The following is a 72,089-nucleotide window of genomic DNA, read 5'->3' as shown; positions in this document are numbered from 1 at the left end:
GCGTGACTGTCCATCGAGAGGTGATAGAAGTATGGTTCAACCCACAAGGTCCGGAGTTAGCTCTTCATCATCCGTACTCCTTCTGAGGCAGAGTTCACAGACACCGGCAAGCCGTGGTAGAGGTAGAGGGGGAACATCTAGTTCGACCGGTCATCAGAACCGTATGTATGCACTACCTGGGCACCAGGATCTCGAGTATTAACCTGATGTTGTTACAGGTATATTATCAGTATCTTCTCATGATGTATATGCATTGATTGATCCAGCCTCTACATTGTCATATGTTACTCCTTATATTGCCGGTCAGTTTAGGGTGAAACCTGAGTCAATTAAACCTTTTAAGGTATCTAGACCTGTTGGTAACCCAGTGGTAGCTAGACCGGTGTATAGAAATTGTGTGGTTGCAGTCTGTGACCATCATACTATGGCTGATTTTATTGAGCAAAATATGTTAGATTTTGATGTTATTATGGTTATGGATTGGTTGGATTCTTGTTATGCCAATGTTGATTGTAGGACAAAAATGGTTTGCTTTCAGTTTCCAGGAGAACCAGTTCTAGAGTGGAAGGGTAATACAGCGTCTCCGAGAGGTAGGTTTATTTTCCATCTCAAGGCAAGGAAGATGATTGCTAAAGGTTGTATTTATCATTTAGTCCGGGTTCAAGATACAGAAGTAAAGTCATCGACTCTTCAGTCTGTCCAGTAGTTAATGAATTTTCGGATGTGTTCCCAGACAAGCTTCTAGGCCTTCCACAAGAACGGGAGATTGATTTTACCATTGATGTGCTACCGGATACTAAGCCTATATCCATCCCTCCTTATAGAATGGCTCTTGCAAAATTAAAGAAGTTAAAGGAGCAGTTGAGGGATTTTCTTAAGAAAGGCTTTATTAGGCCTAGTTCGTCACCGTGGGGAGCACCTGTGTTATTTGTAAGAAAAAAGATGGCTCCTTACAAATGTGTATCGATTATAGACAGCTAAATAAGGTGACGATAAAGAACAAATATCCACTTTTAAGGATTAATGATTTATTTGATCAGTTGCAAGGTGCTCAATGGTTCTCCAAGATAGACCTAAGATCGGGATACCATCAGGTGAGAATTAGAGAGAAGGACATTCCGAAGACGGCCTTCAGGACTAGATATGGTCATTTTGAGTTTCGGGTAATGTCATTCGGGTTGACTAATGCACCGGCGGTATTCATAGATTTGATGAGTAGTGTATTCAGGCCTTTCTTAGATTCTTTCGTGATCGTGTTTATCGATGATATCCTGGTATATTCTCGATCCAAGGCAGAGCATGCAGATCATTTATGTGTTATCCTTAGAATTCTTCAGACCCGGAAGTTATATGTGAAGTTCTCTAAATGTGAGTTTTGGTTGAATGCAGTAACTTTTTATGGCACATTATTTCAACTGATGGTATTCGGGTGGATACTCAGAAGATTGAAGCTGTGAAGACTTGGCCGAGACTTACTACACCTACTGAAGTCCGTAGTTTTCTAGGTTTGGCAGGTTATTACAAAAGATTTGTAGAAAGTTTTTCATCTATTTCTGCACCACTGAAGAAGCTGACTCAAAAATCAGCTAAATTTCAATGGACAGATGCTTGTGAGCACAGTTTCCAGGAGTTGAACGACAGATTGACTTCGGCCCCGGTTCTGAAACTTCCAGAAGGATCAAAAGGCTATGTTATTTATTGTGATGCTTCAGGTATTGGGATAGGCTATGTATTAATGCAGTATGGTATGGTTATTGCCTATACTTCAAGGCAGTTGCGGAAGCATGAGCAGAACTATCCATCCCATGATCTAGAGTTTGCTACGGTAATTCATGCATTGAAGATGTGGAGGCACTATTTGTATGTCGTTCATGTTGATATCTATACATAGCATAAAAGCCTCTAGTATATTTTCAAGCAAAAGGAGTTGAATTTGCGGCAAAGGCAATGGTTGAAACTATTGAAAGATTATGGTGTTAGCATCTTGTATCATCCGGGGAAAGCAAATGTTGTAGCTGATGCTCTTAGCCATAGATCCATGGGTAGCTTATGTGATGTGCAACCAGAAAAGAGGGAGTTAGCTCATGAGCTTCAACAACTAGATAATCTAAGAGTTTGATTAATGGACTCGGGTAATACGGGAGTTAGTATTCAGAATTCAGTTGTTTCATCTTTAGCAGTTGAGGTGAAAGAGCGCAGTATGAAGATCCCATGTTAGTTCATTATAGAGATACATTCCCTTAGAAGAAGAAGTCAGCATTTGAGATTTCTGCAAATGGAGTTCTCAGGTATCGAGGGAGATTATGTGTTCCCAAAGTTGCAGAATTGCGCCGCCAGATTTTAGGGGAAGCCCATTGTTCCCGTTATTTTATTCATCCGAGAGCAACAAAGATGTATCACCGATGAAACGCGTTATGAGATTTGGCAAAAAGGGTAAGCTTAGTCCCCGGTACATTGGGCCATATAAGATTGTACGTAAAGTAGGCCTGGTAGCCTATGAGTTTGATCTACCTTCAGACTTGGAGTCTGTTCACCCAGTTTTTCATGTGTTAATGCTTCATAAGTGCATTAGAGATCCTTCCAGAGTTGTACCTATATCTGATGTGCAGATCACCGAACAATTATCCTACGAAGAATTTCCCATTGCTATTCTAGTTAGACAAGTTCGGAGATTAAGAACTAAAGATGTAGCTTCAGTTAAAGTTCTATGGAGAAACAATAATAGGGAAGAAATGACTTGAGAAGCTGAGGAAGATATAAAGTCCAGGTATGCACATTTGTTTCCACTCCCAGAGAAGGTTTAGACAGAGACACCATTGTCTTCAGGTGCGTAATGCTTTCATTTTATGATTCCTTGGTCGTGTGGGGCCATTACTATTGTTGTTGTTGTAGACATGTGAGACATTATATATTTTGGATTGTTGTGAAGGATGGTAGTGGTATAGTTACGAGGGAAACTCTGGCGAATTTGTTTCCACTTCCCACACTTATTTCCCCACATTATAAGAGAGTTATTTAAGGTTCTAATATATTCCAAAACCTTTTACACCATTAAAAGCGAAGATCAAACATCAAATCCTCAAGATAATCCATGGAAGATGATTGTTCTTGCTTCTCTTCAATGTCGTGATGAACTTGATTTTGGGAGAAGTTGAGTGAGGTAAAGTTCTTCTATTATAAGGAATGTTCTCTGTCTTATTTATATGATTGGGTTGGTTTAAAGGTTTAGTAACTCTTGGAAAGGAAAAGAATTAAAGTGTAAAAGTCACAAAGTGTTAAATTGAAGAAGATGACTGTGAAATGAATTTGATACAAAATTTTGGATTAATTTGAGATTAAATTGAATATAATTCTTTGATTATGGTATTGTGGATGTTATTATTGTTGATTGGAAGCTATTTTGGAAATTGGTGGAAGTAGCCAAAATAGGGGAAATGCTGCTCAAATTCCGCTAGCTCGTTAATTACACTAGTTTGAACTTAAGAATGTTTTCAAGACTTAACCTTAGTATGAATTCTCTTGAATGTAAATTTGCGGGCTTAGGAAGAGAACGTTAAGTAGTTAAGGAGACGTAAAGGTATGTTAAGGCTAACCCTTTCTTTCTTAAGGCATGAATTCTTTGTTGTGAACCTACATATGACACCCATAATATCCCTATTCGTAGAAATGCTAGAAGCTCATAATTCTCCAAGCTCTTATGATATTGTTGATACATGTTCTCCATGATGATGATGATAATAATGGTGATGATGATGATTTCATTTCTAGAGGTACCAACGCTTATAGTTCTTAATGTCCTCATGATATCATTGAGCTTGTTCCAAGATTATTGATTTTATTCATTGTTGTTAATCTCATCTTATGGTAGTTGTTCTTTCAAGGTGGGATATAGCGATGATGATGATTCCACAATAGAAATCAGAGGTTCACCGACCTTACGTCACTCCAATAGAGTTATAACATTTTATTTGGGCGCTCATGTATGCTTTATAATATATGTATGTATTTTCTCACACTGCTCCGCGCTATAGTCGGCCGGGCAGGCATGTAGATGTGCATACCACTGCAGTGGGCAGGTTTTGATGATACCCCGAATGCGGGATGCCCCAGACGCGGGATGATGTGATATATGGATTGGTTTGCACGTTCCGCAGCACTAAGACTTATATTATATATGTGTATGAAAATAATGTTTTTAAAAGTTAAGCATGCATGATATCTGCCTTAAGAGGCATTCAGATGTATAAGTTATCTCTCATATCTCATGTTTTTTCCATATTTTCATATGTTGTTATTCATGCCTTACATACTCAGTACATTACTCGTACTGACGTCCTTTTGTTATGGACGCTGCGTTCATGCCCGCAGGTAGACAGGGAGACGGACCGGACCATTAGGCTTCTTCATCAGCTACTATACAGGATAGCTCTATTTGTTCTGGAGCTACAGTTCAGCTGGTACTATTCTTTTGTGCATATATATATATATATATATATATATATATGGGTATGGTGGGGTCCTGTCCCATCCTTATGATGTTTTGTACTTCATGTAGAGGCTCGTAGACAGATGTACACGATTAGATGTTCTGTAACTTCATCGGCTCATATTTTTTGTATATCATTCTTGGTAGCCTTGTCGGCTCGTGCATATGGACATAGTTGTTGATGATTATATAGATGTGTTTTTATCTGTTAGACTCATGCCCTTACAGTTTGTGAAATTTACGAGTCATCTTTTGTGGTCCACCTAGATATGATTATGGTAAGTACGTTAAGAGGTACTCGGTAGGTCAGCTCCGGGTGCCCGTCATGGCCCTCCAGTTGGGTCGTGACAGTAAGTAATATTAGTAGTGTTACCCGTAGGACGAATTCGTCGGGAAACAATGTTCAACCACGTCCTTCCATCAGCGGTAAAATGAGTTCTCCTAATTCTGATCCGACTGTTGACCCAATCAATTTTCCCATATTTTCCTCCCGCACCAACATGGACACCAGCCAAGCACCGTTGCCTTTATAATACTTCGCGGCCATTTCATCATCCTGGGTATTATCCAACCTAAAAATGTCATTAATCACCTCGGCCCCTATCTTCACCATAACACCCCCGAATCTAGATTTCCGGGTCCGGCGAAGACCAATCCGCGATGTTAAGCATGGTATAAAAGAGGAACCTCAAGGGAGGAACAGGTCCGCTATAGCGAAATCCAGTCGACAGCAGCAAATCACTATAGTGAGTTGACCATCGCGCCTGCGAGACTTCCCATTTTCCCCATTCCCACACCAGTGCCTGCTTGAGCACTATGGTGGATTCACGCTAGCGGAAGAATTTTGCGGCAGCGAACCTGTCATCCCCAACGAAAACCCTATTATTTTGAAAATTTTCCTCAAATTTTAGTTTGACTTCGACGATTTTTGTAAGGGATCGAGTAGTATGTTAGCATTCATGGCTTCCCCCCCCCCCCCCCTTGGGAACATCATTTCAACAACAAATAAACTACTAAATTCAAGCCATATTCAAACCCTTCTCCCAAGGGCAATCCACCACCTCAACAAGGTTCTACCCTCAAATCCAAGCTAATCTTAGGCAGTGAGCAATACTAAGACTTTGTGAACGTTAAATAACTTGCAACATTTTGGATTCTCCCTCCCCCAAATGAGCCGAAACCCTTATTTTGAAAGCTCAATTTTTTTTTTTTATTTTTTTTTTTGCAATTTTCAACAATTAGACATGGAAATTTTTAAATAAAAGCTTCTAGTAACCTTCTAGAGTTGTAGAGTGTGATGCATACCTTGATGTAGCCAAAGATTGGTGAAGATTGCCCCAAAATTTGACTCTTGCTATGTCCCTAAAAGTTTACCCTTTCTCTTTTGTGTTTTAAGTGTGGGTGGTGAATGCCTTGAGTGGGGGTTTAAATTGGTGAAATGGGGGGATGTTTGAGGACAAAAATAAAAGTAGGGGAGTGAATCGTGGGAAGTGGGGAGCTCTTCGTCCGTTAAGGGATAGGAATGGAAGCGGCAAGGTGAAATATCACCCTCCCCATTTAAATCTATCCGAGTGAGTTCCGCTGCAGCGGGATCCCTATCGCCACAGCGGTATCGCTATAGCTGAAAACCCATCTGCTGCAGTGGCTCGTGAAATCATTTAGTCTTTGCGCCGCGGTCTTGAATCGCGGTAGCGGCTCGTGGTCTCGCTTCTCAGTCATATTGCTTTCACCCGTGGTACGTGCTTTAAGTCCCTTTTCCAGATCGAGTGTGAGGATGTAAAGGGCTTAGTGGGGTATTGAGAGTTCGGTACCTCGTCACTCATCTTATTCGGGTAGACTATTAGAGGTTCCCCTAAGTAGTACGAAATAACTTGATTTCCCATAAGCGGTTGGTCCCATTTCTAACGCAAAACAAGTTAGGGCCACTGTACGAAGACCTCGATCGAACATCCTTGGGTATTGCGACTTTAGTGTGGACTATAAATAGTTATTAGCATGTTTGGTGATGACTCCATTTCTTTCCGTATCACCCTAAGCCGTTTGGGGACGAACAGTTGTTTAATTGGTATCTGATGTAACGACCTATTTGGCTGTTACTAGACTTTCCGCAGCAAGTGCCTAGAGACCGAGTTGATTAGTGGTATGATTAGTCCATGGGGAAATTTTACGCTTAATTTTAATTATAGTCAAGTTGGTAAGAGCAAAAATAGTGTGGGGCCACGGTACAGTATCATAGCTACAATGGTTGGAAGACCGCCACAGATTGTCCGCCCCGGCGGACATCCCCTCCGCTATAGCAAGAGGCAATAGTCACCAAGGACCAATATCACGGTACGTCTATCACCACAGTCGTAGCGCTACCGCGGACCAGTAAACCGCTGCAGTGATCAACGCTGACCAGACCCAGTATTAAAACCTTATTTCGGGATTTGACCTCACTTTTCCACCAAACCTTCTTCTAGGCCATCACTTGGGAGGATTTCTGGTCATAACACTTAGAGGCTTAGGAAAGGTAAACCTTCAAACCTCATTTGTGCCCTCTTCCTTAAAGTTAATTCTTCCTTTACTAGGCCTTATCTCTTTGGGTTAATAAAAATGGAGTATTTATCACTGTTTCCACCATAGGAAAGTGAAATGTGTAATCTTGACTAGAAATCTTACATATTCAAAACTCCATATAATCTTACTCTAGGATGATAAACTAAACCCGCATAATGACTTTTCGATATTTAGAGAATGGGTTAAGACTTCACTTCTCGAATTGGGCACTTAAGGGAGGGGTTATTGTCACGACCCGACTAGGGGCTATGACGAGTACCCGGGGCTAACCACCGAGCACCACTCATTCTATTACTCATCATACTCATCCTGCGTTTATTCATTATTCTCATACTCCTAATCATAGGGAAAACCATTTTTCACTTTGAAACATATTTACCGTTATATATATACATAAGCCCTTCAGCTATCAAAATAATACATATATACCAATGGGGAAACCGTGAGACCATATTACCCACACATACGTATCTACGAGGCTTTACTAAAGTACTAGACATATGGACGGAATAGGACCCCGTCGTGCCCAAAACATTTATGTACACAAAATAGTAAATCAATGGAACCTCCAGAATAATGGAGTGCTCTCAAAAGTCTGCTAATCGGCTCCTATGAATCTGGGTCGCCTCCCTGTCTACCTGTGGGCATGAATACAACGTCCAAAGAAAAGGACGTCAGTACTAGCATTGTACTGAGTATGTAAGGCGTGAATAAAATGAACATAATAGAGAAATCATAAGACATGAGATGAGGATATAACCTGCTTAACTTTTAAGAGTAAGTGCATTTTCATCATATCACATATACCATGAAATCACATATCTCATTATATCACGTTTATCATGTCACATATGTCCTCATCGTTAACCCGCATCCAGGTAACCATCATATGCCACCCACTAGTGGTGGTCATGTCCGGCCCTCTAGGCATGGTGTACTCATACGCAGCCCACTAGTGGTGGTCATGTCCGGCCATTCAGGCACGGTGGAACCATAAGCAGCCTGCCCTAGCGGTGACATGTCTGGCCATCTAGGCGCGGTGGAATCATATCATCACATATATCTCATAACTTATCATGAACTTTTCATAGAGCATACATTATAATTTAAAGACAATCTAAGAAAATCATATCATATTCGTAGCATGAACTTCATAAAAAAAATCGTATGATAGGCTTATAATCTCTAAACTTAGGCTTATCATTACCATTATCGTATTTATGGCATATCTCTTACCTTTATCTCATATGAAATCCTCTATGAACATAGACTCGTAATTCTTTCGGAACATTTGTCATAGGGCATGCATTAGAGCTTATAGACAATCTATGACAATATCGGGGTGACATAAGGTCGAGAACCCCCGATTACATTATGGAGTGATCATATTCATTATATCTCACCTTGAAGGAACTAACATTTTAAGGTGAGTGTAACACAACGAGCAACCTCAAGGGATCGTAAATAGGGTCATTAGATTGTAGAAACATCATATCGTATTCATAGCAATAACTTTATCGAATTATCATATCATGAACTTTAGAACTTTTAGGCTCAACTCATAGTCATCATCATCTTACTCACATTGTATCTCTTTTCTTTATCTTATGAAAAGATCTTTATAACCAAAGACTCATAATTTCCGATGTGTAGGAAAGTCATGGAAATATAGGAGAATTCATGCCATGGAGCCTTAGAAAGAAAGGACTAGCCTTACATACCTTTTCGTTTAGCTATTCTATCGCTTTCTTGTTCTCCTTCAACGCTCACGTTGTTAACTTCAAGAGAGTTTGCATTAACATTAGCTAATCGATTACATGAACATGCTCAACTAAAGCTAGAGAAAATTGGGCAGCATGTCCTTTGTTTATACAACTTTCCCCACATTGTATATCAACTCCCAAACATCTATAATGACATTCACAATATTATAACCAATAATCTTCATTCACTCTACCTTATCCACATTTCACAATTTCACTCCAATCCCTCCATAGTTATGGTCATAGTTCACTATTATATTTTGTTATATCCCGCATTTTTGTACAATCGGATAATTCAAGGTGATTGCGGGGAGATGACAAGTAAGGACTTACTTTTATTTTGTTAAGCATATGAGTCGCTTATGAAGAATTTCGAAGTGGAAATATTAAGAAAGGCTAGGGGCGAGAAGGGAAATGCGCAATAGGACCCGTGGAATTATGGAGGAAGACGAAGGGTAAAATGGTAATTTCACAAGTGTTCAAGAAGAATTCTTGGAAAAATTCCAATATGGCCGTGTGGCATGGGTGGCATATGCCCACATTTTTATTAATTAGTGGGGGCTAATTACACACTATAAGGAAATGTGGACTAAATCTTACAAAGGAAGACATTTAGTCTTCTTTATTTATTTTAAGAAAATCCAAGAAAATGGAAGGATCTTCTAGAAAAGGACAGAGAGGGATCATGTGACCATATTTTTATTTTGGGGGACCTATTTATAAATAATGAAAATTGGTGAAAGACTTGTGGATATATATGTAGGAAGTCATCTTAATTCATCAAATTTTCTAGAGAATTCAAGAAAACAAGAACAAGAGAGAGAGGAGAAAAACCTAAGGGCCATTTCGGCCAAGAGCAAAAACCAACAAGAAAATTTACAAAAATTCCTTCAAAAATCTTTTCCTACCAAGTAGAGGGTCCTTAACAAAGTGGAGTTGTTGTTGGAACAAGAAAAACACGAATTCACAAGTTGGAGATTCAAACAAGTTGGAGGATCAAAGAAGAAGGTGAGAATTCATTTTCTTTGTATGTTATGGATGTTATGCATGTTGTAGTATGCAAAAGTGAATGAAATTCATGAAACCTTGCATGTTGGTGTTGAGCCATGTGAGGGTGTTGTTGGCCGTGCATTTATGCCTATGTATGTGTAGGAATCATGTTGTAATTATTTCATTTAGTGCTTGGTTGTTGCAATGAATGTTATGTGATAATGGAAGTTCAATGAATTTTGGAGAAGTTGTAGTTGTGCATGCATAATGTTTGAAGCCGTGTGTGAATAGTGTGTGTGTGGCCGTGCATATATGTTGAATTGTGAATGAATAATGAGCAAGTTTTATTTAGCATTTTAGTTGTTGTGTTGTGGATTTTATATTACAAATAAAGATTTGATGAGCTTGGTGAAGTGTTAGTAGTTGGAAGTTGTGTAAATTGAAAATAATGTTCTTGTATGGATGGTATGTAATGATATTGGTATGATGTTGTTGGAATATATATTATAGGATTGTTGTTGTTTTATTGGAATTGGAATGTCTTTAAGGAAGTAGAATGCTACTTGAAGTGTTGGAATGTACCTTGAGTTGAATATGGAAATTGCTAGTGTGGTTGTTGAGTTATGTTGATAGTTTGGCCGGGTTTGAATTCCCGGATTGTGATTGATTAAAATTTGACTAAGTTGAATGTTGAGGATGGTATATTTACAGAGGAAATGCTGCCGAAATTTCGGTAGCCAAGTACTATCTTAAGATTCCCAATGTTAAAAGTTCTAATAGAAGTTTGGTAAATTTGACCAATTTGTAGATTTTGGCGGATTTGCGACTCGAATTTGGAATAACAAAAAGGGCAGAAAGAGGTATGTAAGGCTTCACCCTTCTTTCAATGGCATGTCTTAGACGTAATAAGTCGGGTACGAGCCTCGGGGACAACCCTATTCCCCGGAATCCGCACTTAAAGTTTTCCCTTTTTCCGTCAGTAGAATTGAACTAGAAATTGTGCAAAATGTTGAAAAACCTTCTTGAACCTCTAGAACTTGCATAAAGATGACCCGATTACCTTAAAACCCTCACAAGTAACGCCATGACACGTAACATATGTAAATTTAGTACGCCGCCTCATTTGACCCGAGGTGGGCCCATTGTTCCCGGATTCTTCCTTAATGTTCAGTTATTACCCGATAAGTGTTACAATTATTCTAAAGAGAGTATTCTATGATGAAAATGATAGCGGTGATGTTAAGAAAGGAATATGTCTATGATGAGTATGACAAGAGTGATTCCACGACTAAGAGCCTTAAGTTAAAGAATCAAAATAAGTATGAAGGTGTCAAGCTAGTTATTGATCTTTAATGCTGCTCCTTGGTTATGACTCTAATTTCTAAAGACTTCAAGTAAGTGACTTATGATGATGATGACCTTGTCCTATGTTTTCCCTTAACGCTATTCTTCGTTGATAGTCTCGCCTTATATTACTAGTCCCTTCAAGGCGAGGCAAAGTCATGATGATTATTCCATAATGCAATCGGAGGCTTCCGACCTTATGTCACTCCGATAGGGTTGTAGCTTTCACTTGGGCTCTCATGCATGCTTTATACTTATGTATTATTTATTTTATGACACCGTGCCGTCCCACGGACGGCCGGACAGATATACACACCACTATAGTGGGCAGCTTATACCCCGGACGCGGGCTCACACACCGTTCCTATATGGACGGGCAGTCTATACACCGTTCCTATTGGGACGGGCAGCATTACACCGCACCAATATGGTCGGATAGTTTACTTACCGATTTTTACATATTATTTTAGAGATAGCATGCATGGCATTCGCCCTAAGGGGCATTCAGATGAACAGCTTATTCCTTTACCCCATGGTATGCTCAGATAAAGTTACACCGTACCTCTATGGTCGGGCAGCACTACGCCGCACCTATGGGGTCGGGCAGTATTACACCGTACCTACGCGGTCGGGCAGTGTACTTGAGATGACTATATGTTATTTCTAGAGGTAAAGTTAAATTGCATAAGTATCTGCCTTAAGAGGCAAACAGAGGTACAAATTATATCCATCCTTCTCTATGCTATGTTTTATGCTTTCAAGTATGATCTTATTTTACTATTCATGCCTTACATACTCGGTACACTATTCGTACTGACGTCCCTTCCTGCGGACGCTGCCTTTCATGCCGCGCAGGTAAGCAGGTTGGCGGACTTGATCCTTAGGAGCTCCACCAGCGGTATATTGAGAGTGCTCCAGTTCTTTCGGGGCTTCAGCTATTCGGTACTACTTTTGTGTACATGTCCGGACTCGGCAGTATCCGGTCCTTTTCGAGATGCTATGTATTATACTTAGAGGCTCGTAGACAGATATGTACAGTCAGGTGTTTTGTGCTTTTGTGGTTCTCATCACTGTAGAAGGTGCTAGTAAAGTTTAATGGCCTGTATTTATAATTATGCTGCTAATGCTAATGTTAAGTAACAAAAAAAAATATATATGGTATAGTTCATATGGCCACCTAGTAATAAGAATATGACACGAGATAAGGGGTGGTCGGTACAAGTATCGGGTACTCGTCACGGCCCCTAGTCGGGTCGTGACAGAAGTGGTATCAGAGCAGTTCGTCCTAGGGGTTTGTCTACGAGCCGTGTCCAGTAGAGTCTTGTTTATGGGTGTGTAGCGCGCCACACTTATAAACAGGAGGTTGCAGGGCATTTAGGAAACATGACCTTCTTTGTACTCTAGATCGTGCGATAGAGTTATGCTACCAGGCTTCTATGTTATTTTCCTAATCCTATGTTATGGTTTCAGTAATGCCGATGAAGAAGAAGGATCCGGCGGCCTAGAAGGGCAAAAGGGTGGCCGGAAACAGAGTTGAACGGGAGCTAGAAGGAGACGAGTCTTATAATGAAGCTCCCCCTCGGACTTCTCCTACTTCCCCGGTATCAGCAGAGCAGGAAGGAGTTCCAGCTCCAGCCTCAGCACCTCCAGTACCACCGCCAGCAGCCCCGAGCCATCAGATGGCAGAGGCCATCCAGTTATTAACCCAGTTAGTTGCCGCACAGGCTCAGCGGCAAGATGTAGACCTGGGGGACAGGGCGGTGAGTGCAAGGGCTCGCGACTTCATCACCCTGAAACCTCCGGAGTTCTATGGCTCGAAACCAGAGGAAGACCCGCAGAATTTCATAGATGAGATGTTAAGGACACTGAGAATAATACATGCTTCAGATACAGAGTCAGTGGAATTGGCATCGTACAGGTTGCGGGATGTAGCAGTATTGTGGTATAACAGCTGGATATCCTCTAGGGGAGCAAATGCCCCTCCCCCAGTCTGGCAGGAGTTTACGGAGGCATTTCTACGACATTTCTTACCGCTGGAGGTTCGACGGGCTCGAGCTGATATGTTTTTGAATCTTAAACAGGGAAATATGAGTGTCCGAGAATATAGCCTTCACTTTAACTCATTGGCCAGGTACGCCCCAGCCATGATAGCTGATATAGGGGATCACGTACACCGGTTTGTGAGTGGATTGGGGCCACACTTAATTAAGGAATGTTTGACAGCTTCACTCCAGGATGGGATGTCCATTGCTCGTATTCAGGCCCACGCCCAGAACCTGGAGGAACAACATCCGTTGCAGAAGAGCGAGCGTCATGTGGATAGGAGCTCCAGAAAAAGGGCCAGATCTTTTGGAGCCAGCAGTGAGTATAGAAGGGGTCAGACACAGGAGCAGTCCAGGATTTCGAGCCCCCAGTACGGCAGTGGATCTGGTCAGACGAGGCCGCCCCCACCACAGTGTAACCGGTGTGGTAGGATGCATTCGGGACAGTGCCGTCTGGGTTCGAATGCTTGTTATTCTTGCGGGCAGATGGGGCATATGATGCGTGACTGCCCCTCGATGCGAGGTAGAGGTGCGAGTCAGCCCATGGGATCGGTAGCCGGTTCATCATCGTCCGTGCGCCCTCCTGGACAATGTTCCCAGGCCCCAGAAGGCCGTGACCGAGGTAGAGGGGAGACACCCAGTTCGGCCGGTCCCCCGCACCGTATATATGCATTGACAGGACGGCAGGATCCTGAACCTTCCCCAGACGCGGCTAAAGGTACACTATTGATATTTTTCTATTATACGCGTGTGTAAATTGATCTAGACTCTACCTTATCATGTACCGCTCTTATATTAAGGAACTTATGGGAAATTGGGAATTCGGAACGAAGAGTGGCTGTATACGTAGGAAAAAGGTGAGTAATAGTGACTACAGAGGCTAAAATAGTAATTGAAAAAGGAAAATACGTTACGAGGGCGTCTCGGAAGTTGTCAAAACCCCAAACCGCCCCTAGTGATGTGATAAAGATAGTCAGAGAGAATTGGGGTAAAATACTAATACTAAGACACAAAAATGCGTTAAAGTTTCGAGGTTAAGCGTGCTCAGGTGGGAGCAATTCCATGATGGGTGACCCCCTGGGAAATGTGCTGAAATTTTCATAAATATGGGAACAAGAGACGAATGTGAAATTAGGTAGCCCAATGTAAATTAGAGTGTGTGGAGTGGTTAGGAACCCTACAGAAGTCCTGCAGGCAGAGGCGGACTAGACTAGCAGAAGGGGAGAAAGCATGACAGGAAGGGTATCCAAGATCAGGGAAAGTTTGATTAGCTTTTGGGAATGGCTATAAGTAAATTAGTGGCGGAAATGTATATATATATACGTGACATCTTATCGGTGGCTGAAGAACCCTAACAAGCAGTGTCGCGATACATAGCATGCGCAAGCTGGATGAAATTCAAAAGACATGATGAAGGATATAAGTACAAATGTCACAGGGTAAGACCGATGCCGAACCCACACTAGTTAAGGCTAGAAAGCTCTAATACGGTGATATACGGAAACATGTCTAGTGAAGGGATAGACGCGACAGACTCCACGAAGAAGGAATTACAATTGTACAAGATCGTAGAAGGCAGCGATTATTTAAAGGGGCATAGGCGTATGTAGACCCCCTTAATAAAGGGGGGGAGAACATGTTAGACTAAAAAGGGGACTTATTAACGCAGGGCCAACGTTCGGGGCTAGCTCAGTTGACTTACGACATAAAGGCAACCTAAACTCCTAAAACGGATACGTTAAGTGATATGTGAAACATCTACAAAGGAGACCTCCCCGAAGTATTATAATACACTATGAGGCCAGTTTAACATTCGAGGACGAATGTTCTAAAAGGGGGGGAGGATGTTATATCCCGCATTTTTGTACAATCGGATAATTCAAGGTGATTGCGGGGAGATGACAAGTAAGGACTTACTTTTATTTTGTTAAGCATATGAGTCGCTTATGAAGAATTTCGAAGTGGAAATATTAAGAAAGGCTAGGGGCGAGAAGGGAAATGCGCAATAGGACCCGTGGAATTATGGAGGAAGACGAAGGGTAAAATGGTAATTTCACAAGTGTTCAAGAAGAATTCTTGGAAAAATTCCAATATGGCCGTGTGGCATGGGTGGCATATGCCCACATTTTTATTAATTAGTGGGGGCTAATTACACACTATAAGGAAATGTGGACTAAATCTTACAAAGGAAGACATTTAGTCTTCTTTATTTATTTTAAGAAAATCCAAGAAAATGGAAGGATCTTCTAGAAAAGGAGAGAGGGATCATGTGACCATATTTTTATTTTGGGGAGCCTATTTATAAATAATGAAAATTGGTGAAAGACTTGTGGATATATATGTAGGAAGTCGTCTTAATTCATCAAATTTTCTAGAGAATTCAAGAAAACAAGAACAAGAGAGAGAGGAGAAAAAACTAAGGGACATTTCGGCCAAGAGCAAAAACCAACAAAAAAATTTACAAAAATTCCTTCAAAAATCATTTCCTACCAAGTAGAGGGTCCTTAACAAAGTGGAGTTGTTGTTGGAACAAGAAAAACACGAATTCACAAGTTGGAGATTCAAACAAGTTGGAGGATCAAAGAAGAAGGTGAGAATTCATTTTCTTTGTATGTTATGGATGTTATGCATGTTGTAGTATGCAAAAGTGAATGAAATTCATGAAACCTTGCATGTTGGTGTTGAGGATGGTATATTTACAGAGGAAATGCTGCCGAAATTTCGGTAGCCAAGTACTATCTTAAGATTCCCAATGTTAAAAGTTCTAATAGAAGTTTGGTAAATTTGACCAATTTGTAGATTTTGGCGGATTTGCGACTCGAATTTGGAATAACAAAAAGGGCGGAAAGAGGTATGTAAGGCTTCACCCTTCTTTCTATGGCATGTCTTAGACGTAATAAGTCGGGTACGAGCCTCGGGGACAACCCTATTCCCCGAAATCCGCACTTAAAGTTTTCCCTTTTTCCGTCAGTAGAATTGAACTAGAAATTGTGCAAAATGTTGAAAAACCTTCTTGAACCTCTAGAACTTGCATAAAGAGGACCCGATTACCTTAAAACCCTCACAAGTAACGCCATGACACGTAACATATGTAAATTTAGTACGCCGCCTCATATGACCCGAGGTGGGCCCATTGTTCCCGGATTCTTCCTTAATGTTCAGTTATTACCCGATAAGTGTTACAATTATTCTAAAGAGAGTATTCTATGATGAAAATGATAGCGGTGATGTTAAGAAAGGAATATGTCTATGATTAGTATGACAAGAGTGATTCCACGACTAAGAGCCTTAAGTTAAAGACTCAAAATAAGTATGAAGGTGTCAAGCTAGTTATTGATCTTTACTGCTACTCCTTGGTTATGACTCTAATTTCTAAAGACTTCAAGTAAGTGACTTATGATGATGATGACCTTGTCCCATGGTTTCCCTTAACGCTATTCTTCGTTGATAGTCTCGCCTTATATTACTAGTCCCTTCAAGGCGAGGCAAAGTCATGATGATTATTCCATAATGCAATCGGAGGCTTCCGACCTTATGTCACTCCGATAGGGTTGTAGCTATCACTTGGGCTCTCATGCATGCTTTATACTTATGTATTATTTATTTTATGACACCGTGCCGTCCCACGGGCGGCCGGACAGATATACACACCACTATAGTGGGCAGCTTATACCCCGGACACGGGAGGCCTGGACGCGGCTCACACACCGTTCCTATATGGACGGGCAGTCTGTACACCGTTCCTATTGGGACGGGCAACATTACACCGCACCTATATGGTCGGATAGTTTACTTACAGATTTTTACATATTATTTTAAAGATAGCATGCATGGCATTCGCCCTAAGGGGCATTCAGATGAAAAACTTATTCCTTTACCCCATGGTATGCTTAGATAAAGTTACACCGTACCTCTATGGTCGGGCAGCACTACGCCGTACCTATGGGGTCGGGCAGTATTACACCGTACCTACGCGGTCGGGCAGTGTACTTGAGATGACTATATGTTATTTCTAGAGGTAAAGTTAAATTGCATAAGTATCTGCCTTAAGAGGCAAACAGAGGTACAAATTATATCCCTCCTTCTCTATGCTATGTTTTATGCTTTCTAGTATGATCTTATTTTACTATTCATGCCTTACATACTCGGTACACTATTCGTACTGACGTCCCTTCCTGCGAACGCTGCGTTTCATGCCGCGCAGGTAAGCAGTTTGGCGGACTTGATCCTTAGGAGCTCCACCAGCGGTATATTGAGAGTGCTCCAGTTCTTTCGGGGCTTCAGCTATTCGGTACTACTTTTGTGTACATGTCCGGACTCGGCAGTATCCGGTCCTTTTCGAGATGCTATGTATTATACTTAGAGGCTCGTAGACAGATATGTACAGTCAGGTGTTTTGTGCTTTTGTGGTTCTCATCACTGTAGAAGGTGATAGTAAAGTTTAATGGCCTGTATTTATAATTATGCTGCTAATGCTAATGTTAAGTAACAAAAAAAAAATATATGGTATAGTTCATATGGCCACCTAGTAATAAGAATATGACACGAGATAAGGGGTGGTCGGTACAAGTATCGGGTACTCGTCACGGCCCCTAGTCGGGACGTGACACATTTACTCACATATAATGCTTATCCCATGTCCTTAATATTATTTATGACATAATTATAATCACAACTTATCAAGAATCGTGACTCATCCTAAGCTACTACTAGAAATCTCATTATTCTCATCTTTGTGACCCATTTCCTATTTCCTTTCACAATCTAAGTGTTTCAACCTCTCAATATCGCAAACAACATGGAATAATCATAAAACTTACCTTAGATAGTGTGGGAATGAGCCTTGAGTGGAAATACTTCACTTGAGCCAAAACTGTAGTTCACTTCCAATGGAATTTCTTGCCTTTGATGAACTCCAATGAGTTTCTTACACTTGATTTCCTTGGTTTGATGAGGTTGATCATGAATCTTTCTTGAGTTCTTGTGGAAGAAGTGTGGAGAGTTTTCTAGAGGGTTCTTGAGGTGTGGAGTGAGAAAATGAAATGAAATAATGAACTTGGGTCCTCCTTATATCAACTTAAAATCTGTCCCAACATGAACATACGGACCAATATACGGTTCGTATCTTTTATACTGACCGTATGTTTGGTCAAGTGAATGTCCCATTCTGGGCAGAACATACGGCCTAACATACAACCAGTATGTTTTATACAGCCAGTATGTTGGACCGTATGTTGCCCCAAGTTCCCGAAATTTGTTCTCGTCGACTCGTTTGATCTCGAATCCTTATGGAACCTTCTTAAACTTGTTTAACACCTCATTAACAATATAAGGGACACTATAACTCTTCTCCAAGACATCATTAATTCATCATTAACTTATTACTCGTAAATCTTTCTCGATACATAATGTATACCTTGCCTTTCTTGGCAAACTTTCTTCTCTTACTTCGAATGTCTTTGAAATCTCAATTAGGATCATCAAATGTTATTTCATACTTATTGAAACATCACATACTTGGTGCCCTTCGTTAGTCTATTCACTGTGCATCAACGAAAATTTTTCCGAGGTGTAATAGTTATTTTATATGACTTGTAAGGATTAGTTAGTTATGGAGTCTAGACTACTACGTATGCACTAATTTAACTCTCATTCTCGGATTCGTAATATTCCTAGACTTCGCTATCATGGTTTTCGGTTTGGAAGTGGAAAGGTAAAGATTTCCTGGACGTTCGTAACACCTGCTCGGCCTCGAGGTAGTTTATGGTTTACTTGAGTTAGACTTTGATTAGTGAGTCGTATATATAGTAGAATTGATGGGACAAAGCATGATTAAGTCTTCGGATACAGAGTTCGGTTGAATATTATTTAGGTTGGTATGCTTTCTGATTATGTGGGTTTGTCGCCGTTATTTGTATATTGGACCATGAGGGCTAGTTATTACATCGAGAAAGAAGGAAGTGGTTTGTGTATTCTTGATGTTGGTTAAGATAGTGGGTGGGATTTGGTTTATTACTGAGCTGACCATAACGGGGTCTTGTTATACCATATGCTAAGGTGACTTATACTTAATTGCATTTGACTTCATTATGTTTGCATACTGCTGTCGAGTTGATTCCTCTGAGTTATTTTATGCATTGTGGCATGTGGTGTAATTGTTATGTTTGGAAGTGAGGTGGTGTAGGTTCACTACGGTGACCTAAACTATATTATTGACTTCTTGTTACGGTTATTGTGATACGTGCAAATAAGGATGTGGGCTATCGGTTGAGTACTATGCATTCATTCTCGTCTCACATGCTTACATATGAGTTGATGTTTCGTAGTGGGGTTTCTATACTTGATTCATATCTTGAATGCTCATCTTGCATACACACATATGCTATCGGTTGAGTACTATACATTCATTCTCGTCTCACATGCTTACATATGAGTTGATGTTTCATATTGGTGTTTCTATACTTGATTCATATCTTGAATGCTTATCTTGCATACACACATATTGTGTGTATGCAAGATGAGCATTCAAGATATGAATGAAGTATAGAAACCCCAATATGAAACATCAACTCATATGTAAGCATGTAAGATGAGAATGTGTATATATATATATATATATATATATACACACACACATATATATATATATATATATATATATATATATATATATATATATACATACATACACATAAGGCACATTTGGCAGGGGGTGAGGATGTGGCCTAGTTATGGGCTAGTGATCCGAGGTCAGTTTCGAAGCGAGTGGTAAATGAACACCATGGGTCCGCTGCAGGTCATGACTATTGTGTGAAAAATGCCTTTAGCATGTTTGTACGGTTGAGATACTATCATTGGTTGCATTGCATTACATTGGACTTTATCTTATTCTAGTTATTCGTGGTTGTTTACTTGTCGCTATTGGGCTGTTGTGTCTACCGGTGAGATTACGGGTCTGTTTAATAATCGAAGGGAAGGTAAGAGTAGTGGCCTTACTGAGGATTTGTGGGTGTGAGGGGTACTGGGTGTTATTCATCAATTATTGAGAGGTAGGTGGTCTAGGCGTTTCACTTGGGTTATGACTGATTGTTGTCCGTTAGTCTCTATTTCCTGTTGTTACCTTCGTTATGGTAGTGGTAGAGGGAAACTGGGTATGCTTAGTCGTGGTTGCTACTTATGGTTGGGATTTATATAAGTGTGTACGACTATCCCTACCTGTTTATCTTGATTGATTCTATAGTGTATGCATGAACGAATCTTAGTCAGCCTATGATGCTTACCGATACGTGTGTTGTACTGATACTACTCTTGCTACATTTGTAGATGTGTTTAAGGTTATTGCTTGAAGTTTCGTTAGCTGGAGTAGCAGATGTCTTCCTACAGCTTCTGTATATCTCATTCCAAAGGCAGAAGTTGGGTCATTTTATTTTGGCTACATCCTATGTATTGTAGAATCTCTTGCACTGTCTAGACTCGATCTTGGAAAAGTGTAATTTTCTAAATTAATACAGAGTGTCATTTGTGTTTCTCGATTATTGTTTCATTATCACCTGTTATTTATCCGTCAAATGAATTTTACAAACGGATTCGTTGGTAAGGGTTTGCCTACCCGGTGGGATAAGGTAGGTGCCCGCATGAACCGTAAATTGGGGAGTGACAATGCCTTGCTCCTTAAATCATTCAGCGAGCTCGTGTGGCTAGAGGAAATATTTTTTCTAAGTATTAACCCAATTCTGACAGGCTATAAATAGATCCCTAGGTTGTTTTGAGAAGGGTTCGGACATTTTATTTCGCAGAGAATAAGGAGTAAGGCTTTTCATTGTAGGGTTTTTTCTTTTACTGTCATTATTTCATCTTTTCTTAGATCAAACATTAAAGATAATTGTTGTGATCTGATTATGAGTGGCTAATCTCCCTTGTTCTGGGGTTATGGCCAAAGTATGATTTTTGTCGTATGAACTTGAGTTAACGTTTGCCATATTGATCATATTCGTGGCTAATCTCCCTCAGTTATCTTTATAGACTTAAAATATCTTATTCATGTCAGATGATATCATGATGTTCAGCTTACAGATACAGTTTCAGTTTCTATTCTGTTATTTCATATGTCGTGCTTATTTCATTCAGTTTCTTTACATACCAATACAATTCGAATGTACTGAAGTCCTATTTTATTTGCCTGGGGGCTTGCATTTCACAATGCAGATTTATAGAACGACGGATCAGCTCGTTAGGACTTGTACGTACCAACTATTGGTGAGCTTCATCTCATTTGGGGTTTTATCTTTATTTATTTATTTATTGTAAGTTATGCAGTAAAGGTATGCAGAGGGCTATCACACCCCACCCTTGGTAAGGCGTGATTGGCACCCGGCACCTTACGGAAACCGAGCGAACCAACTTATAACTTACATCCTTCATGTCTCAAATGGAAACAATAGGATCGAGAGGCTAAATGCGAACATAATATCATGCATACGTATATGTACATTGGACCCATGATGCCAACATTACTATCGTCACACTATGACTAAGCTGTACACAGGAACTGTCTGCAAAGCCTCTATGAACATGACAGAAGTATACAAGTCGGGACAGGGCCCCCGACATATCCTGAACGAAATCATACATACATATATATATATATATATATATATACTCGGCAGTGCTCCAGGAAGAGATGGAGCTCACCAATCAGAACTGGTACCTGAAGGCAGCCTACTATGGAAGATCCTTGTCTCGTCTATCTACACCTGTGCGCATGAATGCAACGTCCACAAGAAGGGACGTCAGTACAAACAATGTATTGAGTATGTAAGGCATGAATAGTAGTATGATATCAGAGTGAAGATAACATAAGATAAAGTAAGTAATTATACCTCGTACTCTTCTTAAGATCTCTGTCATGCAAACTACTCGTCTATAGGAAAAACATGTCATATACATCCATACACAACATACATACATATGCATTCATATACACTTACTATACATACATCTGTCATATCTGTACCCGGCCCTTTCGGGACTCGGTGTCATCCGTACCCGGCCCTTTCGGGACTCGGTGTCATCCGTACCCGGCCCTTTCGGGACTCGGTGTTATCCGTATCCGGCCCTTTTGGGACTCGGTGTTATCTCCACCTGATCAGTGGGATGCAATGCATACATACATACATACATACATACACATAAAAATACATAGATGAAATCAACATCATCATTAGCATTACCATTGTCACTATATCATTCCTTGAAGGATCAACCATTGTAAGATGAAATCGACGACGTCACGGGAGTGTCGAGAATCATGAACTTAGGTAGCACTGGAAATAGAATCGTTATCGTTGCTATATCTCACCTCGAAGGAACGAGTAACATGAGGTGAGACCATCAACAATAAGTACGATTAAGGGATTCATGGAATGGCTCAATAGTCTCATAATGCTCTCAAATCATAGCATTCGGAGTTCCAAAAGAAGAGAATCATCATCATCGTCGCAATAATCATAGAATTTATTCCATTTAACATCATAAGAGGCTTTAAGAGTCATGAACTTCGAGCTTTTGAAAACAAGGCTATTATGGAAACATTTATGGAATCATAACATAGGAATCATGCCTTTAAAAGAAAGGGACGAGCCTTAAAATACCCGTTCCACCTCTTATTAGCTACACTTATTTGTCCAAGCTCGCAAGTCTACATTTAAGAGGATTTACAATAACGTTAGCCTCTTCATCGCACACTTGTTCCAAGTTTCAAATCAAACTATTTTATATTCTGCCGAAAATCGGGCAGCATCTCCCCTGTTTATATGCCCAGCCCAAATTCTCAATTCAACAACCAACAACAACAACAACAATACCAACATCAATAACATCATTTCCCATATCAAAGTATTCCATATAACAGCCCATATGGTGTTTGTCCCCTATTTCCATCACAGAACCATTTTATAACAATTTTAAAGCTCCTTCACCGTAAATAAACTAAGATTAACGTTAATAGCAGAAGATTCATACCTTTATCTCGATAATAATGCTATATCTTCACTCCTACACCTTGAACTTAAGACACAACGCCTCAATACACAATTTTGTAGTTGCAACTATACACCATCTGGATCGGGATTTAGGAATTACACCTGGTTTCGGGATAAAAAGTTGGAGAATATTCTGGATGTTTTGGGGAGGTTTGGGTGGGTTTGGTGTGAAAATAGGGGGCCTCCCCCTTTTATAGAACGGTCCAGGTTCTGCCTGGACCGACTTAATTTTCCTTCAGCGCGTTCGCGCAGCCTTAGTTTTTCTGCCTGCGCCTTCGTTCAGTAAAAATGTCATAACGCTCTATTCTGATATCTTGTATGGGCCCACGACCTATGGGTGGAAATCTAATGCAATTATCTACAACTTTAGTTCTTGGTGGTTTTCCAAATTCGAAACGTATAATGTCGATATGGCCCCTCCAAGTCAGATCATCTGAAAATGTTTCCTTAAATCGTCCTTTTGGAGGGCTTATGCTCATATTTGGTTTAAGGGTCCTTCTTAGGACTTTCCAAACTTTCCATGTATTACTCATATACTTCTTCATAAGTCCTTTATAAAACTCGAGCGTGTGGACCCCACTTAGCTTACAGCAACGAGGCTTTTCGTCAAGTGACATGAACCAATTCACACCATATGGTCTCCAAATGTCATATATATATATATATATATTATTACAATCTTGTAATATAACCTTTGTCCCGAACCCGGGCCTCAAAATTGCTCAGCGCGTTCGCGCAGACCATTTTGGTGGTATGCCAGCCCGACATGTAACGTCCATATTTCCTTACCTCGATGTCCTATTGAGGAGCGGTTTGTTGCGTTGGAAACTAGATTTACCGAATTTCACTTTGGACTTTCGTTTCACTTCATAACTCTTAATATACTAAAACATATTATTTCTTCCAGTTAGACCAAAATTTTCGTACCAAACCTTGCCCAACTTTACTTCAAAGCCTCGGAAGCTTGATGTCCTTAGTTCACTGGTTTTCCAATCCTCCTATAACCTATTACGCGAACTCGGACACTTATAATCGTAACACGAGCACCTATGATCTTGCATCTTCTCGACAATAACTCCGATGTCTACAATTGAATAGCTAATACCTAACGAATCTCAACGTACACAAACTACGGTGTCACGACCCATCTAGGGGCCGTGACGGGTACCCGGGGCTAGCCACCAAGCACCACTCGTTCTGTTACTCATCTTACTCATTTAATGCTCTTTTATCGATTTATACTTAGGACATAAGAAAATCATCTTCTCATTTTGAGAACACAAAAATACTTTTATATGCATAAGCCTCTCGGCCATCAAAATAATATATACATGTACATGAAAGCATCTCGTGAGACCATCTAACCCACACTGCGCATCTACGAGCCTCTACTGGAGTACTGAACGCAAGGACGGGACAAGACCCCGTCGAGCCCAAATATACACATACATAGCTATAAATATACACACAAGAAAATAATCATAAGCACCTCCGGGGCAATGGAGGGCTTCTAATCAGCTGACAGCTACTACGAATCTGGATCGAGCTCTCCTCCATGTCTACCTGTGGGCATGAATAGAGCGTCCAAAGATAATGGACGTCAGTACGAACATTGTACTGAGTATGAGAGGCATAAACAACGAAATAAGACAATGATGTAAAGAAGATATCAGTATAGCACATCTGAATCTGACTGTCGAGTATAAAGAAAACAAGTCATGCTGTCTTACTTATGCTCATCATCATATCATATGTGCATCATGTATAGACTGCCCATCCATATCGGATCGGTGTGATAATCATAACATGAGCCTGCGTCCAGGCCTCCCGCGTCCGGGGTAACATCTCATGCCACCCACTAGTGGTGTCTGCCCATGCCATCTGGCCATGGTGTATCACATAGCTGCCCACCTTGGTGGTGACTGCCCGGCCAAATAGGCGCGGCGTAATAGTAATATCATCACAATATGCTTAACTTATCATAATACATGCATAAGGCTCAAGATCAACCATATTTTATCGGGGTGACGTAAGGTCGTGATCCCTCGATTGAATTATGGAGCAATCATTGACATTCTGCCTCACCTTGAAGAGATTAGCATATAAGGTGAGTGTAAGCAATAAATAACATCATTAGAATCATTAAACTTCAAGTCATTGCCTTGTGTTGCTAATTATGGACATAGGCTCATATCTTTCGGGACTTAAGAATTTCATGGATAATAAAGAAAGTACACCACAGGATTCATGCCATTAGAAAGATAGGACTAGCCTCACATACCTTTTATGTTTAGCTAAGCTATCGTTCGCTTGTTCTCCTTCAATGTCACGTTTCTACCTTCAAGAGAGAATTCGCATTAATGTTAGTTAATCGACTATAAAAACGTGCTACTATTTCTAGGAAAATTGGGCGGCACTTCCTTTGTTTATACTACTTTTCCCATATTCTATATTAACTCCCAAATGCTCACAACAACGTTCACAATATTGAAATGAACACCATCATTTACATGCACTAACCACAATCCACCATTTCTCTCTAATTTTTCTACATTTATACTTATAACTCATTCTCGCGTTTCCTCCTATATAATACTTATTTCATGGTCTAAGCATCCTTTTCAACATATTCATTATCATAGCACATCAACATTTATGATTCCATTCAACTACCATTCAATTGTGACACTATTTATCCATTTTAAGACCCATCTTCTATGTTTTCCTACCATTCAAGCATCTTAGCTTTCCAATACCTTAAACAACACGACGAAGTCATGAAACATACCTTAGATGATGGTGGAACAAGCCTAGAGTGGAATCCTTCCTTTTGCACCAAAACCCTACTTCACCTTTCTTGGAACTTCTTGGTTTGGATGAACTTCATTTGAGTTTCACAGACCTTGTTTCATGGATTTAATGCTGTTGATCATTGATTTCCTTGTTATTCTTATGGTTGAAGTGTTTGGAGAATTTTCTAGAGAGTACTTGAGTGGTGTAGATGAGAAATGAAATGAAAATGAATAAAAAGGGTCCCTTATATTAATCACAAAATCTGATTTTTTATGAACAGTAGTCGGGATGCACAGTGGTAGTAAACCCACTTTACGGGCCGTATTCTGGTTTACGGTCCGTCCTTCGCGACCGTATTTAAGCATAACAGAACGAGAAAGGTTTCTAGCATCATGGTGGTTTACGGTCACAGTTTACGGGCCGTATTTCGATTTACGGTCCGTATTCTGGGTCGTATTTAACCATTTAGACATTTGGCAGAAAGTTCAAATCTTGGAAGGTTGGAGGACGATAGCAGTTTACGGTCCGTAAACTACTTTACGGGCCGTATTCCACTTTACGACCAACTGGGCCAAAGTGCAAACCTGCAACTTTTCACTGTACGTTCACAGGGAAATTTCCAAGGTGTAACACTCTTCCCCCCTTTTTGGAACGTTCGTCCTCGAATGTTAAGTCATCGGGGATTCTAGAATAATTTTGCCAGAGTTTCCCTTGTAATTTGGCACTACCAACCTGTCACAACATCCCATAATATCATCGCCTCACAGGGCTACATCACAACATCGACATATCTATGGCCACACGCGACCAAAAACATGAAAATGAGCATATGTACATCATATCGTTGGCGTTTCATCTTGAATCTCTCCTGGGGGTCGAAATAAATGCGGATACTTCGACTTCATACTCTCTTCCGCTTCCCACGTCATTTCTTCCCGGTTATTGTTTCGCCACAATACTTTAACTTAAACCACCTCTTTGTTTCGGAGTTTTCGCGCTTGCCTATCGAGGATAGCAATAGGCACTTCTTCATAGGTTAGCTTTTCCGTTATTTGCACATCGTTTATCGGGACAATCATTGTGGGATCTCCAATACACTTACGGAGCATCGAACCGTGGAAAACTGGATGGACTGATTCAAGCTCCGAAGGTAGATCCAATTCATAGGATACCTGACCCACCTTGCGGATGATTTTGTAGGGTCCAATGTATCTGGGTCTTAGCTTCCCTTTCTTACCAAATCTCATCACCCCTTTCATTGGTGACACTTTCAAAAATACCCAATCATCGGCGGTTGTCCGCATAGGACTTTTGGCGACTTTGAGCTGTCAACAACCGATCTTGGATCACCTTGACTTTTTATATTGCTTGTTGGACCAATTCAGGGCCCACTAATTGTGCTTCTCCTATTTCGAACCATCCAATTGGAGATCTACATTTCCTTCTGTATAAAGCTTCATATGGAGCCATTTGAATACTGGAATGATAGCTGTTGTTATATGCAAATTCAATTAGCGGCAAATGATCGTCCCAACTTCCACCAAAATCCAGCACACATGCTCGTAACATATCTTCCAAGGTTTGAATGGTACGCTCGTCTTGCCCATCCGTCTGCGGATGAAACGCCGTGCTAAGCTTCACTTGAGTGCCTAGACCTTCTTGAAAGGATTTCCAAAACTTGGATGTAAATTGTGCTCCTCTGTCTATGATAATGGATAATGGAACACCACGAAGTCGCACAATCTCCTTGAGATACAGCCTTGCATAATCTTCCGCTGAGTATGTAGTCCTAACTGGGAGAAAATGGGCTGCCTTCATCAATCTGTCCACGATCACCCATATGGAATCATACTTGCCACGGGAACGAGGTAATCCAACTATAAAATCCATGTTTATCACTTCCCATTTCCAAGTAAGAATTTCTATTGCCTGTAACAAGCCCCCTGGCTTCTGATGTTCAGCTTTTACTTGTTGACAATTTGGACACTGTGCCACAAACTCGGCTATGTCTCTCTTCATGCCATCCCACCAATACATCGTCTTGAGATCACGATATATTTTGGTTGCACCTGGGTGTATAGAGTACCGAGAACAATGTGCTTCTTCTAGAATTTGTCAGTTCTGCTACATTCGGCACATATAACCTGCCTCGGTATCTAAGAATTCCATCCATAGAGACTTCAAATGGAGACTTTTCCTTTCCATGAGACGTGTCTCTGTAATGACACAATTGAGGATCTCCATATTGTCGTTCCCTCACTTCCATATCCAAGGACGAGGTTGTGGAATCATTGATACTAATCCCTCCATCACCCGAATCTATTACACGTACCCCAAGACTAGCTAGTTGGCGAAGTTCTCTAACCATCTCTTTCCTTTCTGGAGCGATTTCACATAAACTACCCATCGATTGTCGGCTAAGTGCATCGGCTACTATATTTGCTTTCCCGGGGTGTTACAAAATGTTCACATCATAATCCTTCAATAATTCTAACCACCGCCTCTGCCGTAAATTCAACTCCTTCTGTTTGAAAATGTACTGAAGACTGTTGTGATCTGTATAGATATCAACGTGCATATCGTACAAATTATGTCTCCACATCTTTAAGGCATGAATAACTGAAGCCAATTCGAGATCATGAGTTGGATAATTCTTCTCATATTTCCGCAATTGCCTTGAAGCATATGCAATAACCTTACCATGCTGCATCAATACACATCCCAATCTGACACCGAATGCGTCACAATACACAACATAACCATCTGACCCCTTTGGAAGTGTTAAAACTGGAGCTGAGGTCAATCTGTCCTTCAACTCTTGGAAGTTGCGTTCACAAGCGTCATTCCATTGAAATTTGGCTAACTTCTGGGTTAGCTTAGTCAATGGGGCTGAAATAGATGAGAAGCCCTCTACGAATCTTCTATAATAACCTGCCAAACCTAGAAAACTACGAACTTCTGTGGGTGTCGTAGGCCTTGGCCAAGTCTTCACAACCTTAATCTTCTGAGTGTCGACTCGAATGCCATCATCTAAAATAACAAGGCCCAGAAATATTACCGAATTTAGCCAAAACTCGCATTTTGAAAATTTTGCATACAATTCTCGGGCTCGAAGAAAGCCAAGAACAATTCTTAGATGGTCTGCATGTTCTGATTCTGTGCGAGAATACACCAGAATATCATCGATAAATACTATCACAAATAGATCTAAGAGAGGCCTGAATACGTTGTTCATCAAATTCATAAATACAGCCGGAGCATTAGTCAACCCGAATGACATCACCCGAAATTCATAGTGGCCATATCTCGTTCTGAAGGTTGTCTTGGGAATATCTGCTTCTCTAACCCTCACTTGATGATTGCCCGACCTCAAATCTATCTTGGAAAACCACTTGGGACCTTGAAGTTGATCGAACAAATCATCAATCCTCAGAAGAGGATATTTGTTCTTTATCGTCACTTTGTTCAATTGCCTGTAGTCGATACATATTCGTAGAGATCCGTCTTTATTTCTCACGAACAAGACCGGTGCTCCCCATGGCGATGAGCTGGGCCTAATAAATCCCTTGTCAAGAAAGTCTTTCAGCTGTGCCTTTAGCTCTTTCAGTTCGGCCGGAGCCATTCGATAAGGAGGAATAGAAATGGGCTCGGTGTCCGGCAACACATCAATGGCGAAATCAATTTCCCTTTCTGGAGGAAGTCCTGGAAGTTCATCTGGGAACACATCTGGGAATTCATTCACTACCGGAACTGACTGGAAAGTTGGCAGGTTTGCCTCGGTGTCATGAACCCGAACTAAATGACAAATATAGCCCTTGGCTATTATCTTCCTTTCTTTAAGGTAGGAAATAAACCAACCCTTCGGAGATGCTGCATTACCCTTCCATTCGAGCACGGGCTCTCCCGAAAATTGGAATCGAACCACTTTCGTGCGGCAATCAACATTGGCATAACATGAGGCCAACCAATCCATACCCATAATTACATCGAAATCTATCATCTTCAGCTCAATCAAATCAGCTTTGGTCTAACGATCATATATCAGAATGACACAATTTTTGTACACTTGCCTTGCTATCACGGGATCACCAACCGGAGTGAGTACCTCAAAGGGTCTATTTGACTCGGGTTTCACCCCAATACAACCAGCAACATATGGAGTAATATAAGAGAATGTAGAACCGGGATCTATCAATGCATACACATCACGGGAGAATATAGACAATATACCTGTAACTACATCCGGAGAGGACTCGAGATCCTGTCGTCCGGCTAAAGCATATACACGGGGATGAGTGGCACCTGAAGTAGATGCTGCCCCTCTGCCTCTACCTCGACCTGCTGACATCTGAGGAGTCTGCCGTACCGAGCGTACTGATGAAGAACCAGCTGCTGAACCTATAGGCTGAACGCCCACTCTGCCACTCATCGACGGGCAATCTCTCATCATATGCCCCACCTGACCACAAGTATAGCAGGCATCCGAACCCTGACGACACTGTCCGGCATGTAATCTGCCGCATTGATTGCATCGCTGCACTGGGGGTCTCCTCTGACTATAATCTTTCCTGAACTGGGAATCTGAAGCCCTCGAACTCTGGCCCTGTCCTGAACGGAAGGAGCGATCGAACCTCCTACCTGCGAATCGAGGAGGTGCACTCGTCACTGACTGGCCTCAGTACCCAGAATATGTCTGCCTTGATCCCCCTCCATGATCACTGCTAACTCCCATGGATCTGGCCCTCTTGTCTTGCCTTCTATCAATATCACGGTCGCCTCTTTGTTGTTGTTGTCGCCCCTCCAAATTCTGAGCATGGGCTTGTATTCGGGAAAATCCATCCCGTCTTGCAAGAAAGCCGTCAAACAATCTCTAAACAAATGTGGCCCTAGGCTACTTACAAATCTATGCACCCGGTCTTTCATGTCGGCCACCATAGCCGGGGCATACCTTGCCAAGTAATTAAATTGCATGCTATACTCCCGGGCACTCATATTTCCTTGCCTCAGATTTAGAAACCTGTCCGCTCTAGCTCGACGGACCTCGGGTGGCAGGTAGTGACGAATAAAGGCATTTACGAACTCTTTCCAAATCGAAGGAGGTGCATTCTGTTATGTCCCGTGTTTTCGCATATTTGGAAATCTTGAAAATAATTAAGACTTGTATGTTATAAGGCAATAATTTGATTTTAGTTAATATGCCTATGTCGTTTATGAAAGTATTGGTACAAAGGCATCGGGGAAGGCCGAGGGTGAGAGTTGGAGTTTCGAAAATTAGTTTTGGGAATTTCAAAACGAGATTTCAACGAATTGGGCCAAGAAATATTTGAAGAAAAATTGAAGCCCAAGTAGAGGGGTAGCCGGCCAAAGGCCATGGCCCAAGCTCATTTAAATGATCATGTGAATTACATGTGACCATTTAATCAAGCTTGTATAAATCCATGTTTATCTATAGAGAGTGCTAGAACATCAAAACAAAACAAAAAAATATTCTAGAGAGCACCTCAAAGGCCTATCGGCCGAACCCCTTAGAAAAGAAAAAAAAAATTCTAGCCTTTGATTGTGATCATAAAATCTTGTTCGTCTAGTATTTGTAGTAATTTCAAGACGCTCTCCGACGTGATACAATTAGTTTGGCAAAAGAGCGACGTTTGCGGCAAATCGGAATTTCAAGAAAGAGGTAAGATTTCTATGTTGTTATGTTATGGAATGGGTATATGTGTGTTAGTGATTGAGCATGGCCGTGTGTGTGTGTGAAGGGTGTGTTTGGCCGTGAGCCATGTTGGTGTGGAAGGGGAGGTGAATTTGATTTTGTTTAGTTTGTTAGTTGCGTCGTTGTGGCATTTATGACGTAAATGAATGTTTAGCGAGTTGAATTGGCATTGAAGATGGTTGCGGGTTTTTATGGGAAATTATATGATTTTTGTATATTCTTATATAATTGTGAAAGTAAGACTTTAAATGTGAATTAATGTTGTTGTTAATGAATTTGGATGAAAACGATGCGAGTTGGTTGGTTTGTCGCATTTGTGGAAGTTTTGGATAGAATGTGGAAATTGGCGGATTACTTGAATTCATGTATATTGCATGGAATATTATTGAAATACGTTTGAATAACCTTGAATGAGTGAATGAATATGATAATGTTGATATTAGTTGATATTGTGGAGTTTGAATGGAAGTTGTCGCTTTATGTAGAAAGGACGAATATTGATGCTAGAACCTATTCTGTTGTGATTTGTGATGTCTTTGGTATTGTGGGTTGTTGTTGATGATATATTGAGCCGAGCTAAGCCTCAGGGATGTTATATGTATAGGGGAAGTGCTGCCGAAATTTCGGTAGACAAATATGAAGTTAAGTGAATTCATAAAGTCTCGCAATTTCTAATTGGTAACTTTAACCATTTGTAGATTCTGAGCGAAACGGGATTTGAGTTTTGACGAGCGTGGGACGCTTATAAGGTATGTAAGGCTTCCCATTCCTTCTTTTGGCATGTCCTAGGTATACTAGGTCATTTTTTTTAGCCCCGGAGGCAATTCTATTCATGGAAATCCGAATTGGAAATCGAGCACTATTCATTCAATTGAATTGAACTATAAAAGTCATATTTTGTTGAAAAGTGATCAAATGTCCGAAACTTTTGTAAATGTAATCTGATCGCTTCGAAACCTCCATGTATGATCCCATAGACCCCGAATGACCGTGATTCATGTCTGCCACCTCGACTTGACCCGAGGTGGGGCCGCTAATCCCGAGATTCCTTTGTTTACTCTATTATGCTCATTTTTGTATAACGTCGGCAAAGCATATTCGTTAATGAATCTGGCCATCCTAAAATAATGTCTTGATTTCCGTAATATTCGAAATTATATTTTGAGCTATAAATATCATTTTGGAAATACTATTGTGAAATGAGCCCCGTATTGACCGTTGAATTAACATATGATTTTGTTGAGATTCAAAAGGTGTTTTAATATATAAATTGCATTGTTTGCTCACGACTCTGCTCGTGCCTTTGTTATGACTTCGTTCACCGGTTCCCGGGCCGGTTATGGTTCGTGCGCGCTATGATAAATTCGGCCGTATGCTGTGTTACGGTTCCCGAGACCTCGCCATAGGGCCGGGTTCCGTTTGGAGTTATGTTGTGATATGGCTGGTGATATGCTATGATGATATGTGTGTTTGGGGATGTACGGAGATTTGAACCTTCTGGTGTTATGCTGTGTGTGGCACCAGCGTCGGAGTGGTGACCACGTTCCTGAAATGAAAATGAATAAAAAGGGACCCTTATATTAATCACAAAATCTAATTTTTTATGAACAGTAGTCGGGATGCACAGTGGTCGTAAACCTACTTTACGGGCCGTATTCTGGTTTACGGTCCGTCTTTCACGACCGTATTTAAGCATAACAGAACGAGAAAGGTTTGCTAGCGTCATGGTAGTTTACGGTCACAGTTTACGGGCCGTATTTTGATTTACGGTCCGTATTCTGGGTTGTATTTAACCATTTAGACATTTGGCAGAAAGTTAAAATCTTGGAAGGTTGGAGGACGATAGCAATTTACGGTCTGTAAACTACTTTACGGGCCGTATTCCACTTTACGACCAACTGGGCCAAAGTGCAAACCTGCAACTTTTCACTGTACTTTCACGGGGAAATTTCTGAGGTGTAACATACGGGTTGTAACATCCTTCCCCCCTTAGAAACATTCGTCCTCGAATGTTGTAGTATTGCCAACCCACAACACCATCTTTGATTCCTTAGAACCGTTATTCTTCCCTTAGGGTCCGATTACTATTTGCTTAGACTATAACTGGGTTCAGTCTCTACTCATCATCCCTTAACTCTTTCATTGCCTTTATTCAGCTTCTTTCACTTCTTTGTCTTCATGTACATGGTTGGAAATTAACTAGAATCTCGCTCTCATTTTGTCTCCATTATTGTAGTCTTGACATATTGTGCCATAACTATTCATCGGCCTGTAAGTATTTCTCTTTTTCTCGTTCCTTGTTTACTTGTTAGTGACCCACTACCTTTCTCATATGTAGTGCCCTTCCTGCGTTTATCCCTTCGGTACCATCTCGGGCTACTCTTTTTGATATCTTTTGGTCTTGGATATACACTGTACTGACTCCTTGTAGTTCATTGGTCAGCTTCATTAGTCCCTACATCCTTGTCACCATCTCTCTTACCCTTACATTCCGAGTGTTTATCCAACACGACCTTGTCGCTAGTGTGCATAATGGTTGTGTTCCTTAAACTATTCCTCCCAGTTCCTTTCCAAGACCACTTCCATCGATCCAAAGTACGTATATACATAATAGTTCTTCACCCTTTACTATCCTTCACCATACATTTACACTTATGGCAATTCATAATCCGAGTTCAACTAATTTCATAGCTCACAACCTCTTTGAGCTCCTGCCACAACTGTTCCTTTAACCTTCTTCCCTCAAATCTCGTAATACAATCCCGAAGCATAGGGCTACAACAATCCTCACTCCATTACGACTCTCTTACAACACACACACACACACACACACACACACACACACACACACATATATATATATATATATATATATATATATATATATATATATATATATATATACATATAGCTTCGATTTCCTTGTACCAGCGGTCGCTTCATCCGTCGTTATCCCTTATTGGCTTTCTGGTGTGACCTTTTTACAATTGTAGTTGGGCATAGCTTCACGTTGACGGTTCATATAATTCCAGAGCATATACTCTCATGTTCAGTATAATTAGTAATCCATGTAATGTTTTCTAATATCCAGTGAACTCTTTTATTTCCATCCACAAGAGTAGTGTTCTTCCTTTCCTCAGAAAAATACCGAACTACCAATTTTTGTTGCTTTTGTTACAATTGTGTTACACCTCGAAAAATTTCCCGTTGGTGCACAGCGAATGGGCTAACGAAGAGCACGAAGTGTATGGTATTTCAATAAGTAAATAATGACATTTGATGATCCTAAGTAAGATTTCAAAGACATCCGATGTTAGACGAGAAAGTTGTCAAGAGAAGGCAATGCATACAATAGGTATCGAACGAGAATTATGAGTAATAAGTTGATGACGGCTTAATGATGTTGTGGGGGAGAATTATAACGTCCCTTAGATTGTTAATGTTATAGCCCGCATTTTGTACATTCGAATAATTCAAGATAATTGCGGGGAGTTAAGGGCAAGGCTATATTTTGATCTTGTTTGACACACAAGTTGCTTATGAAAATTTTGATGTGGAAATATTAAGAAAGGCTAGGGGTAAAAAGGGAAATTCACAAGATGGCCCATGGAAATATTGAGGAAGGTGAAGGGCAAATTTGGAATTTGGAGAATATTTTTTCATGAATTACAAAACAAACAAAAAAAAGTAGTGGGCTTGAATTCATGAGCCAAGTGGCCGGCCAAGTTGGGAGTGGGCCTTGGCCCAAACAAATGAATTATATATGTGTGTATTATATGACTAATTGGTCATTTTCTCATCTTCAACTTATGAGAGTTCAAGAAACTTGTGGAAGACAAAAAAAAAAAAAAAAAAAAAGGGGCCATTCGGCCATAGCTCACCAAAAGTGACCCCTTGAGAAATTTGATCAAAAATTATTTTCTTCTAGTATTCCTACTAATTTGAAGGTCCTCTTTAACGTGGTATAATTGTTGGAGCAAGAAGATCTCTCTTTGTTGCAAGTCCATAATTCTAGCCAAGAGGGAAATTAAGGGAGAAAGGTAAGAATTAATTTTCTTTTTATATTATGGATGGTTGTGTGTGTTGTAGTAGGTAGAAATGGATGAAATTCATGAAGTATGTGTGTAGTGGTGGTGGCCGAATAGGGCTATGTTGATAGGATGTGATGAATTGATTTTCTTTAGTATTTGGATTGTTGTTGTTGTGGATTCCATGAAGAAAATCAAGGTTTGATGGCTTGAAATGAAATTTTAATTGTTTGGGGATTGTTGAAGAAGTTAATGCGACACTAGCATGAATTCTTATATTGTATGAATGATGTTGTTAATATGTAGATTGTTGACGTAGTTCATGAATTTAAAAGAAAGAAATGTATTGTTGTTGCATTTTGAAGGAAAGAAAATATGTTGTTATTGTTCTTATTGAATTTGGAAGGTTTCGGGTGGAGTGGAGTATTGATTAGACTATCTTGAATATTATGCGGATTGTTTGAAGTATTCTTGAATGTTGTTTGAATGGTTTCAGATTAGTACTTGAATATGTGAGCAATTATGAATTGAACATAAATGAAACGCCGTCGAAGTTTATAGAAAGAAGTTGCTAACGTTGGGATGCGTTTTGAAATGGTTGTTGAAGTTGGAGATATGATTGTTGGTATTCTTGTTGATAATTTGGCCGAGTTGAATTCTCGGATTGTTGTTGATAAATTGGCTGAGTTAGATTCTCAGGGATGGTATATTTACAGGGGAAATGCTGCCGAAATTTCGGCAGAATATAAATGAATTCATTTGAAGGACTAAGACAAGCATATGTCGATGAGTCTAATGATTATGTCAATTCTCTTGAATGTAGACTAGCAAGTCTAGACGCATGAGCGTAGCTAATTGGACGTGGGATAGGTATGTAAAGCTTACCTTTTCTTTCTTTTAGCATGTCCTAGAGCTAAGTAAGTTGTGATACTTATCTTGGGGTAACTCTATTCTTGATTCCGAGCTTGTTAATGATTCTTATTCACTTCTGATGTGAGTATACTTAGTATAGCCGAGCTTATTGTATGATTGAATAACAAGAAAAGTCTAAAGAGTTCTGTAAGTAGTAATGTCCCTAACTTTCGTAGACGGTCTCGGATTGCTTTAAAATGGTTGTAGAAGTTCCTATAATGAATAGCGTTCATAGCTTTCATGTGTTAACTTGGATTGTTTAGGAAATGCTCGTAGAGGTTTCTATAACGAATAATGTTCATAAATTTCATAAGCGAACTCGGACTGTTTTGGAAACGAAGCGTAACGATACCTATAATGGATCCATTCCTAGATGTAGGATATCTTGAGTTCTTCGACCTCTTAAGCCCGAAGGGGCATTCTCAAGTTGTGTGATTTCATAATGTTGTCTAAATCCCGAAGGGGACGTTCATAAGGTCTTTCTCTTAACTATGCATTTTACATTTAAATTTGTGAGTCTCGAAGGAGACAAATGAAAAGGGTTTGATTGCATACATGACGCCCATAATAGTTTTTTTTCTAGATGATTTCATGACGCGACTGAGCGTGCTATATAAAGTATGGCCTCGGCTTAAGTCTGAGTGGGCTATGGCCTCAGCTGATCACTGAGTGCGCTATAGCCTCAGCTGATCACTGAGTGCGCTATAGCCTCAGCTTATGTCTGAGCGTGCTGTATAACATATGGCCTCGGTTTACGTTATGCCAATTGAGTTGTGCATATGGTTTACTAATGATTTCAAGAAAATTTGTTTTTTTACTAAAGGAAAAATAAAGTTAGATTTGAATAATGTCCATAACTTTCTTATGTTAACTCGGATTGACTTGAAACATGTTTATGATTTTACTAATGATTTCGAGAAAACTAGTTTTATACTAAAGCAAAATATAAAGTTTGATTTCCAAAACCACTCCGAAGGGGGTGCGAGATTTTACTAATTAATTTTTCAAAACCACTCCGAACGGGGTGCAAGGTTTTACTATTTCGTTGCATTTACGACTTATGTTTACATTTCATGCCATCATTATTATTATTATGCCCGAAGGGGCCAGGATCATTATTATTATGTCGGGACCAGCATGCCCGAAGGGGCCAGGATCATTATTATTATGTCGGGACCGGCATGCCCGAATGGGCCAGGGTAGTATTATGTCGGAACCGGCATGCCCGAAGGGGCCATCATTATTATTATGCCGGAAGCGGCATGCCCGAAGGGGCCATCATTATTATTATGCCGGAAGTTGCATGCCCGAAGGGGCCATCCTTATTATTATGCCGGAAGCGGCTGCCCGAAGGGGCCATCATCATTATTATGCCGGAAGCGGCTGCCCGAAGGGGCCATCATTATTATTGAGCCGGATGCGGCCGTCCGAAGGGACTATTGTGATATTATATTTATACTGTGGGTTCTAGAATTTGTGTATGCTATGTTTATATTGTGTATGCTAGAGACTGTGCAAAGTACTATATGGCATGGTTCAAAATGTTGTTCCATGTACTCCCGGGTTGCTTCTAAACTTTTTTACTGTTATGCTTCTCCTTGTTTATGATTCAGTAATGCTTTACATATTCAGTACATATTCCGTACTGACCCCCTTTCTTCGGGGGCTGCGTTTCATGCCGCGCAGGTGCATACAGATGAGTAGAGGATATTTCCAGAAGATGTTCCAGTTGAATTGGTGAGCTCCATTTCTTTCCGGAGTGTCGCCGAGTCAGAGTACTTACGCTATGGTATTTCGTCTATATTAGAGACTTTGTAGACAGCGTCCTGTGGTACGTTTGTCGAGATGTCAACAGAGTAATGTCAGCTGAACCGTTTGTGTATGTTAAAAGAGCATGTATTTTAGACAATTTCAATTGGGTTAAAGTACTTATTTGATTGAAAGTTTTCATAATCTGTATAAAGATAATGACCTCTATTTGGAAAGGTTTCATGTTTTTAAAAAGTTTTTGAAATAACAGGTTGGTAAAGCGAATGTTTAAGGGTTCGCTCAACTCTGAAGAGAGTCGGGTGCCCATCATGCCCTATCAAGATGAGGGTGTGACAGTTAACGAAGTGTTGAACAAGAGTTAAGAAGATCCCATAAGGATTGGAGATCAAACGAAGTGGCGAGAACAAGTTCAGTGGACTGATAGGTTATACGGCTCATTATATGGACCGTATAATGGACCGCAGAACCATCACAATGAGGATCACTCACTGGTGGGATTATACGATCAGTTATACGGACCGTATAATGGACCATATAATGGTCACAGAGAAGGGTGAACAAAAGGTTTCACGGTCCCTTATACGGACCGTATAAATTTATACGGCCCGTATAATGGACCGTATAATGGTCCCGAAAGATCAGATTTGGGTTATTAAAAAGGGGACCAAGTTCATTATTTCATTTCCACATTTCACCCCTTCTCTCTAAAACATCTCTCTATATTTCTTTCACACAAATTCAAGGGTTATTAGTGATCAACAATATAAATTAAGTGCATCAAGTGTAAACAAACCCATTAAAGATCATTCATGTCAAGAAATCTCATTGGAGATGAACTAGGGTTTTTGCTCATGTGGAGTATTACCAACCAAGGCTTGTTCCTACAACATCTAAGGTAAGATTTATGGTATTTCTATGTTGTTTAAGGTAATTGAGAGTTGAAATACTTGGGTTGTAGAAAAATGGGTCATGAATGTGAAATAGTGCAATTTTGAGTAATTGCTTGAATTGAGTCATGCTCCTTAATGTATTGTGATATAAATATGATGTAAATGATGTTGAGAACATGGGATAGGCAATGTATGTGAATGAACGTAGTCGTGTGTTATGACCATGGATATGGGGTATAGAAAAATGGGTCATAAATGTGGAATAGTGCCATTTTGAGTAATTGCTTGAATTGAGTCATGCTCCTTAATGTATTGTGATTTAAATATGATGTAAATGACGTTGAGAACATGGGATAGGCAATGTATGTGAATGAACGTAGTCGTGTGTTATGACCATGGATATGGGTGATTGAAAGTGAATTGAGAAATGTGGATAATGTGGATGAATAAAGGCTATTGTTATGATATTGTGAATGTATTATTAACGTTTGGGAATGGATATATGCTATGGAGGAATGTCGTATAAATAGATGAGACACTGTCCGATTTTTTCTAGTTTTAGTCATGTATGCTAGCTATCGACTTTTAATGATAGTATGACTTTAATGAAGGTAGAAACGTAAGCTTCGGAGGAGAACGTGCAAGTGGTAAATAGTTGAACGGAAAGGTATGTAAGGCTAACCCTTCTTTCATAAGGCATGGTTGCTTGGCCAATCGTCTAAATCATCTATACGTCTATGATATCCTTCAAATGATTCTATCTTTTGAGCTATTAAGCTCAAGATTCTCGATATGCTACGATTATACTAAGTTCCTCATATGACGAGTAGGCCTATAAAGGTAGATGTAATGAATGACGATAATAGTGATGGTGATATTGATGATGATTATAATGGTAATAGTGATGACGATAACGATGACGATGATGATGGTGATATTGATAATAAAGATGCTTATGAGCTACTATGTATATGTATCTATGTATGACTATTATACGACCCCGAGCTTATAAGGCCGGGTAGAGTATGTATACGATTATGTAACGCGTGCATACCTCTGCAGATAGTACAGATAACCCTGAAGCCTTGGTAGGGCCAGGTAGATGTAACCCTAAAGCCTTGGTAGGGCTAGGTATGTGTAACCTCGAGCCTTGGTTGGAAAAGTATGTATGAAACACCGATCCTTCATGTTCGGGTATGCTATACAAATGCTATGTATATAATATAGATATGAGTATGAATACGAATATGACATGAATATGAATAAGACTATGTATATGAACACGGCGATGAACGCAATGTAAATGAGTACGGATACGGATATGGATGTATGTACACAAATACGCATTAGAATTAGAAAGGTCCTATGAAAGGAAAGTAAGTGCTTATGACGATGATATTACTATCTCCCATCCTATAATATTTCATATGTTGTACAATATGCTTCTATGTTGATATTGATCATGCCTTACATACTCAGTACATTCTTCGTACTAACGTCCTTTTGTTTGTGAACGCTGCTCATGCCCGCAGGTGCACAGGGAGACAGACTTGATCAATAGCTACATTCTCAGGGACTACATAGCGGAGCTCCATTTCATTCGGAGCTATAGCTTTTGGGTACTTATTCTTTTGTGTACATAATAATGGGCATAGCGGAGTCTTGTCCCGCTTATGTGATATGACACACTCTCCTTAGAGGCTCGTAGACATGTGTATATGGTTAGATATGTTTGGCCTTGTTGGCCTATATTTTGTATATCATTTTGTAGCCTGGTCGGCTTATGTACATTGATATAGCATAGATGCCGATGATGATAAAAAGGCTTTGTTGTCCAATGGGACTAGTATGATTGATGAATAGGAACGTACGATTAAATATGTGGCTCACCTAGATATAAAAAGGTACGTTAAGGGGTGCCCGGGTGGGCTAGCACCGGGTGCCCGTCGCGGCCCTCCGGTTGGGTCGTGACAAAAGTGGTATCAGAGCAGTTCAGTCCTAGGGTGTGTCTACGAGCCGTGTCTAGTAGAGTCTTGGTTATGGGTGTGTTGCGCGCCACACTTATAAATAATAAGCTGCGGGCATTTTAGGAATAAATGACCTTCTTTGTTCATAATAATTGTGCGATAGAGTTATGATATAAGAACTTCTTGTTCCTTAACCGTGTGTTGTGTATTTCAGAAATGCTTGTAAAGAGAAAGGCTACGGAAGCCCAAAAGGGCAAGATAGTGGCAGAAAAGCGGGCTGAAAGAGCACCGCCACCGGTAGTAGAGGATAGTGAGTCCCAGAGTGCGGCTCAATCTCAGTCCTCCCATTCAGTACCTATATTAGAGGAGCGTGAGGGGCCTCAGCCCCAGCTCCAGCACCTCCAGCTTCTCCACCGGATGCTTCAGGCCAAGATGTAAAAGAGGCCATACAGTTGCTTACTCAGTTGGTTGCTGCCCAAACTCAGCGGCAAAGTACATGCCAGGGTGACAGGGTTGTTAGTGCAAAGGCCCATGACTTCATTACCTTGAACCCTCCGAAATTGTTTGGATCAAAGCCAGATGAGGACCTTCAGAATTTTATTGATGGAATGTCGAGGACACTTCGATTGATACATGCTTCGGACACCGAATCTGTGGAGTTAGCGTCATATAGATTGAGAGATGTCTCAATCCACTGGTACACGGTTTGGATGGCTTCAAGGGGAGCCAATGCACCTCTCCCGGTAAGGCAAGAGTTTGTTGATGCCTTCCTCTAACATTATATGCCTCCAGAAGTTTAGCGAGCTAGAGCCGATAAGTTCTTGAATTTGAGGCAGGGTAGCATGAGTGCTTTAGAGTATTGTCTCTGCTTCAATTCTTTGGCTAGGTATGCTTCGGCCATGGTAGCGGATATGGGTGACCGAGTGCACTGATTTGTGAAAGGCCTAGGGCCACATTTTATGGATAGGTGCTTGACTGCGTCCCTTCAGGACAACATGGATATTGCACGCATTCAGGCCTATGCTCAGAACTTGGAGGAAAGCCTACAGCAGCAAAGAAGTGAACGCGAGCATGATAGGGGATATAGCAAGAGGGCCAGATCTTCGGGTTCGATGAGCGAGTTTAGAGGTGGACACAGGCAGCAGTTTTCTAGGCATTCAGGCTATTCTATGACCAGTGCACCTCCACGGTTTTCAGGCCAGAGATTCGATAGATCTACTCGTTCCGGGCCGAGTCAGAGTTTTTCGGGGTCTCAGTTCAGAGGTGATTCGGGTCAGGCAAGGCCAACCGTACCACGATGTTCCCAGTGTGGGAAGTTGCATTGGGGTTAATGCCGATCGGGTTCAGATGTTTGTTATTCATGTGGTTGACCAGGCCATATTATACGTGATTGCCCCTCAGTTCATGGTAGAGGTAGGACCCAGCCTCCAGGGTCGGTAGCCAGATCTTCAGCATCTGTACGCCCTATGGGGCCAGGTTCACATGCGCTAGTCGGCCATGGTAGAGGCAGAGGGAGAGCTCCCAGTTCTAGCGGTCCTCAGCACTGTATTTATGCTTTGGCTGGACGCCAAGATCTTGAGTCTTCTCCTGACGTGGTCACAGGTATATTATCGGTATTTTCTCATGATGTATATGCTTTGATTGATCCGGGCTCCACATTGTCATATGTTACTCCGTATATTGCGGGTCGATTTAGAGTCGAACCGGAATCGATCAAACCTTTTGAGGTGTCTACACCCGTTGGTGAATCGGTAATAGCTAGCCGAGTATCACTACAAGAAAAAGGCTTATCTAAGACCAACATTTAGGGACGAGTTAATAATCCCATCTCTGAAAGTATACTTATTGGGACGAGATTATATTCTAGTACTTAATGTTGTATTTTATTGCGAAGGTACTAAATCTGGTCCCAAAAAAAATTAGTAACTGGTCCCAAATTGTAATTGAGGGGTCTTGAACGGGATTGAGTGCCCCAAATATAATACCAATATATTAAAAAACTATTGTTTTCTCAAAGATCAAGCGCCAAAACAATTGTACTAAAATGAAAACTTTAGTTTTCACTCAAAAAAACAAGGTGCCAAAACTAAAGTAGTATATTGAAATAAATGTTCTAAAAATTAAGATAAACTCTCAAAACACAGGCCTTAAAGCTCTGCCCTAGTTTCTAGTTCTACACATCCCACCATCGGTGTACTCCTCCGTAGCACTACCCGTCGAGTAAATCTGTGTTTTGGGAAAACACAGATTGTAGGTCTGCTCTAGTTTTCAATCTCCCTTATTTTCGAATCTCAGGTATGCCTCCTATTTCGAGTTGTTCTGTTTCTTTTTTGTGTTGTACTTAATTCGCTTTATTGCTTCACTTGATTTGAGTTACTCTTGTTATTCTTCTTCTCTAATATTAATTTGGTAAAAGGTTTCACAATCTGATCTTTTTTTCTTTACTTGTATAATCAGTGGAAAGGATTAGCAAATGAAAGGGGCTTTCTTCTGTTGGGTATAGAGTTGTCGTCTTCTTTGATAATACATGGGTTTTCTACATACATCTTTCCTATATGATTTGCATCCCAAATATTGCTTTCTGTATAAACATGTTTACTTATCAAAATAAAATAAAGAGGAAAGGATAAGGTATATCATAGTTTTTTTGTGAAAGAAAAAAGGAGAGATTTTGTTTTTGGTGTGTTTCTACTGTAATTTGACCTCTGCAATATCTACCCTCTTGATGTTCTTCCCTATTTTCCTCACACTTGTTAAAACTTACCAATTACTCAAGCCCTAGTGTTTCAATCTAAGCACCAGACCATATCCTATTCAACTGATAAGAAATCAAATAACCCTCTTTGCCAATTAGAGTATGATTTAGCTGCTCGATAGAAATTGTACATTAGTTGGTGTTGTGCAAATAATTTATGTTCATATTGCTCCAATTTGGTTAACTGGTATGGAATTATCACTGTTGCAGAGATACTAAAATTGCACTTTTCATCTATGGAGTTTTAAATTTATCCTATAATACTACAATAAAAGCTATCTGCCAGTTCTAAAAAAAACTGACCTCGTATTTTTTTGGGATTCCTAATTGATAATTTGATTTTCAGAAGTGTATTCAAGTTTGTACTGTATTGTGTTTCTGAAAAATCATACTTCATACAGAGTGCACAGTTTGAAAAAGCTAATTATTTCATGAATGGCATATTAGTTTTACGTCTTCAGTGTTGAGATTTTGCAAGCCAAGCAGGGACTAGTGCTGTTACTCCTTTTGAAAATTTTATTTTACATCTGAAAAGGTTTCGACTAAGGCCATTTACATTCTAATGGCATGATTTCTTTTATTACTACACTGTCACGCATGTATTTTCTCTTATTGTTATTTACTTTTGGCTCTTTGCAGGTTCAATATGAAACCATTAAAGACTGAGGATAAGGTGGGGTCGACTGTGAAGACTACTACCAAATATGCATTCGTCGCGCCAGGTGCTAGAGGTGCTATAGGAAAGGAACGAGGACGAGGAGTTACTTTTGGCTCTTTTGCTACGTCTTTTATCTCTTTGAGATGGATATCAAAGTTCTTTTTGAACTGCTTCAATATTATTTTAACCAGGTTGATCAGTTAATATGCTGCAAATTTTCTTGACACTTGTTATATCCGCTCCTTCCTTGGTAAAACTGTTACGTTACAAAGCACCATATAAGTTGGATCAAGAGCACCATCTAAACCCATGTTTTGATTCGCTGCTCAACAATCACAAGTCCCCCCCTACGACATCACCCGTTTCAACTGAATGACCATTGTTTTTGTCTGCTGACCAGGTTAGTAACAATATGCCTGACTTTTTAATTATTATTTTTTTACCTATTGAAGTTGATAATTTAAATTACGTTGGGTGATTCTTTTATTGAACATTGTTCAGTGGGAGGCTTCTTTGAAGAATTTTACCCTCCCCTCTTTCGTTAGGTACCTCTTCTTCAATGTATATAGTGAGTAAAATTTGTGTACTACCTCTACTACTAATTCACAAATGGTATTTCCTGTTGTATTTTAAGTCTTAATGGTATTATGTATGGTTTCCTTATTAGATGTTTTTAGAAATTCCTATCAATACATAAAAGAGCAATTTAAAACAGATGGAAAAAAACCTTATTGTTGTTAACTCTTGTTGCCTTTTTATGTGTTTCCAGTTTAACTTTTGTGATCCCTTATCCTAACCAAATGATGGAACTTGTCTTTATCTATAGTTAACTTAGTTGCAGAGAGGAAATGGAACAAATGGAGAGGATACTTGCATGCACAATATGTGAAAAATAATCCAATCCAACAGGCTCTTAAGAATATGCCAAAGGGAGTAGATAAGAAAGAATGGGAGTGGTTAGTAAAAGAAAATTTTACTTCAGAAAGTTTTCAGGTATGTCTAGTGATTTACTAGTCTATTTCACCCAATAATGTATAGCCTTAGAAGATGAGATGAAAGAAATTAAGAAAATAAAAGAATTCTTTGCCGCTCAACAATCATATACCCCGCCTACGACATCGCCTGGTTCAACTGAATGACCACTGTTTTTGTCTGCTAACCAAGTTAGTAATAATATACCCGACTTTTTAATTTAGTTTGTTGATTTGCGTATAGTCAATTTCTATCTTACACTAATTCTAGCAGTTGCTTGACTTCACCACTAATGATGCTTGTTTCTAGCTCCGTACATGCTCTAAAAGATTGCTATTGCTCCGTGATCTGTTTGACATGTGTGTTTGTCATTTCTGTTTTTTACCTTGTTTCTCTAGCATATCAGATCTCTTTCAGCTTATTTGTGATACCTGGTCATGGTTGGGCTGTATTTGAAATCTAATCTTTAATATAAGTGGTGATGCCTTAAATTCTTGTGTGCAAAATTAAGAAGTGCATACAGGAGTACTGAAGAGTTTTAATTAAGTCAGTTACAGCTTTACAGTGCAAAATAAATGCTTTTATTGAAGAATTTTGAGGAAGACTGATAGCCTTCTTTTATGGTTCGCGTCTGCTGCATCTTTAAGTTCAAAGTTCGTTTATTCTTTTATATATAGTTGGTGCTACTGTTATCCTTTTCACAGTTCCTATATATTTGTGCCAATTTTGGTTCAAAGTCTATAACATTTGCTGTTTGCTTCAGATAAACATAATAGTAATTTTACTATTTAAACTTCGGTTATAAAGATAGCAAACAGAACCGTGAACACCCTTAGCTCTAGCTCTAAATCTAAGGAATTACTATTAATGAAAGTGGAATTGCTGCTATGATGTTGGAAAAAGCTTTATTGAAGGTAGATAAAAAATAATTTTCTACCAAATAGAAAAAGTCTTATTGTTGTTAAATCTTGTTGCCTATATATGTGTTTCCAGTTTAGTTTTTGTAATGCCTGGTTTGGAACCATAAAGAGTTCAAAGTCTCACTTGATTTGGAATACTTCTTGATTTACAAGAGACTTTAGTAGAAGTTTAAAAGTATTAACACCTATAATCGATGGAATTTTTTTTAGTTGGGAACATATAATAGATGGTATTGCCACTGGTAAATTTTTTTGAGGCTTTGCAAGAATACCTTATTGTTGTTGTTTCTGAGTAATTGCCTTAAGAATACCTCCTGTTGTTGCTACTGCTTGCAAATTTCCACCTGAAGCCTGAATTTGTGAATAGCACTAAGCTGAACCAACTGACTAGTACCATGTATTTTACCACCTGTAGGAGTGCCATCATGTTTCTTAGTATTGGATTGCTTTTTACAGTGAGAACTTGCCTTTGGAGTTGCATTATCCTTGTGCAACTCCAGCCCTGCAGTTCTATTGGGATCTTGATATGCAAAAGATATGTCAACCTCCTGCTCCTTGTGCTGCTGCTTTTGTGTATTGTCATCAGTATGCTATATGACTTTTAATAGGTATTTTTGTTGTTGTTTTGCATAAACTGGTGTTGCATCATGTTTTATCTAATTTGTTACCAGCGAATGATAAATGCAGTTCAGGCAGCTAGCTACTAAAGCTTAATCATATGCTTCCACCATCTCTTTCAATCGAACTTATGTAAAATCACTTTCTTACTGCTTAACTGTTTGACAAGTACTCAAGGGATTTTGTGAAACTCATTCACTTGCAAGTTGCAAAGCTTAAAGTTCGATATTAAGATCTATGATGATCAATGTGCATTTAGATAGTATTAAAGAAATCGAGAAAGTTCACAAGGAAAGTACACTTTTAACCCTATCCTCTATGCTTTATTCCTTCTATGCAATTTAGTAGTCTTTTCCTATCTATGAATATGAATAGGACAGATAAACTTTCATCTATTCGAAGGGTGGAACTGATAGTGTTCATTTCGTTGAAGGTTAACTTAGTTGATGACTTCAACATACTACAAAAATACACTTGATAAGAGGAAAAAAACTTACTACACAACGCTTGTCTGAAGCCAGATTAACTCATCTGGTCAGTGGTCAGTTTGATGTTACTTCAAAGTCATGCATCATTCAGTTATATCTTGCAGAGAGATCTGATGATTCGTTATGCCATTAGGAGATGGCGTAGGTTTATACTGAATATGTAGAAAGCAATTTCTGATTGATCAGACTAAGTAGTTTTCAGTTTAGAATTTAAACGCAGTCGCTTGTTCTGTTGTTCATGCAACTGCAGTTTCTCTTCCCTTTTTTATTTTGGTGCGAGTTGTTAAGACTGATGAAATGCTCTATTCGGAATTGAAGCACATACGAAGTTGCGACAGCTTTTGCGTTGGCTCTAGGAGCCGAAAAACTAATTTGTATTATAGACTGCCTAATTCTTGATGAGTCTAGCCGTCTGATTCGTTTCGTAACTCTATAAGATGCTGATATGCTGGTCCGCAAATGAGCTGAGCAAAGTGAGACTGCTGCTAATTATGTAAAAGCAGTTAGTCAGGAGGACTTCAATCGTTTAGGTTACAATGGTTCCAACGGATCGCTCCCTTCCCAAAATGGCAATGGTTATAGCCGAATATACAATCCTACATTTCAGAATGGCATTGGTTTTGACAATGGTAATGGGCTTTGGTCTAGTGAACAAGGTTTTGCAATTGGAGGACAAGAGAAACTAAGTCGGTCAAATGGTTATCTCTCAGAATTAGCTGCTGCTGTTTTTGTTTGCCGAGTAAGTTCCCAAAAACACTTATGTTTTCAGTAGGTAGTAGTCGTTTGAATTATTCTTTTACCATGCTTTGTCCTCCTCATTATAACCTGTTACTGATGAATCTAGAAGATACTAAGGAAGATTACAGATTCTCTTGTACTTTTTTTTAAAAATTTCTTATGATAAGCCTTTGCAGTAGAGATATGTGCATTTCATGAATAGACAATTCTTTATATTTTACATTAGTGTTTAACATTGTGCAGTTCATCTTAAATATCCACTCTCCCAGTGGTCTTCCATCTCAGTTGCTTTAAACGTGGAAATTTTCATTCTCTAGAATATTGTCCCCTCACTTATTAGCGTGATATCTTTTTCTTGTCGAAACTCATTCAAATTATATATTCCCATTTCCATCAGGGAGGTGTTCAAAGAGTGCACCTGCTGGATGGCACTATTGGTGGAGTTTTACTAAAGGAATTGTTCCAAAGAGATGGAGTTGGTTCAATGGTTGCTAGGTATGAACATTCTAAAGAATATTAGTTGTGATTACTGTTTCAAGACCTATTAAGTCGCAATTGCCAAATTTGGATCATTACCTGAATAAGCGGTATAACTACTACTAGTGTAGAATTTATATATCTTATCTTACTAATAGTTATTCAAGTCTTTCCAAAATTTTGTACTTACAGGTTTTGAAGATTGAATTTGACAAGTCAAGATGGAAGTTTAGAAGATGCAGAAACCCATTATTTAGCTAGGAATGTTATGCACTCGCTATCTTAGTCTATCTCGAGTGTTAAGCGATGTTTTTTGTTAAGGTGTCGAGCAAATATTGAAACTAACATCATGGGATGTTAACAATTTTATTGTAATTAATAACTCTATCTTCCTCTTTATATATATAACGCTTTTGTATCTAGATGTTTTAGTAGGAATCCGATATTTATTGATAAAATAATTTTTTTGTGACATCGAGCTTTCGGGACGACTTGTCGTCAATAAGAGACCAGAAATATGGTCGTGAAAATTAGTACAATTATTGCAAATAAGCACCAGTAATGCCCGTCTCTAAAGATAATCTAGGACCAGTAACACTTGGTCGCTAAAAAGGTTTTAGTGTCTAAAAGTTTTTAACGACCAGATATATTACCGTCTCAAAAGACTTTTAACGACCAGATTATTGAACCCGTCGCGATTGACCTTTAGCGGCGGAGGCTATTACGACGGGTGGCGACCAGCTTTTTCCCATCGTAATTGCTCCTTTTGGGACCAGATTTGGACTTTTAGGGACCAGATTTCCCTTCCTTAAAGGTCATTTTTCTTGTAGTGTATATAGAAATTGTATAGTTGTGATTTGTGACCGCCGTACTATAGTTGACTTGCATGAGCTAAAGATGGTAGACTTTGATTTCATTATGGGCATGGATTGGTTGGCTTCTTGCTATGCCAATATTGATTGTAGAATGAAAATGGTTCGCTTCCAATTTCCGGGAGAACCAGTTTTAGAATGGAAAGGGAATACTGTGTCACCAAGAGGTAGGTTTATTTTCTATCTAAAAGCAAGGAAAATGATGACAAAAGGTTGCATTTATCATCTAGTTCGGGTTCAAGATGTAGAAGCTAAATCGCCAATTCTTCAGTCAGTTCCCGTGGTGAAGGAATTTCCGAATGTGTTCCCGGAAGAGCTTCCAGGCCTCCCTCCCAAACGGGAGATTGATTTTGCCATTGATGTGCTGCCAGACACTAAGCCTATATCTATCCCTCCTTATAGAAGCGCCCGCATAATTGAAAGAGTTGAAGGAGCAATTGAAAGACCTGCTTGAGAAAGGCTTTATCAGGCCTAGTTCATCCCCGTGGGGAGCACCCGTATTGTTTGTCCAAAAGAAAGATGGCTCCTTGAGAATGTGCATCGATTATCAGCAATTGAATAAGGTGACGATTAAGAATAAATATCCTCTTCCGAGGATTGATGACTTGTTTGATCAATTACAAGGTCCCAAATGGTTTTCAAAGATCAATATGAGGTCCGGGTTTCACCATGTGAGGGTTAGGGAGAAAGATATCCCTAAGATAGCTTTCAGAACAAGATATGGTCATTTCAAGTTCCGAGTGATGTCATTTGGGCTGACTAATGCACCGGCAGTATTTATGGATTTGATGAACAATGTGTTCAGGACCTTCCTAGATCTGTTTGTGATTGTATTCATCGATGACATCTTGGTATATTCTAGATCCGAGGCAGAACATGCGGATCATTTGCGCGTTGTCCTCAGAGTTCTTCAGACTCGAGAGTTGTTTGCCCAATTTTCTAAGTGTGAGTTTTGGCTGAACTCAGTGACATTCTGGGACATATTATTGCAGCCGATGGTATTCGAGTGGATAGTCAAAAGATCGAGGCCATGAAGACTTGGCCAAGGCCCACAACTCCTACGGAGGTTCATAACTTTCTGGGCTTAGCAGGTTATTACAGGAGATTTGTTGGAGGTTTTTCCTCTATTTCTGCACCACTCACAAAGTTGACCCAGAAATTAGCAAAGTTTCAGTGGACGGATGCTTGTGAGCGTAGTTTCCAAGAGTTAAAGGATTGATTGACTTCTGCCCCAGTCTTGATGCTTCTAGAGGGATTGGAAGGATATGTTGTTTATTGCAATGCTTCAGGCATTGGGCTAGGCTGTGTATTGATGCAACATGGTACGGTTATTGCGTATGCTTCAAGGCAATGCGCAGGCTTGGCTCCGGATCTTTGAAAAAATTGCAGAAACATGAGCAGAATTACCCAACCCATGATCTAGAATTGGCCGCAGTGGTTCATGCATTAAAGATATGGAGACATTATTTATATGGTGTCCATGTGGATATTTATACAGATCATAAGAGTCTTCAGTATATCTTCAAGAAGAAAGAGTTGAATTTGCGGCAATAACGATGGTTGGAATTGCTAAAGGATTATGATGTTGATATCTTGTATCACCACGGAAAAGCGAATATTGTGGCTGATGCTCGTAGCCATAGATCGATGGGGAGTTTATGTGATGTACGGCAAGAGAAGAGAGAAATGGTTCGTGAGCTCCAGCAATTAGCTAGCCTAGGGGTTCAAGTAGTGGACTCAGGTATCAAGGGGACTACTATTCAGAATTCAACAGTCTCGTCGCTAGTAGCGGAAGTGAAAGAGCGACAATACGAAGATTCCATGCTACGACATTGCAGAGATACACTCCCTCAGAAAGAGGAGTCATCATTTGATATTTCAGAAGACAGAGTTCTTCGATGCCAAGGCAGATTATGTGTTCTCGATGTGGCAGGTCTACGCTACCAGATATTGAGAGAAGCTCATTGTTCCCGTTATTCCGTTCACCCCGGAGCGACGAAAATGTATCATGATCTTAAATCTATATATTGGTTGAATGGGATGAAGAAAGATATAGCGGAATTCGTAGCTCAATATCCCAACTGTCAACAAGTAAAAATCGAGCACCAAAAGCTGGGTGGATTGTTGCAAGCTATAGAAATCCCAACTTGGAAATGGGAAGTGATTAACATGGACTTCATTACAGGCTTACCCCGTTCTCGACGCAAGTATGATTCTATATGGGTGATTGTGGATTGACTCACAAAGTCAGCTCATTTCTTACCAGTCAGAACGACGTATGTGGCAGAAGACTATGCAAAGCTTTATGTTAAAGAGATAGTGCGGCTTCATGGTGTTCCAGTGTCTATTATCTCAGACATAGGAACCCAGTTTATGGCTAATTTCTGGAAGTCCTTCCAAGAGGGTTTGGGGACTCAGGTAAGCCTTAGCACGGCATTTCGCCCGCAGACTGATAGGCAAGCTGAGCATACCATTCAGACTCTTGAAGATATGTTGTGGGCATGTATGATAGATTTTGGAGGAAACTGGGATGATCACTTACCACTTATTGAATTTGCGTACAACAATAGTTATCATTCTAGCATTCAAATGGCACCGTATGAAGCTCTATATGGGCGAAAGTGTAGATCCCCAATTGGGTGGTTTGAAACAGGAGAGGCTAATTTGATAGGGCCAGACTTGGTCCAGCAAGCCATAGAGAAAGTTAAGCTCATACAAGATCGGTTGTTAGCAGCCCAAAGTCTTCAAAAGTCCTATGCGGATAGTCGTCGAAGGGACTTAGAGTTCCAAGTCAAAGATTGGGTATTCTTTAAAGTGTCGCCAATGAAGGGCGTTATGAGATTTGGCAAAAAGGGGAAGCTTAATCCCCGGTACATTGGACCTTATGAAATTGTGCGCAAGGTAGGAAAAGTGGCTTACGAATTAGATCTACCTCTGGATTTGGAGTCAGTTCATCCAGTCTTCCATGTCTCGATGCTTCGTAAATGTGTTGGAGATCCCACAAGGATCGTCCCAGTAAATGATGTTGAAGTGACAGAAAGGTTAATTTATGAAGAAATACACATTGCTATATTAGATATGCAAGTACGGAGGCTTAGAAACAAAGAAGTGACCTCAATTAAAGTTTTGTGGAGAAATAATAATCGAGAAGAGTGCATGGGAAGCGGAAGAAATCATGAGATCCAAGTACCCACACTTATTTTATCCCCCGGAAGAGGGCCAAGATGAGACATCAAGATCGTAAGGTATGTATGTTTTCCTTTTTATGCATTTGGGTCGTGTGTGGCCAAATTCCATTGTTATTATGTTGTGGCCCTGTGAGGCATTGTTATTGTGGGTCGTTGTGACAGGATGGTAGTGCCATATTATAGGGGAAACTATGGCAAAGTTTTCGTAGAATCCCCGAGTGCTTAACATTCGAGGACGAATGTTCTTAAGGGGGGAAGAATGTTACACCTCGAAAAATTTCCCGTTGATGCACAGCGAATGGGCTAACGAAGAGCACGAAGTGTATGGTATTTCAATAAGTAAATAATGACATTTGATGACCCTAAGTAAGATTTCAAAGACATCCGATGTTAGACGAGAAAGTTGTCAAGAGAAGGCAATGCATACGATAGGTATCGGACGAGAATTATGAGTAATAAGTTGATGACGACTTAATGATGTTGTGGGGGAGAATTATAACTTCCCTTAGATTGTTAACGAAGTGTTGAACAAGTGTTATGAAGATCCCATAAGGATTGGAGATCAAACGAAGTGGCGAGAACAAGTTCAGTGGACTGATGGGTTATACGGCTCATTATACGGATCGTATAATGGACCGCAGAACCATCACAGTGAGGATCACTCACTGGTGGGATTATACGGTCAGTTATACGGACCGTATAATGGTCACAGAGAAGGGTGAACAAAAGGTCCATTTCACGGTCCCTTATACGAACCGTATAAATTTATACGGCCCGTATAATGGACCGTATAATAGTCCCGACAGATCAGATTTGGGTTATTAAAAAGGGGACCAAGTTCATTATTTCATTTCCACATTTCACCCCTTCTCTCTAAAACATCTCTCTACATTTATTTCACACAAATTCAAGGGTTATTAGTGATCAACAACATAAATTAAGTGCACCGAGTGTAAGCAAACCCATTAAAGATCATTCAAGTCAAGAAATCTCATTGGAGATGAACTAGGGTTTTTGCTCAAGTGGAGTATTACCAACCAAGGCTTGTTCCTACAACATCTAAGGTAAGATTTATGGTATTTCTATGTTGTTTAAGGTATTTGAGAGTTGAAATACTTGGGCTGTATAAGGGTATAGAAAAATGGGTCATGAATGTGGAATAGTGCCATTTTGAGTAATAGCTTGAATTGAGTCATGCTCCTTAATGTATTGTGATATAAATATGATGTAAATGACGTTGAGAACATGGGATAGGTGATGTGGCGTGATTTTACGCCACAAATCGATGCTTTTCTGCTATAAGTTTTACTTATTTTTTAGCAAGTCCATGTGATTTTACGTGGTTTTTAGTGTTTTTCAGGTGACGGAACAAATTTGACATGACAACAGTTGAAAGTGCAGAGCCAGGTCGTAAACTCAGTTTACGGTCCGTATTCTACAATACGGGTCGTATTCTATGGTCGTATTAAAGGATAATAGAACCAGAAAGGCAGGTTGAGAAGATGGTGATTTACGAGCTTAGTTTACGGACCGTATTTCAGTTTACGGTCCGTATTCCAACACGTATTTAACCATTCGAGCAATTGGCAGAAAGTCTGAGTTTTGGAAGCTGAAAGACGACCAGGCAGTGTACGGCAAACCACTTTACGGTCCGTATTTCAAAAGATGGAATTTTTTCACAACTGAAGGACGACTAGGTCGTAAACTGATTTACGGTCCGTATTTCAATTTACGGACCGTATTTCATAACGACGGGACCAAAGTGCAAATCTGTAACTTTTGTGTTTTCAAAACCTATAAATAGCCATTGTAGGGTTTTTAATAGAGATCAGTTAATATATTTTTTTGTCTCTTGACATAGAACATTAAATACTCTCTAGTTTTTGAAGATTCAAACATCAATACAAGTATTATCAATTAATCTTTTCTTCCAAAGTAAGCAATTATGAATTCTTCAAGTTCTTATTTCTTGTTCTTTGTCATGAGTTGCTAAATTCCCTTACTAGGGTTGTGAACCCAATGAGGGGTGTTTTGTGATTGGGTTTGTGATTGATATACACGTAATGGATTATTAGGGTTTAGTTATTCTTCATTCTTCATTCATAATTAATGGTTGCAAACATTGATTAAAGCCATAAACCTTGATTTATTTGGGAAAATAATTAGGGTTGGTAAGAATAACTAACAAGAACTCAAAGCTTTAAACTTTGTTTAATAAATTCACTTAGGAATAAGAGGAATTTACTTGGCATGATTAATCATTCTTCATGGTTACTTTCTTATATTTGGGAAAATCATAGAAAGACATAATCTTTATTTATTGGGAAATAGTAGAGATTCACACAGAGATTAAGCGCATTCATATAATGATCCATTATAAGTATATCAAGATCAATACCCATGATCATACACCCTATCTAACGAGGACACAACCTTAGTTTCTTTTACCATAAATTTCCACCAAAGCAATAGATAGCAATTAGTGATAGAAAAACCAACTTTTACCAAAATCATCGGATTAAGACATTAGACCTAGAACTTAGCATCCTACGACTTTAGTAAGACTTTTCACACCATATTCCCTGTGGGATTCGACCCCAACCTTGTTGGGTTACTATATTTGATAATGCTCGCGTTATACCATTAATAGGTGTAATTTGAGCGTATCAAATTTTGGCGACGTTGCCGGGGAATACGGTTTTGAAATTACTAAATAGTGTTTGCTTTGATTAAAGTCTTTTGCTTATTCCATCACACCTTGTTTGCTACTCTGTGTAAACCAGGTGAACATGAATCAAAATCAGCAAAATCAACGTGCTGGTAACCAGAGGAATCGATTGAACAATCAGGCGAACGAATTTGATGATGAGAATATTTTTGTTGAACTTGTTATAGAGGAGGACTATGCATCTACTATTGTTCAAGCATGAGTTGGAGCTGCTACTGTGAAAATTGACTCATCTCTATACCAGCTGTTGAAACTTGAGGGATACTTTCGGAACTCTGCCGAGAATGACCCTCAACGTCATTTGTAGAATTTTGTGGATGTGTGTGCTAATCATATCCAGAACAATGTTCCACAAGATGTTATTCGGTTGAGGTTATTCAAATATTCCTTAGCTGGAGAGGCAAGAACATGGTTCGAGATGCTGCCCCGAAATTCGATTACTTTATGGGAAGAGATGGTAGTTGCTTTTCTCACAAAGTGGTACCCCCCTAGCAAGAAGGCTGAGATTTGTGACAAGATATATGAATTCAAGCAGCGACCAGGGGAACAACTATATGAAGCCTGGGAGAGATTCAAGGAGTATTTGCAGAAGAGCCCGAATCATGGTTTTCCGGAACATATATTAATGGAGAAGTTCTACCGAGGGTTAGATCCAGTGACACAATCAGTGGATAATAATGCAGCTGATGGTTGTTTTATGAACAAGACCTTTCGACGGGTGACCACCAGACTTAACAAGCTGACGACTCATAATCAGGCGTGGCACTCAAACAATGCTGATGTGGTACCGTATGGTAGTGCTATGGTCCAGAATATAGTGAAGGAGAATCAAGACACCCAGCAAACATTGGCAGAACTTGCAACAAACATTTCCTTGCTGACGAAGAAGTTTGATGAATCTCAAATCAAGAAGGTAAATGTTTGTGAGGACGATACAGTTTTGCCAAAAGGGATGTACCATGATCAAGATGGTCCGTTCCTTGATGGGCCACCTATACAGGTTGAAGATGCTAATTATGTTAATAACTCTCAAAGGGGTTATCAAAGACAGAATTACCAAGGTGGCTATCAGAATCAGAATCAATGGAGACCTCAGCAAGGTCAAGGTGCTTACAACAACTCTGGGAACTAAAACAATAATTATGGTGGTGCGAACCAAGGGAGCTATAACAACAACAACAATTTTGGGAACAAGAGTTCCAATCCTTATATACCACCGAAAGGGCAGTCAACAGAGCAAGGTAGTTCGAAAGTTGAAGCAATGCTTGAGAAGATTCTGGCAAATCAAACTAAGTTTGAAAGGACTTTATCTGGGCTGACAGAAACAGTGGGTTCCCATACAGCAGCTATTCAGAAGCTTGAGTCACAGATGAGGGATATTTCTAGAGAGCATCACCCTCCTAAAAAGGGAGGACTTCCGAGTAACACTATTCCAAATCCCAAAAATGGGGGAGGCGGCGTAGATCGTGTGTTTGCCATTACTACTAGGAGTGGTAAAACACTCCAGGGGGCTGCTGAGAAGGTGATTGATCTTGAGCAGATGGATGAAGAGGATGAGGTGCAGTCTGAAGCACCCATTATTGCTGATGAGAATCCTACTAACAAGGAGGTTCCTGATATTCCAGAGATGGTGAAGGAAGCTGAAAACACAAGCAAGCAGGCTGTAAAAGGGGCTCTCCACCCTTTGACGCAGCCTTTCAAATATAAACCTCCTTTTCCTCAGAGGTTGGTAAAGAAGAAGGAAGATGCTAAGTTCGAGAAGTTTTATGAGTAGCTGAAGCTGTTATCTCTGAATTTTCCCTTCTTGCAAGCAGTCAAGGAGATGCTCGATTTTGCAAAATATTTGAAGGATCTGCTGACTAAGAAGAAAATGGTGCAGCATGAAACCGTCAGTTTTACTCACACTGTGAGTTCCATCATTTCAACTACAACTGTGTAGAAAAAGGGATATCCTGGGGCGTTCACCATTCATTGTTCTATTGCGCACCATGATTTTGCTCGTGCTTTGTGTGATAATGGGGCGAGTATAAATTTTATGCCCCTTGCTATATATAAACAATCAGGTTTGGGGATGCCAAGGCCGACTACAATGAGATTGCAGATGGCTGATAGGTCTATCAAAAGACCTGTTGGGGTGGTTGATGATGTAATTGTGCGGGTTGGTGATTTTATGTTGCTCGCTGATTTTGTGATTCTTGACTATGCTGTTGATCAGGGCATTCCTATCATTCTGGGGAGACCTTTCCTTGCTACAGGGAGGGCTCTGATGGATTCGGAGAAAAATGAAATCAAGTTCCGAGTCAACAATGAAGAAGTGACTTTTCAGGCTAGCAAAGGGATGAAGTTACCAAGTGCTTACGAGAGTATTTCGGTAATTGATTCATTCAATGTTGTTGATTAAGAAGTGGATTTCAAGATGGAAGAAGAGAGTTTGGGTGAGGCTTTAGCTGGTATTCTTATGAACTTCGATGCTGAAGACATGGAAGGCTATGTGGAGACAGTTAATTCACTTGTTGGGTTGGGTTCATATACATACCACCCAAAGAAGCTGAATCTTGATCTGGAAAATGGAACAACTCCTCCAGCAAAGCCTTCGATCATTGAGCCACCTAAGTTGGAGCTTAAGCAGCTCCCATCATATCTGAAATATGAGTTCCTTGGTCCAGACAATACATTACTGATGATTGTTTCAGCCCTATTGACTGAGGAGCAGATTTTGCAGCTTTTGGAGGTATTGAGGGAGTATAGGCGTGCTATTAGTTTGACCATAGCAGACATTCGAGGTATTCCATCTGGGATCTGTGAGCACAAAATTCAGTTGGAGGAGGGTAGCAAACCAAGTGTAGAGCATCAGAGGCGACTAAACGAGAATATGCAAGAGGTCATCAAAAAAGAGATCATCAAATGGCTAGATGCAGGCGTGGTTTACCCAATTGTGATAGTAAATGAGTGAGCCCAGTCCAATATGTTCCTAAGAAGGGCGGCATCACTGTTGTGCCGAATGCAAGGAATGAGTTGATCTGTTATGTCCCGTGTTTTCGTATAATTGGAAATCGAGAAATAATTACGATTTGTGTGTTAAAAAGGAAATGATTTAATTTTTGTGAATATGACTATGTTGGTTGTGAAATCTTTAAATGCTAAGACCTCGGGAAAGGCCAAGGGTAAACTTGGAACTTCGTAAATTAGTTTCGGGAATTACAAAACGGGGCATTTCAAGAATTGGGCCAAAGAAATTACAACTCAAATGAAGCCCAAACAAATGAAGGGGGGGGGGGGGGGGGGGGGGGGCGGCCATAGTAGTGGCCCAAGCCCATTTTTAAAGGGGCATGTGCTATGCACATGACCCCTAAAGTAGATATATACATGGATTACTCTTGACTTATCACAAAATTAGAAAAAAAATCAAGAACTCACCAAAAAAAGGGGTTCGGCCGAAGTGAAAAAGGAAAAGAAGAGAAAAATTCCAAGCTTGTGTAGTGATTCAAAAATCTTGGTTTCTACATATTTGTGAAGTACTCAAGACGCTCTCCGACGTGGTATAAATAGTTTGGCACGAGGACGACGTTTTCGACAAGTCGGGTTTTCAAGGAAAGGTAAGAATTTTGCCCTTTTATGTTATAGAATTAATGTGAATGTGTTAAGCATTGGAAGTAGATGGAGATCTCGTAATTTTAACGTAAATAGAAAGTCGTGGGTGTGTGTGTGTAGTGTGTTTGGCCGTGAGTTATGGAAGGAAAGAAATGGTTTGAATTGATCTTGTTTAAGTTGGTATAATGTGTTGTTGTGACCCTTATGTCGTAAATGATTAATTGGTGAATGAAATTGGCGTTGAAAAATGATTTTTGGATATTATCGGAAAGCGTATACCCTTGGTATCATTATGTATATCATTGTATATTTAGGGTGCTAGATACTTTAGATATGAACTTATAATGATGTTAATGAATTCGGAATGAAACGACGTGAGTTAGAATGTTCGTCGTGCACTTTTGATTGTTTTGAAGAATTATGGAACATAATGGATCTTGGTGTAATTTCGGGTATGGCTTGAATTGTAGTTAGGTTGTGATTGTATAAGTTTGAATGTGGAAATGAATACAATTATGTAGATGTAGAATTGGAGTTTTGAAAGTTTGAATGGAAGTTGCCAATTTAGATAACAAAGTGGAATTTTGAAGCTAGAATGGCTTGATTGTTGTTTGTGTTGTTTGTTGATGTGTGGGCTGTTGTTGTTGTTGTATTTTGAGCCGAGCTAAGTCTCGGGGATGTTAGATTTATAGGGGAAGTGCTGCCGAAATTTCGGTAGGCAAATATGGAGTTAAAGGCATTTTTGAGCCTAAGAATCTCAATTGGTAACTTTGACCATTTGCAGATTTTTGACGAAACGGGGCGGGACTTTTGGAAGGGCTTACGACGTCTGTGAGGTATGTAAAGCTTCCCAATTCTTTATTTGGCATATCTTAGTGTGTTAGTTGAATATGAGACCTCCCGGAGCATTTCTGCTCCTCGAAACCCGATCCACAGGAAAGTTACTATTCATTCAATTCGATTGAAGCCTAAAGGCTCCCTTTTGGCTAGAATGCCATTATTCGTCCGAAACCTATCGAAATGTGGTCGGGTAACCTAGAAATGATTATGTATGACCCTTGGCATATTACTGCTCGAAAAAGAATATGTTCGCCACCTCACTTCGACTCGGGGTGGGTCCGTTACCCCAAAATGCCCGATTTGCCCTTCGGGCCATCTTTGAGAATAGAGTTGAACGTACCACTTCTGATCTTTGGAACATCCTTCCACGGGGTATGTTTGGACTATTCGATGCACTAATCCAGGTTTTGAACTATATGGACCATTTTGGAATCGTTTTGCAAAATGAAACCTTATGTCGACTAAGTATTCGACTATTTTGTAATAGGATATGATTTATGAGTTTACTTTGTTTTGAAACACTATTTTGAAATACGATTTGCATTTGTTTGCTCACGACTCCGCTCGTGCCTTATTATGACTTCGTTCACCGGTTCCCGGGCCGGTTTTGATTCGTGCGCCTTATGACAATTCGGCCGTATGCTGTGTTACGGTTCCCGAGGCTTCGCCATAGGGCCGGGTTCCGTTTGGAGTTATGCTGTGATATGGCTTGTGATGCGATACGCTCACCGATGATTATGATTATGTTCGGGGATGTACGGAGATTTGAAACCTTCTGGTGTTATGTTGTGTGTGGCGCCAGCGTCGGAGTGGCGACCACGTTCTTAAGCGTTTGCATGATTTTGTTTGCATAAAATACATGTATATTATTTCGATACAGATTTTGACATACCAGTCTGTACCCCACTTTGACATTTGATTTGCTTTCGGTTTTGATCTATAATTCTGTACTGCGTGCTTTACATACTCAGTACATATTTCGTACTGACCCCCTTTCTTCGGGGGCTGCGTTTTATGCCCGCAGGTGCAGATATCGGTGATCCTCCGCAGTAGGCTTCACTTCTTGCTATTCCGGAGTACTCTTATCCGATCCGGAGTCCACTTTTGGTACAGACTCTTTTGCTTTGTATATATTTGGTATATTTGACTATTTGGGTACGGCGGGGCCCTGTCTCGCCATATGTTTTTGTTTGAGTTTGTAGAGGCCTGTAGTCATATATGTGGGGCGAGGGTCCTATGTGTCTATTGTCTGATTTTGCTTTCGGGTCTTAAAGCGGTCTGTTTGATATGATGGCCCCAAATGGCCCTTTTGTATATATTTGTATTTTGACCGGCGATGTCTATTCCGCCGCTTTGTTTGAGTTTGATTTGATATGACCGCTTAAGACATATTTTCGATATAAATTATGTTTGATATAACTTCTTGAAAATTCTGAAATAAGTTTGGATTCGGAAATGAATATGCGATTTGGTCTGGGCACCCAGGTAGGGTGCCAGTCGCGGCCCACGGGGCTGTGTCGTGACAAAAGTGGTATCAGAGCGGTTTGTCCTCGGAATGTCTACAGGCCGTGTCTCGTAGAGTCTTGTTTATCGATGTGTTGTGCACCACATCTATAAACGGGAAGCTACAGGGCATTTAGGATGTCACTTTCTTTGAAATCTTAGATCGTGCGATAGAGCTGTGCTATTAGGATGATTATGATCTGACTCGCCTTTATGTTTGCAGTGATGCCTCCGAAGAAGGCAACGGCGGCCCAGAAGGGCAAGGCGAGGATTGGAGAGACTAGCCAGGCACAGCGAGCGACCCGGGCTCGTGTCTATGATTTACCTGAGGATGTACCTCATTCTGAGGGGTCTGCTACACCCCCACTAGTACAGCCTGGAGCAGGACCTTCAGCAGCTCCAGAGGTCCGTGTACCCGCACCTGAGACTCCAGCTCCTCAGCCAGGGGCGGAGGATAGGACCCTGAGGGAGGCTGTACAGCTGTTGACTACACTGGTAGCAGGACAGGCTCGCAGGCGCGGGCGGAGGGACGACGATGATGATGACAGGCGGGACAGCCTGAGAGTTCGGGAGTTTCTGCTATGTGGCCCTCCAGAGTTCTTCGGGTCTAAGCCCGACGAGGACCCCCACGACTTTATTCGGGGGATGCGACGCTCACTGGACTTGGTCAGGGCTTCAGAGACCGAGTCAGTTGAGCTGGCTTCGCACCGGCTTCGAGATGTGGCTACCCACTGGTACGAGACTTGGGAGCTGTCTAGAGGAGAGGGTGCCCCTCCAGCCACTTGGGATCAGTTTGTGACAGCATTCACCCGCCACCTTTTGCCCCCAGAGTTACGGCGGGCACGGGCTGATCGATTCTTACGTCTGCAGCAGAGGGGTCGGAGTGTTCGCGAGTATAACCTTGAGTTTGATTCTCTGGCCCGATATGCACCGGCCGTGGTAGCAGATATGTCCGATCGGATGCACAGATATGTTATGGGATTGGACCGGTATTTGATTGATAGTTGTATGGCAGTGTCATTGCAGGCAGACATGGACATTTCCCGGCTTCAGGCCTATGCGATGGGTATGGAGGACCGTCGCAGATCTGATCCTGCTGGCAGAGATCGAGACAGGAGGCCGCCCAAGAGGGCTAGATCCGTGGGTTATTCAGGGGATTCTCGAGGCGGACAGCCTCAGCAGCAGCAGCAGTCTGACAGATATTTTCCTCCCTCCGGCCGGGGTACTCAGTCAGGTAGCCGGAGATTCGATAGTACAGGACCGTCTGGGGCCGGTCAGAGCTCCAGAGTGGCAGGTTCACAGGTACCCAGGGGTCCCAGCCAGGCCAGACCACCCAGGCCCCGTTGTCCTCATTGTGGGAAGTCACATCCCGGGGAGTGTTACCGAGCGACGGGAGCTTGTTTTTCTTGTGGCGGTCAGGGCCACTTTATGAGAGATTGTCCATTGGCTAGCGGTTCTGGTAGTGCTGCTCAGCAGACAGGGTCAGCCGCCGGTTCTTCTTCTGCTCCATCAGTTGCACGCCTTGGAGGGCGAGGTATTTCAGCACCGGCAGGACGCGGTCGAGGCCGCGGTGGCACTTCAGGTTCTAGCGGTCCCTCGAACCGCATATATGCTTTGGCCAGCCGCCAGGATCAGGAGGCTTCGCCAAACGTCGTCACAGGTACATTGCTGGTTTTCTCCAGATCTGTATATGCATTGATTGACCCTGGTTCTACTTTATCGTATATTTCCCCGCTCGTTGCTAGTAAGATTGGGATAGTGTCTGAGCCTATAGAACCGTTTGAGGTAGCTACGCCAATTGGGGATTTTATTGTAGCAAGACAGATTTATAAGGATTGTTCTGTGACCATTTATGATCGTAGCACTAAGGCTGACTTGATAGAGTTAGACATGCTGGAGTTTGACGTCATTATGGGCATGGACTGGTTGTCTTCCTGTTATGCTAATGTCGACTGCCAGAAAAAGGTAGTCCGTTTTCAGTTTCCAGGAGAACCAGTCATAGAGTGGTTCAGATCTACAGCATCGCCGAGGGGTAAGTTTATTTCATACCTCAAGGCTAAGAAGATGATCCAGAAGGGTTATATCTATCATTTGGTTCGTGTGCACGATACTGCCGCGGAGGTACCTACCCTTCAGTCTGTTCCGGTCGTCAGCGAGTTTCCAGATGTTTTTCCTGACGAGCTTCCTGGCCTTCCGCCTGAGCGGGAGATTGATTTTTCTATTGAGTTGATGCCGGATACACAGCCTATATCTATTCCTCCGTACAGGATGGCACCAGCTGAGTTGAAGGAGTTGAAGGAGCAGCTGAAAGATTTGCTGGATAAGGGTTTTATCAGGCCCAGCACATCACCCTGGGGAGCGCCGGTATTGTTTGTCAGAAAGAAGGATGGGTCGTTGCGGATGTGTATTGACTACCGGCAGCTGAATAAGGTGACTGTTAAGAATAAATATCCCCTCCCCCGGATTGATGACTTGTTTGACCAGCTGCAGGGTGCTAGACACTTTTCAAAGATAGATCTGCGTTCTGGTTATCATCAGGTGCGAGTACGGGAGTCAGATATCCCGAAGACTGCTTTCAGGACTCGGTACGGGCATTATGAGTTCAGAGTTATGTCTTTCGGGCTGACTAATGCTCCAGCAGTATTTATGGATCTGATGAACCGGGTATTTCGGCCTTTCCTGGATATGTTTGTTATTGTGTTTATTGATGATATCCTGATTTACTCGCGATCAGTCGAGGAGCATTCAGATCATTTGAGGACGGTACTTGGCATCCTCCGTCAGCAGAAGTTATATGCTAAATTCTCTAAGTGTGAGTTCTGGTTGACTTCTGTGGCATTTTTGGGCCATATTGTCGGCGCAGATGGTATTCGGGTTGACACGCAGAAGATTGAGGCTGTGCAGAATTGGCCCAGGCCTACTACACCGACAGAGGTGCGTAGTTTTCTTGGATTGGCTGGGTATTACCGCAGGTTCGTGGAGGATTTCTCTTCTATTGCAGCACCACTGACGAAGCTTACCCAGAAAGCAGCAAAATTCCAGTGGTCGGATGCTTGCGAGCGCAGCTTTCAGATGCTGAAGGAGAGATTGATTACAGCACCAGTTTTGGCTCTTCCAGAGGGATCTGACGGGTATGTTGTCTATTGTGACGCCTCTGGTATTGGGATAGGATGTGTATTGATGCAGCACGGTCGAGTTATAGCCTATGCTTCCCGACAGCTCAGACCGCACGAGAAGAACTATCCCACTCATGATCTTGAGTTGGCCGCGGTGATTCATGCTTTGAAGATTTGGCGGCATTATTTATATGGGGTCCATGTTGATATCTATACGGACCATAAGAGTCTTCAGTATATTTTTAGGCAGAAGGAACTAAATTTGCGGCAGCGGCGATGGCTTGAGTTACTAAAGGACTACGACGTTGATATTCTGTACCATCCGGGGAAAGCCAATGTGGTAGCTGACGCGCTTAGCCGCAAGTCCGTGGGCAGTCTGGCTGATGTTCCATCTGATAAGAGAGATTTGGTTCGTGATATTCATCAGCTGGCCAGCCTCGGAGTCCGTTTGGTGGATTCTGGAGATTCTGGGATTTCTGTCCGTCCAGTTGCTGAGTCATCTATTATTCAGGAGGTAAAGCAGCGCCAGTTTGAGGATCCTCTTTTGATTCAGTACAGAGATGTGGCCCTTAGTAAATCAAAGACTCAGTTTGAGATCTCGCCTGACGGAGTATTATTATATGACGGCAGATTCTGTGTACCGGACGTTGCGGGCTTACGGCGGCAGATCATGGGCGAGGCCCATAATGCACGGTATTCTGTTCATCCTGGTTCCACAAAAATGTATCGGGACCTCAGGTGTTTGTATTGGTGGGACGGCATGAAGAAAGATATTGCTGAGTTTGTTAGTCAGTGCCCGAACTGCCAGCAAGTTAAGATCGAGCATCAGAGGCCCGGTGGATTATTACAGGAGATGGAAATTCCAGCCTGGAAATAGGAGATGATTAATATGGATTTTGTTGTTGGATTACCGCGCACTCCACGCAGGTACGACTCTATCTGGGTTGTTGTTGACAGGCTGACGAAATCAGCCCATTTCCTTCCGGTTCGGACTACTTATTCGGCTGAAGACTATGCCAGATTGTATATCAGAGAGATAGTCAGACTTCACGGAGTCCCTATATCTATTATTACTGACCGAGGTACCCAGTTTACAGCAAATTTCTGGAGGTCATTTCAGGAGGGATTAGGGACTCAGGTGAGTCTCAGTACAGCTTTTCACCCCCAGTCCGACGGGCAGGCCGAGCGCACTATTCAGACGCTCGAAGATATGTTGCGGGCCTGCGTTATTGATTTCAGGGGCAGCTGGGATGATCATTTGCCGCTTATTGAGTTTGCCTATAATAACAGTTATCACTCCAGCATCCAGATGGCTCCGTACGAGGCCCTTTATGGCAGGAGATGCCGGTCTCCTATTGGCTGGTTTGACGTGGGCGAGACTAGGTTGATTGGCCCAGACGTGATCCAGGAGGCTGTAGATAAGGTAAAGCTTATTCGAGAACGATTATCGGCTGCTCAGAGTCGACAGAAAGCTTATGCAGATAGACGACGTCGACCGTTAGAGTTCCGGATTGGCGACTGGGTATTCCTGAAGGTGTCGCCCATGAAGGGTGTCATGAGATTCGGTAGAAAGGGTAAGTTGAGCCCCCGGTACATTGGACCGTATCAGATCGTGCGAAAGATAGGCGAGGTCGCCTATGAGCTAGACTTACCATCCGACTTGGAGGCCGTACACCCGGTGTTTCATGTGTCTATGTTGCGGAAATGCATTGGTGATCCTGCCAGGATATTCCCAGTTGACGACATTCAGGTGACGGAGCAGTTATCTTATGACGAGCAGCCTGTATCTATTCTGGATCGACAGGTGCGGAGACTACGCACTAAAGAAGTGCCCTCCGTCAAAGTCCTGTGGCGCAACAATAATCGGGAGGAGATGACTTGGGAGGCGGAGGACGAGATGAAGAAGAAATATCCCCACTTGTTTCCGACATCCACAGGTAATCTAATTTCCTTTTTCAGTTTGTTGTGTTGATTGATAAAATAAATTATGTATGTCATTATTAAAAAGGGACACTCCTGCCTTGATCATAAGACCTTATAAGATTAATCTAACATTCGGGGACGAATGTTCTTAAGGGGGGAGAATGTTATGTCCCGTGTTTTCGTATAATTGGAAATCGAGAAATAATTACGATTTGTGTGTTAAAAAGGAAATGATTTAATTTTTGTGAATATGACTATGTTGGTTGTGAAATCTTTAAATGCTAAGACCTCGGGAAAGGCCAAGGGTAAACTTGGAACTTCGTAAATTAGTTTCGGGAATTACAAAACGGGGCATTTCAAGAATTGGGCCAAAGAAATTACAACTCAAATGAAGCCCAAACAAATGAAGGCGGGGGGGGGGGGGGGGGGGGGGCGGCCATAGTAGTGGCCCAAGCCCATTTTTAAAGGGGCATGTGCTATGCACATGACCCCTAAAGTAGATATATACATGGATTACTCTTGACTTATCACAAAATTAGAAAAAAAATCAAGAACTCACCAAAAAAAGGGGTTCGGCCGAAGTGAAAAAGGAAAAGAAGAGAAAAATTCCAAGCTTGTGTAGTGATTCAAAAATCTTGGTTTCTACATATTTGTGAAGTACTCAAGACGCTCTCCGACGTGGTATAAATAGTTTGGCATGAGGACGACGTTTTCGACAAGTCGGGTTTTCAAGGAAAGGTAAGAATTTTGCCCTTTTATGTTATAGAATTAATGTGAATGTGTTAAGCATTGGAAGTAGATGGAGATCCCGTAATTTTAACGTAAATAGAAAGTCGTGGGTGTGTGTGTGTAGTGTGTTTGGCCGTGAGTTATGGAAGGAAAGAAATGGTTTGAATTGATCTTGTTTAAGTTGGTATAATGTGTTGTTGTGACCCTTATGTCGTAAATGATTAATTGGTGAATGAAATTGGCGTTGAAAAATGATTTTTGGATATTATCGGAAAGCGTATACCCTTGGTATCATTATGTATATCATTGTATATTTAGGGTGCTAGATACTTTAGATATGAACTTATAATGATGTTAATGAATTCGGAATGAAACGACGTGAGTTAGAATGTTCGTCGTGCACTTTTGATTGTTTTGAAGAATTATGGAACATAATGGATCTTGGTGTAATTTCGGGTATGGCTTGAATTGTAGTTAGGTTGTGATTGTATAAGTTTGAATGTGGAAATGAATACAATTATGTAGATGTAGAATTGGAGTTTTGAAAGTTTGAATGGAAGTTGCCAATTTAGATAACAAAGTGGAATTTTGAAGCTAGAATGGCTTGATTGTTGTTTGTGTTGTTTGTTGATGTGTGGGCTGTTGTTGTTGTTGTTGTATTTTGAGCCGAGCTAAGTCTCGGGGATGTTAGATTTATAGGGGAAGTGCTGCCGAAATTTCGGTAGGCAAATATGGAGTTAAAGGCATTTTTGAGCCTAAGAATCTCAATTGGTAACTTTGACCGTTTGCAGATTTTTGACGAAACGGGGCGGGACTTTTGGAAGGGCTTACGACGTCTGTGAGGTATGTAAAGCTTCCCAATTCTTTATTTGGCATATCTTAGTGTGTTAGTTGAATATGAGACCTCCCGGAGCATTTCTGCTCCTCGAAACCCGATCCACAGGAAAGTTACTATTCATTCAATTCGATTGAAGCCTAAAGGCTCCCTTTTGGCTAGAATGCCATTATTCGTCCGAAACCTATCGAAATGTGGTCGGGTAACCTAGAAATGATTATGTATGACCCTTGGCATATTACTGCTCGAAAAAGAATATGTTCGCCACCTCACTTCGACTCGGGGTGGGTCCGTTACCCCAAAATGCCCGATTTGCCCTTCGGGCCATCTTTGAGAATAGAGTTGAACGTACCACTTCTGATCTTTGGAACATCCTTCCACGGGGTATGTTTGGACTATTCGATGCACTAATCCAGGTTTTGAACTATATGGACCATTTTGGAATCGTTTTGCAAAATGAAACCTTATGTCGACTAAGTATTCGACTATTTTGTAATAGGATATGATTTATGAGTTTACTTTGTTTTGAAACACTATTTTGAAATACGATTTGCATTTGTTTGCTCACGACTCCGCTCGTGCCTTATTATGACTTCGTTCACCGGTTCCCGGGCCGGTTTTGATTCGTGCGCCTTATGACAATTCGGCCGTATGCTGTGTTACGGTTCCCGAGGCTTCGCCATAGGGCCGGGTTCCGTTTGGAGTTATGCTGTGATATGGCTTGTGATGCGATACGCTCACCGATGATTATGATTATGTTCGGGGATGTACGGAGATTTGAAACCTTCTGGTGTTATGCTGTGTGTGGCGCCAGTGTCGGAGTGGCGACCACGTTCTTAAGCGTTTGCATGATTTTGTTTGCATAAAATACATGTATATTATTTCGATACAGATTTTGACATACCAGTCTGTACCCCACTTTGACATTTGATTTGCTTTCGGTTTTGATCTATAATTCTGTACTGCGTGCTTTACATACTCAGTACATATTTCGTACTGACCCCCTTTCTTCGGGGGCTGCGTTTTATGCCCGCAGGTGCAGATATCGGTGATCCTCCGCAGTAGGCTTCACTTCTTGCTATTCCGGAGTACTCTTATCCGATCCGGAGTCCACTTTTGGTACAGACTCTTTTGCTTTGTATATATTTGGTATATCTGACTATTTGGGTACGGCCTGGCCCTGTCTCGCCATATGTTTTTGTTTGAGTTTGTAGAGGCCTGTAGTCATATATGTGGGGCGAGGGTCCTATGTGTCTATTGTCTGATTTTGCTTTCGGGTCTTAAAGCGGTCTGTTTGATATGATGGCCCCAAATGGCCCTTTTGTATATATTTGTATTTTGACCGGCGATGTCTATTCCGCCGCTTTGTTTGAGTTTGATTTGATATGACCGCTTAAGACATATTTTCGATATAAATTATGTTTGATATAACTTCTTGAAAATTCTGAAATAAGTTTGGATTCGGAAATGAATATGCGATTTGGTCTGGGCACCCAGGTAGGGTGCCAGTCGCGGCCCACGGGGCTGGGTCGTGACATGATCCCGACCAGAACTGTCACCGGATGGAGAGTTTGCATGGATTATAGCAAGCTCAACACAACCACTTGCAAAGACCATTTTCCTATGCTTTTCATTGATTAGATGCTTGATAGGCTAGCAGGGCGTTCCTACTATTGCTTCCGTAATGGTTATTCGGGTTACAATCAGATCAACATTGCTTTGGAGGATCAGGAGAAGACCACTTTTACTTGTCTTTATGGGACATTTGCATTCAGCCAGATGCCTTTTGGTTTGTGTAATGCACCAGCCACTTTTCAGAGGTGCATGATGTCAATCTTCTCTGACATGGTAGAGGATTTCTTGGAAGTGTTCATGGATGACTTTTCTATGGTGGGTGATTCATTTGAAGATTTTCTTGGCCATCTGGGGCGAGTACTAAAAAGGTGTGAGGAGACCAATCTGGTGCTAAATTGGGAGAAGTGCCATTTTATGGTGAAGGAAGGAATCGTCCTCGGTCACAAAATCTCTGAAAAGGGAATCGAGGTCGATCAAGCAAAAATTGATGTGATTGCAAAACTTCCACCACCTATCTCAGTCAAAGGTGTCCGAAGTTTCTTGGGACATGCTGGTTTCTATAGGCGCTTCATCAAAGATTTCTACAAGATTGCCAATCCATTGTGCAAGCTTCTTGAAAAAGAGGCTAAATTTGTGTTTGATGATAAGTGCCAGAAGGCATTTGAGGAGTTAAAAGAGCGTCTCACCACGACCCCTATTATTGTTGCTCCTGACTGGTCCCAACCATTTGAACTGATGTGTGATGCTAGTGGTTTTGCAATAGGTGTTGTGCTTGGGCAGAGACACAATAAAATTATGCACCCGATCTATTATGCCAACAGAACACTGAATGCTGCACAGATGAATTACACAGTGACGGAGCAAGAGTTGCTTGCCATTGTGTTTGCTTTTGAGAAATTTCGGGCCTACTTGTTGGGGTCCAAAGTAGTGGTTTACACTTATCATGCAGCCTTGAGATACATCATGGCAAAGAAGGAAGCAAAGCCACGACTAATCAGATGGGTACTATTGCTGCAAGAGTTTGATTTTGAGGTAAAGGACCGCAAGGGTACTGAAAACCAGGTTGCTGACCATCTCTCTCGGCTTGAAGAGGCTGGGAGACCTTCTGATGAGCTTGATATAGATGATGCCTTTCCGGATGTGAGGGTGTTGGCTGTGTCAAATGAAGTGGTACCGTGGTATGCTGACATTGCCAATTATTTTGTAACAGACATAGTTCCAGAAGATATCAATGCCTACCAAAAGAAGAAATTCTTACGAGATGCTCGGCAGTACTATTGGGACGAGCCTTATTTGTTCCGAACATGCGCTGACAACATCATTCGGCGTTGTGTTCCGGAAAGTAAAGTGATGGCGATTCTAAAGGCGTGCCATGACTCTCCTGTTGGGGGTCATCATAGTGGAAACCGGACAGCGGTTAAGGTACTTGAGTGCGGCTATTACTGGCCGACTATTTTTCATGATGCTAATCTATTGGTGCGGTCCTGTGATCAATGTCAGAGGCAAGGGAATATCGGCAGAAGGCAAGAGATGCCTATGAATTTTGTTATGGAGGTGGAAGTGTTCGATGTCTAGGGGATTGACTTTATGGGACCCTTTGTGAGTTCGGGTGGCATGAAATATATCTTGGTTGTTGTGGACTATGTGTCAAAATGGGTAGAAGCGGTGGCTTTACCTAATAATGAGGCCAAGAGTGTTATGGGGTTCCTCAAGAAGAACATATTTACTCGTTTTGGTACTCCGAGGGCTATAATCAGCTATGTTGGATCCCACTTTTGCAATAGAGCTTTCGCGGGACTGATGGAGAAATATGGTGTAAAACATAGGGTGGCAACGCCCTATCACCCTCAGACAAGTGGACAGGTTGAAGTGTCAAATAGGGAGATCAAGAGTATTCTAGAAAAAACAGTGAATGCAAATAGAACTGATTGGGTCCGCAAGCTCGATGATGCTCTATGGGCATACCGGACTGCTTTCAAGACTCCGATTGGAACTTCACCCTTCAAGCTTGTATTCGGAAAAGCTTGTCACTTGCCGGTTGAACTTGAGCACAAGGCTATCTAGGCACTGAAGAAACTGAATATGGATTAGGAGGAAGCAACCAAGCTTAGGTTGTTTCAACTAAATGAGATGGATGAATTTCGGTACCAGGGATATGAGAGTGCAGCACTTTATAAAGAAAGGATGAAGCAATACCATGACAAGAAGATCCTGAAGCGAAAGTTCTACAAGGGTGACTCTATGTTGCTATTTAACTCTCAGTTGAAGT

General features: G+C 40.9%; 1 long non-coding RNA gene and 1 other non-coding gene across 3 annotated transcripts; one reads left to right on the top strand and one right to left on the bottom strand.

Moving 5' to 3' along the window:
* The first annotated feature begins 43,438 nt into the window (after nt 1-43,438).
* Nucleotides 43,439-49,392, top strand: LOC132616081 (uncharacterized). 2 transcript variants are annotated; one of them, XR_009572982.1, is made up of 5 exons: nt 43,439-43,589; nt 44,689-45,107; nt 45,534-48,444; nt 48,841-48,938; nt 49,113-49,392. It is a non-coding gene; the product is annotated as an uncharacterized LOC132616081 (long non-coding RNA). The 2 variants fall into 2 exon arrangements; XR_009572981.1 differs by having other exon boundaries at nt 44,689-48,444.
* A 6,819-nt stretch (nt 49,393-56,211) lies between these two features.
* LOC132616355 (small nucleolar RNA R71) lies at nt 56,212-56,317 on the bottom strand. Its single transcript, XR_009573142.1, has one exon. It is a non-coding gene; the product is annotated as a small nucleolar RNA R71 (small nucleolar RNA).
* Between the last annotated feature and the right edge of the window lie 15,772 nt (nt 56,318-72,089).

This window comes from Lycium barbarum, chromosome 10, assembly GCF_019175385.1.
Source record: "Lycium barbarum isolate Lr01 chromosome 10, ASM1917538v2, whole genome shotgun sequence".
NCBI lineage: Eukaryota > Viridiplantae > Streptophyta > Magnoliopsida > Solanales > Solanaceae > Lycium > Lycium barbarum.
The sequence above is the reverse complement of the archived record's forward strand: the minus strand, read 5'-3'. Positions and strand labels throughout refer to the sequence as shown.